Source organism: Lactuca virosa, chromosome 1 (genome assembly GCF_052849685.1).
Source record: "Lactuca virosa cultivar CGN04683 chromosome 1, Lactuca_virosa_CGN04683_v6, whole genome shotgun sequence".
Taxonomy (NCBI): Eukaryota; Viridiplantae; Streptophyta; class Magnoliopsida; order Asterales; family Asteraceae; genus Lactuca; species Lactuca virosa.
This window is the reverse complement of record NC_136426.1, coordinates 167,677,623-167,749,711: the sequence shown is the minus strand read 5'-3', so window position 1 is coordinate 167,749,711 and position 72,089 is coordinate 167,677,623.

The following is a 72,089-nucleotide window of genomic DNA, read 5'->3' as shown; positions in this document are numbered from 1 at the left end:
CGAAGATCCCGATACATCTTCGTCGCCCCGGGATGGATGAAGAACCTCGACTTATGGGCCTCATCCATCATAACCTGTCGTACTCCGCCCCAGTACGGAACCCAGACCCTCCCATGCAGGGTCAACAACCCACGACTGTCATAATCAAATGAGGCCACCTGGCCTATGATCCGCTCGCACTTCTGGCGTTCCTCCTTCAAGCCCTCAACCTGCGCCTCTCTGATCTGCTCCATCAATGGAGTAATCACTGTCATCCTCAGACATATATCTCGAATCAGAGCCGCCACTGCCTTGCGGCTCAGAGCATCGGCCACCACATTGGGCTTGCCCGGGTGGTAATGGATCTCACAGTCATAATCCCTCACCACATCTAACCACCTACATTGTCTCATGTTCAAATTCGGCTGATCCATGAGGTACCTCAAACTATTGTGGTCCGTGTAAATGGTACAACAGACCCCATAGAGGTAATGCCGCCAAATCTTGAGAGCGAAAACCACAGCCCCCAGCTCTAAATCATGTGTCGGATAGTTAGCCTCATGAAGCTTCGACTGACTCGAAGCGTAAGCTATCACATGACCCCGCTGCATCAATATCGCATGCATGCCTGTGATCGAAGCATCACAGTAAACCACAAAGTCATCGACTCCCTCCGGCAAAGTCAGAATCGGTGCCTCGCATAACCGCTGTCGGAGAGTCTCGAAGGCTGCCTGCTACTTAGGCCCCCAGCGGAATGTCACTGACTTCTTGGTTAGTTAGGTCAAAAGAGCAACGATCTTGGAGAAGTCCTGGATGAATCTCTGGTAATAACCCGCTAGACCAAGAAAACTCTGAATCTCAGTTGGAGACCTCGGAACCTACCACTGCATCACAGTATCTATCTTGGCTGGATCGACCATAATACCCTTCTGATTGACAAGGTGCCCTAGAAACTGCACCTCGCACAACCAGAACTCACACTTGGAGAAATTTTCGAAAAGTCTCTCACTCCTCAGTGTCTCCAGCACGTCCCTCAGGTGCTCCTCGTGCTGCTCCTGAGTCTTGGAATAAACCAAGATGTCATCAATGAAAACTATCACATACCGGTCCAGCATCTGTCTGCACACACGGTTCATGAGATCCATGAACCCGGCTGGAGTATTGGTGAGCCCAAACGGCATCACCACAAACTCATAGTGACCATAGCGAGTCCTAAAAGTTGTCTTCTGCACATCCTCGTCCCTGACTCACATGTGGTGATAACCAGATGGTAGATCAATCTTGGAGAACCAAGATGCACCCTGTAGCTGGTCAAACAAATCATTGATCCTCGGGAGGGGATCACGGTTCTTTACCGTTACCTTATTCAGCACCCGGTAGTCTTGGCACATCTGATGTGAGCCTCCTCCTTCTTCACAAACAAGATCGCGGATCCCCATGGCAAACTACTCGGCCTGATAAATCCCTTGTCTAGCAGGTCTTGTAGCTACGTAGACAACTCATGCATCTCGTGAGGAGCCAACCGGTATGGTGCCTTGGCTATCGGAGCCGTACCAGGGACTAGGTCAATCCTAAACTCAACCTATATCTCCGGAGGTATCCCAGGAAAATCCTCTGGGAATACATCCGGGTACTCTCGCACGACCGGTACATCATCCACTGTCGCCTTATCCTTATCCCGAGTATCCATAACATTGGCGACATACCGTGCGCAACCTTGCTGAAGGTAGCGCCTCGCCCTTGCTGCTGAACATAAAGTCGGTCGATGCTGCGGCCTCTCGCTCAGAATCACTAACCCTCCCCCACTGGGAGTCCAAACTCTGACTAGCTGCTGCTCGCAGTCAATCACTGCCCCATTAGGGCTCAACCAGTCCATACCCATTATAACCTTATTCACTTGCAGGGGAATGGGGACCAAATCCATGGAAAACTACTTGTCGAACAACTGTAGTGTGCATCCCCGATGCACCCTCGCAACCCGAACGATCGTATCATCGACTATCTCCACGTCAAGTGGGCAATCCAGCTCCCCCGGAGCTCCTACAAATCGCTTGCTGAGGGCGAGCGATACAAAAGATCCGGTAGCCCCCGAATCAAAAAATACCAGAGCAGATATACCATTCACAAGGGACGATCCTATAATAAGACACAGAAACATATGTAATAATCAATATAAGTAAAGAGATAAGGAGAGAATACATACCCGTCACAACATCGGGAGCCGCACGTGCCTCCTCTGCAGTAAGCTGGAACGCCCTGCTCCTCGCCGTAGGCGCCTCTGCCCGGCCCTGACAGCTATCTGTAATCCTCAACGTGGAAGGAGCGGGTGCAGCCACCTGTCCTGCTACTACTAAACTCGGACACTGAGCCTTTTTGTGGCCCCTCAGATTGCACTGAAAGCAAATCAAATCTGAAACTGCTATGGTGGTGGTGGTGGCTGTACAATCCCTGCTCGTGTGACCAGTTCAGCCGCACTTGAAGCATCCCAAAATCCCCGCCCTGTACGCCCCCTCGTGCATCTTGCCGCACTTGCCACACCGACTGCGGCCCTGGTGTCTCCTCGATCTGTGATCTGACACCTTGGGTTCTTGCCCGAACTACATGTTTGAATCCCATCTGGTTTCCTCTTCCTATCCAAATCCAGCTCCCTCTCCCGAGCCCTACTAATCATATCCTCCAACGTCTTGTAGTTGTATCAGCTCACAAACTGGCGGATATCACTCCGCAACATCTCATGATATCGGGCCTTTTACATCTCCTCGTCCGGCATGTACTGCACAACGAGAAGGGCCCTCTCCCTGAACATAGCGGTGATCTTGTCCATCGTCTTCGTAGTCTGCTGGAGGTCCTGGAAGTCCCTCGCAAGCTGTTTCACCTCAATCACAGGTGCAAACTCGGCCCTGAACCTGGCCGAGAAATCACTACAAGTCATCACATGGATAGCGACATCATCTCCAATTGCTTTCCCAAGCTCCTCCCACCAATCTCATGCCCTGTCCTTCAGGAGGCAGGAAGCAAGACGAACCTTCTCCCCCTCGGGACATCTGCTGGTGCGGAAGGCGTTGGTGACATCTGCCAACCATCTGCCTCTAGCATTGGGGTCCTGAGGCCCATTATATTCGGGAGCTCCACATGCTCTGAACTCCCTAAATGTCAGTGTGCGCGACCCCATCATTGCCGCCACCTTAGTGTGGAATACACTCAGACTCTCGTCCAACAGCTCCATGATACCCTCCTTTATCGTACCAAAGATCACAAGAGTCTGTTCTATAATTTTGCACGTGATCTTAGATGAGATGAACTCCCTCATCTGGTCATCTAGCTGCTCGGCTCCAGAGCCCGAGCATGATCCCTCACCAATGCCTGAAACGCCAACTGGCCTAGTGCGTAGCATCACCATACTGAAAATACACCATAACAAACATCAGTATACATATCATCACTCGAGGGATCTCACACACTACATGTTTCCTGGGTTCATCTCAGCCTTCCTTGATTCGAGTACGGATCCTCTACTTGCAGTAGTACGGGCCCATACTACTTTCGACATATATCCGTACTTTCCTCAAGAATTGCCTTGACTCCACCAACTCCCTTCTACTACTGCTACTGTTCACATGCTAATCTCATCCTAGGCTTGCCTTAGGGTAATCACTAACCCACTCTCCGCTATCAGTTGCATAAGAAAACCCTGCTATATCCCCCCAACTAGCTCGTGAATACCATTTCAAATCACTAAGACTAGATAATTCTTCGAATGAGAGGTCCTACCCTACAACGGTTAGACTCAAACAAGAGCTGCGAAATAGAGCTAAACCTAACCTTCTGAAATTATTTAGTCCTCACAATATGTAACTTAACATATTCGTTCACTGGTTAGTAAAAGATAACTACAACTTTTAAAAGCACAAAGCAAGCAACATTCGAGCATTGAGTAAACATAATAAAGCATATCTCATTCAGGCCATCCCTGACTAATTTGTACTAGCATGCACTTCATAAAGTTGAGATACATATAACAGGCACATAAGGCATCCTTCCTAGATCCTTAGCCCAAATCTAGAATGCAGTTCTCATAAAGCTGATACACATATAACAGGCACAAAAGGCATCCTTCCTAGATCCTTAGTCCTAATCTAGCATGCAGTTCTCATAAACATATCATAACATAAACCTGTATGGTTAATTTTGGGAGTACTTACTTGAGCTCGACTGATTGCATGCACCACACCCTTTTCTCTTTTCAAAGTTCCTTTTCTCTTTTTTTCAAAGATCTTTTTCAAAGTTCTTTTAAAATGATTTTCTTTGAAAAAAATTTATACCAATTCCTTAGTTTGAGTTCAGACACACCTGAGAGTGTGCCCGAATCCCTCAAACCAAGGCTCTGATACCAACTTGAAACACCCCAAAAATACGGTCCTAAAATTTCGTTTTAAATCATTATAAAATCATAGTAATCCAATCATCACATAAAAACATAAGTGGTAATATCTCAAAACATCATTTCAAAACATTATATCCAAATCATATATCAAAACATCAGAGTAAATCCTCCCAGGCTAAAACGATGTGGTGTGTGTCATGCAGTCATCCCGAGCTCTTCCTCTTACTAGCGGAAGTACCTGAAACCAAAACGAAAAACTGTAAGCATGAAGCTTATTGAGTCTCCCCAAACTACCACATACCATACACATAATCACATAATCACATATAACATACACTGAGCCCCACCCGGCTACATCGGGCACTACCCATCATCGGCTTGTCCGGCTTCGGGCCCCGCCCGACATCAGACCTCATATGCCATCGGGCCCTGCCCGACATCAGCCCCCGCCCGGCATCGAGCAAAGCTCGGCATACATATGAGCATAACTATCAATACACATAACATAAGCATAACCAATTAACTATAGACATATACATATTCCTCGGGCCCCGCCCGACATTAGACCGAAATCCAGAACCATACAAACATTCCTCGGGAACCGCCCATACATCGGACCGTAGTCCGGAACATACAAATACATATACATGAAGGAATCACAAAGACATCAAGAATACTAACATTCTTTGGGTACAGTCCCGACATTAGATCGAAATCTGAAAAAGATATAAACCTACATTAGGCCCCGCCCGACATCGGACTTTAATTCGGAACATACTATCATAAATAAACGGGTCGGCCTTGGTGCCTTCGACTCGTTCCTACCGGAGGAAAACTCACCTCACAAAGCTGACTATGAAATCTCACGTGAGGAATATCTGACGACTGCTCCAATGACTCCCAGGCTATCATTATCACAATAACACTTAGTCAAAATCTGATAATCCTTCTTTGGGTAAAATAACCATTTTACCCCTGGTCAAAGTCAACATTATGGTCAAATTTAATGTCCTAGGTTGACTCAACTCGCCGACTTGACTCATCAACTCGTCGAGTTATATTAATCAAAAACCCAGAATTCGCGATCCAACTCGTCGAGTCACCCCCTGACTCGCCGAGTTCCCTGGCTACTCATAGTCGCAATTTGGCGAGTCAACTCGTCGTGTCCCTTCTCAGACTCACCGAGTTCTACCTTGAATTTAATCGGGACAAAATGACTCAACTCGTCGAGTCCCTCTCTTGACTCGCTGAGTTCCTCAGACTGCTTGGGCCATCTTAAAGGATTATGCCCCTACTCTCCATATCCAACCATACCCGTTATTAGTCCTGATTAATGGGTTTAGCTAAAACCCTAGGTCTCTAGGACATAGATCTTGGTCCAAAAGCCATAATACTCCGAACTAAAGCATACTAACATAGATCTAGGCCTTAGACATCATTTGAACACTTAAAGTTCCTAGCTTTCCTTCCATGCATGGCCTTTTGGAGCTTAAAAGGCCATAATAAAACCTTAAAGCTTGCATGGGGCTCCCATGGTTATAAAGTTTGCACCTTTATGCCATGAAACCCCTTCTAGACCCCAGATATGAAAGATAGATCACTTGGGACGTCCATATCCCAAGGACTAAGCTTCTTGGAGCAAAAACCCATTGAAATACTAAGCAAGGAGATCTACAATCTTCCCCTGGAACCCTCTAGCTTCTTCTTCTTTTACAAGTAGGAATCAGGTGTTACATAATTCCTCCAGGAACACATTTGCAAACTCCCTGACAACCGGGACCAGTAAAACTAAAATCTGATCGCTAACACGTGTATCCACCACATAAGCCAAGTAACCCGCACACCCATGCTGAATATACTGATGAGCCCTGACCGCTGAACAAATACCTGAACCCATCCTGGTCCCCTCTGGATAGTTAACCAGTTCTCCCCCACTTGGGATTCGAACTCCCCCTCGCTGGCCCTCAAAATTAATCATGGCTCTAAATCTGCTCAGCCAGTCTATGCCTACTATAGCACACATCCCCCATGGGAATAGGAATCATGTTAGTTGAATAAGGCACCTAGAAGATCTCGAGCACACATCCCTGAAGTACTGCAGACACGGAAAACCCCGTGTTCGTTTGCGATGGAAATCCGCAAGAGACACTCTAACTCCCCAATAGGCATATCAAACTCCATACTAAATGATCGTGATACAAAGGACCGACTCGCATCTGAGTCAAACAACATGAGAGCAGGCAAAGAGTTCACTAGGAACTTACCTATCAGGGCATATATATAAGCATAACATAAATATAACCAACAGAATAACAAAAGAAAACATACCAGTCACAACATATGGAGCTGCTTTGGCCTCCTCGGCAGTGAGCTGAAATTCGCGACCTCGAGCCCTCTAGGGCTCTGCCCTCCCCTGGCGCCCCTCGGTGATCCTCAAAGTAGTTGGCACCAGGGCTTGTGCCGGCTTGGCGGCGAGTAAGGGACGGTTGACCTTCACATGGCCAACCTGATCACAATTGTAACAAATCCTGGAACTCGGAGCTGGGGCCGGATGGCGACAATCTCTCTCATAATGCCCCTCATTTCCAAACTTGTGGCATATACCGCCTGATCGACAATCCCCATCATGAATCTTGTCGCACATTGCACAAGTGCGGCCCCTCTGACTCCAAGATCTAGAATCAACGGCGTTGAACCAATTCAGCGCGGACTGCGACTGCGTCGGGGCCGATTTCTGCTCCCTCGTTTGAAGCTCCATCTTAATCTTACGCCGTCGGGCGACCTTCTGCATCTCCAACAAAGTATCATAACGTTGGGTGGAAACAAACTGCCTGATATCTATCTTGATCATGCTCAAGTATTGGGTCATCTGAGCCTGTTTAGAAGCAGCAAACTCAGGACAAAACATGGCGCTCTCAGTGAACATCTTGGTGATCTTCGGCACTGACTCAGTCCCCTGCCTCAGGTCCAAAAACTCCTGAGCCAACCTCTCACGCTCCATCTATGACAAATATCTAGTATGGAAAATCTCCAAGAAGTACTCCCAAGAAACAGTAACTCTCTGCTCAGAAGAATACGATCCCGTAACAAGTCTCCACCAATCCTTTCCTCCGGACCTCAGAAGGTTTAGAGCATACATGACCTTCTGGTCAGTTAGGAAAGAGCAGGTGAAAAAGAATCCCTCAACATCAGATAGCCACCTGATGGCTATGATCGGGTCCTGAACTCCATCAAAATTCATGGCTTCATATTGTTGAAGTCCCGATACTAAAAAAACCCGTCCAACACCAATCCATGCCGCCGCGATGGCTGCGGTGGCTGCAGCAACAACAGTCTCAGCAATGGATGCATATTTCTCATTAAATAACTCCTTGATCGCGGTCTAGATATACCCAAATACCTCCTGTATCTTCCCCCAAACAATAGCCACAAACTCCTTGTGGATAATCTCTCTGATACGGACCTCAGTCACTGCTGGCCTATCTTGGCTGCCAGCTCCTGATCCTGATCTGAATCCAGCCTCAAATTGTCTCGTCATCACCATACTGAAAATAAACAGGGAGATATCAGATAACACACATATCATATCAGGGGAACCAACTCCCAACAAAGCCCTAGGGGTTGTTATTTCTCTGTTACACATACGGTCTTCTGCTTTCAATAGTACGGGCCCATACTATGTTCCACACCTACCCGTATTTGTCTCAGAGGATCATCACAACAACCCTAACAATACACACTAGCATACCCATACACTCAATCATCACTCCATAGAGGAAGGCTAAACATCACGAGACTGGTCAGCTAACCCCACACAACTCATCCATGAAACTTCTACCAACCTTGCAACACTCATGTATGATAATCATACATAACATTGTACCTTATAGACAGTCAAATATCTTTTCCTACTCTAAGCCCTTCATCAAACAAGAACAGGAAATAAGTGTGAGAGCAAGGATCTGATTGCGCAGGGACAAGGTTCGAAAACTCAAACCTTGAATTAAAGCTTAAGATCAATGTCTGCTTCTGATTGATAGTTCCAGTCAAGTCTGGCAAGACCAGTCAAGACTGAATATGAGAATCAACGAAGTTCTTTAAGTATTAAATATGAGACTATGAATATGATCAAAGTAAAGACAATAAATGAACACAAGGAATGTTTGAAAGAATGATTTGAGAGAAAGGTGTCAATAAATGTGAGAATATCTATCTTTGGAGAAAACAACCCGTCATTTAGATAGTCATTGAATGATCCTTAAATTGGAGAACAAGTTACATCGTACTAACCAAATACATACATAGGACTAGCTAATGAAGTTACTCCTGACATTCTGATTATCTACGTTGACAAAAGAGACTAAGTCTTATGATATGTTACATCAAACTAAATAACAAAAGTAATTAATACACATGGATAAACTGATCTCGGAAGCATACACCAATTCTGAACATCAACTCTTGAACATATCCTTTATTCCAGACACCAATTTGACTTCGGATCACAGGCTGACTCCGGAACACCCTTCACTTCAGAACTGACTGACTTCTTAATATCCAAAAGATAGAGATTGTTAGAGGTTCACTTTCAGGTTCCAATAATCTCCCCCTAAGTGAACTTAGCAATCTAGTCAGCTCAATTTGCTTTTTCTTTGATGAAGGTGTAGGCCCTGAATAACCATTCTCTGACCTCAATGTACCATTGTAGCTGACTCACAAACTTTCCTTGACATGTTCAGGTGCTTCATACTTCGATGCACGACTGATGAATTTTTGAAGGGCTTTAGTTGGAACTAGGTGTTTGTCAAGAACTCGGAAGAAGTCCTTTTTGTTTGTCTTTCGTTGCTTGTAGACAAACCCTAGCACCGGTTCATCGATGGGTCCTTTAGCCAGCAACTCAATTTCTGGCAGAACAAAGTCGATTTTGGCTAAGAAGTTTTCAGTTCCAGACAGATGTGCCAATTCATAGTCGCGTCGGCAAAATTCAGCCACATAGTCATTGAGGAAGCTTAAGGTAGCATGATAGGATCCCATGATGAGATCGTTATTTTGATGGTTTCGGAGATGAGCAGCAATGGTAAGAATGTTATTTGGATTGATTGCAGGGAAATCAGCATCAGAGATGGTGTATTGGGTTGGTTTATTCCGGAGAATGTAGAAGCGAAACATCACACAGTTGAGGTCGAACTTGGTAAGGACCTTCCTTGCAAACCCGGAGATTTTGGAGATCCTTTTTCTAGACCATACTTCCTTTTGTGGAAGAGAATTATTAGTGTAAAAGGTCTTCAATCGTTCACGCTCGATTCGAATGATCAATTGAGGATCACCATTCAGATGCAGAGGAGTGAATTTTGTGTAGTACATGATGTAAGGAGATAGAGAGGAAGATCAAGTTGTTCCGAAACGTCCTTAGGAATATCATAGTACATGAATAGTATTATGTCCGAATAATGGATGATTCCTTCACGGCAGAGAGGTGAGAGCACAAGCATCGGATTAGGGTTATTTTAAGAGCTTGAATCTGAATGCTTTCTTTAAGTGCTTGATCGATTTCTTCTTGGGACCAGCTTGATTTTTGCTTTGATGGGAGTCCGGAGTGATGAGCTTGATGAACTTCCGAAATGGGCTTTTTACCCTTGTCTTTGTTGAGAACAGAGATGATATGTTGCATGTTTTCATCAATAGTGAATTCCGGAGGAGATAATTGAAGAGGCTCTTCTGGAATGTCGTCCGATTTCCGAAGTGGAGAACCTTCATCAATAGGAGCAATCCGAGGAGCAGGAATCGGAGGCAACATGGAGGGGGTGGCTCGGAAGGAATAAACCGTTAATTTGGTTTTAACCTTAGCCATGTCAATACTCCTATGAAGAACATCAGCCAAAGAGGATGGCCAAGTGACTGCTGACCAAATCCTCTTCTCTTCTTCTGTTAGAACTTTAGCAGGATACTTCCTTGGAGCTAGAAGTCCTACTACTCCATTTGTAACATACAGTTCTTCTTCATCACTATCATCATTCTCATCATCAACAGAATGAACCTGGAGATCATCTGAACTTTAATCTCGGAGTGAGAATTTCGAGGCAGGTTTACATGGTTGAGTTGTTGAGCTTGGTCCTTCTCCCCCTCTTGCAACGGATGGCCTGGCAACCGGTGCAAGTACGGATGATTATTGTAGGTCCGAAAATTTTTCAAAAACCTTCTGAAAGCTGGTGTTGGGTTGAAGTGTTAGAGCGTCATAAGCATCAGTTGTGGGAGCCTAAGCTTTGAGATGATCGAACAATGTTGAGAGAATGGAGAGCATCTCATCAAACTTGTGACTTAGAACATCCACGACGTTCCATGACGCTCTGATTAGCTTGATGAGGACCTGTTGCATGATTAGGTTAAGCTCATCTTTCTTCCAAATCTCTTTCTCCAGCCTTTGAATTTGTTTCTCATGTCGAACATGAGTTTGCTTGATGAGATCATTGGTGGAAGCGACCAAGTCGTCATGAACCTTGAGCATCTTTGTGATGGTGTCGAGATAATGATCAATGGAAGCATCATATTTCTATTCAACTTCTTCTAAAGCATGCTTAAGGCGGAGACAAACAAGCTGATCCAATTGCGCTTCTCTTTCAGCTACGGTGGGTACTGAGTTGTTGGTTTCAGACAAAGATTGGAGAATGGCGTCAATCATTGAATCCAATCCGAAAACTTTGTCATCAATTTTCGAATTTAGTCCGGCGACTGAGGTTTCAAGGGCATCAACCTTTTTCATGGTGTCCGAGACATTGTCTTGAATATCCAAGAGGGCAAATGGATCGATGTAGTTTCCTGCTGAAGATCTGGTGTCCGAAGTAGAATCTTGTGGCTTTTTTTGTTGGGTTCCGGATGCACTTGAGGTTCGGATGGGCCAGGCTTTGTAGTAGCAACATCATCATTTATTTGAATTTCCTCATCAATAGGTTCAGAGGAGGACGATGAAAGTACGAAATCAAAAAGTGATTTTGATGGGGATGGTTTGGACTTAAAGTGAACTGGGGATGACACATGAATATCACCAACAAAGATGTCGTCATCATCAAAAATCATTTCTTTCTGAAAGTTCTTCATTGGGATCGGAATGCATAGAATCATGATTTTGAGTCTTTGGAGTTCCTCCAGAAGTGAACTCCAAGTCAGTGACATCATCGGTAGGCACAACGAAGGGCAAGTTACTCTGAATGGCCCTATTTCTCATGGAGATGAGCATTGCTTCAACCTGGGATCTAGTGAGCTCTGCATGCCTTGACTTAGCCCTGTCAACAAAATCTTTCCAAAGTGTATCTGGTGATCTCTGGATGCCTTGACTTAGCCCTGTCAACAAAATATTTCCAAAGTGGATCGTTAACACCATGTCGTCATGTACAGTGGTTTCGGAACGTGCATGTGTAGAAAAAGGTGGGATAGCAAATGTGACACGTGGTTTTGTTCCATGGGGGGCAAGGATCTTTGTTCAACACCGACATCACCTTGTTAAGAAGGTGAGGGTGGATTGCATGCTGACTCCCCGTGGGTGTGTGGTTGTGTATTTGAAACTCCGAGGGGTACCTCACAAGAGTGGGTTGGTGGGGTAGGCGGACGGCCAGAATCAGCCGGAATGTCTTTGGCTCCTTCCTGTTGAGAGGAAGATTCGACTTTGGCTTTCTTTTTGGTTTTGAGTTTCGAAGGGGATGATTTTTGTTTTGCAGAATTATTTTTCTTGCCTTCGGATGGAACTGCCTTGCGCTTGTCCGAGATGGGCTCACCAGAGTTATGGGTAGATTATGTATGGCTATACACAATCGAAGTCTCCAAGTGTTGTTTCAAATAAATGGATTCGGACGGAATAAGGGCTAGCATGTGTTCCGGGAAACGCCTAATTGGTCCGAAAGATTTTTAGTCCGGAAGACGATATGATTTAATAGTTTTGAAAGCAAAAAATACCTCTTTTGGAATGACATTGATAGGAATGGGCTCTTGGCGTTCTCTGTACTGCAGTTGAATGGTTAGAGCCCAAAATCGAGGGTTTGAGATCTCATGTGGCTTGCGGTTGATGGCAAACTTCTGAAAGTCTTGCCATAACACTTCAGTAAGATCAACTGCATTTGTCTTCCCCGAAAAGATGTTGTAAACTACGTACAGCCAATCCTTGCTCAGTGAGTCAGTTCTGCCATGTTTGCCCTATAGTCCTCTAACTATGAAGTGCATGAGAACAGTCCATAACCCTGATAAAACCGACTTCTTGAACTTATTTGCTTTGTACTCTTCATTGTACCCGATATGATTTAGATACGACTGAAATCTTCAGTCGTTGGTTCTTGAACTTTGAAGTTTTCTAGGTTTTCTCCAACTCTGATTGCCTATAAAATGTCGATTTGTGAACAGGCACGATTCTATCTCTAGTAATTCTTGTTTCAAGAACGTTGTTTTCGATCTTGATGCACTCAAAGGTCGTGTGAAGAAGATGAAGAGGGATTGGAGGGTCAGGAACCTTCATGAGTGGTACAGAGATTGGATGATGAGCAATGAACTCAATCATCACTTGAATCGACTCATCATAGTCGTTTGGATCCATGGAGAAAAGTTGAGTGGTGTCTCTGAGAAAGGGTTATGTAGACATGGAAGAGGATGAACGCTTGGATGATTTCTTTTTCGTAACAGTTTTCGGGTTCTTAGGAGCAGTTTGAGTGATTTTGGTGGGTGAGGAAGAAGCTATTATTGAAGAAGCTTGAATGCTCGAAGAACAGTTGAGAGAAAAAGATGAAGATGAGATTTTAGAGAGCGTAACGGGTAAAAGAGTTTTTGATGGGATTTTATAGGTTCAGGAAAATAGTGGGTCAGGTTGAAAAGTAATGATGATATTCGGATAACGGAACGGGTCGCGTTAAATGTGTTGCCAAATATGGTACTGAATTGAGCTACTAAGACTAAAGCAACTGTGACATCCCTATTTTCACGGTCAGAAAAGACCGATTTGTTTATGCTTTGTTTAAAAATCAGAGTAATAATTTAAATAAAAGAGTTGCGGAATTTGTTCCCAAAACAAAGTTTGATAAAGATTTATCAAAGCATTTCCATAGAAATGTATTTCATTAAAAAGACTCGGGATGTCATGTTCGATACAGATCAAAAGCATAAACTATACAACATAAGCCTTACTACATTATTTCGTATTTACAGGCCTAAAATCCCTTATCTCTCATCCAAAAAATATACGCTCATGCGCCACTACCTGTAATACAAGAAACTGAGTGGGTCAGGCTTGGGAGCCTGGTGAGCACGTAGGGTTTTCAACCCACAATAAATAAGTTTATTAACTTTATACAGTTTAAATCATTTAAAACATGTATAAAATCGTTCATCCAGCATAGATAGCAAGTATACAGATAATATACACACGTAGCACGTAATTTATATAAAATACTTCATATCTATGTGTAAGATGAAAGTAACTATGCACTCACTTGAAAAGGTGGTGACTCGGTACTCGGACAGCACTTCGTTATTTCAAAACAATTTTCCCTTGACAAAACCTTGTATCAATACCACTAGGGTTTAGTCTAACGTTAACCGTGACTAATTAATAGTCTAGCTATTATTACTATTATATAAGCGTTAAACAACACTCTTATATAACTCATAATAATAGCCCAAATAATTATTTTAAGGTCCTAATAATGTTACTATAATTAACTAGAAGCTATATTAAGAATAGCATATGCGTAGCTCACTTACAGCGGGTTTTCTCGAAAACCGGGCTTCTCTTGGAGCACCGTTTCCGAACCGAAAGACCCTTTTTCTCGGGGATTCGGGAGCCTCGGGGCTTCCTACGGGAGCTAGGGGGTTTACCTAGGCTTAGGAGGTTAGGGGGTAGTGAGAGAAAGTAGAGAGAGAAAGTTGTGGTGGAATGAGTGAAGAAGTCGGCTGCCTTCGCAGCGTATTTATAGCCCCCAGCTGCGGTCTACGCCGGGCGTACCGAAGGCGTACGCTGGGCGTATGGCTCGAATAAGAACAACACACGTCCCTTCGCTGCTGGGTCATCGTAGCTCTTTTCGGACCGCATCCTTCCGAGAACGCGAGGCGTAGAATCTCGTACGCAGGGCGTAAGTTCTTCCGACGCGGGGCGTACTCCGGATGCAAGGCATCCTTTGGTTACTCGAGGCGTTCTCGGATTACACTGGGCGTAGTCCTCGCACCAGCTGTCACCATCCGAGGCGAGGCGTGGGTAATAAGGAACGGCTGAGATTTGGCCACGTCATCGAGTTCGCATCAGGCTTCGTAAATTCATACTCCGACTTCAAAAATTTGTATCTTTCGCATACGAGCTCCGCTTTTGACGTTCTTTATATCCACGCCTAGGCAGGAACGTACTATACAACTTTTGTTTAGACTCCGTCGGCTAGTTTTGACTTTAGTTTTAAAGTTATATTTTTAATAGGCCGGGACATGATTGGTCTGTTAAAAATTCATAACTCCTTCATCCGACGTTCGTTTTCGTCTGTCTTTTTATCGTTAAGCTACTATTAACGAGATCTTCGATTCTCGTTTAGGTTGTGTCGGTTAAAAACCGCTCGATCTAATATTCGAACTCCGGGCTGTACACTGCTAAGCCGAAACTTCGAAAAGTCATAACTTCCTCATACGAAGTCAGATTTGGGCGTTCTTTTTATGGACGCTCTCGGTTTAACATATTCTATAACTTTCGTTTAGATTGCTAAGGCTAAAAATCAGTCTATCGTAAATTCACTATTTACGCTTCCCGGTGTCGTGCCGGTTCCGTCGCGAAACTTCGACGGGTCATAACTTCTTCGTTATAACTCGGATTTCGGCGTTCTTTATATTCCCGGAAGCCTTGTTTCGACCACTACAACTTTATGTAAAGATATAGGGTTTATCTCACACTTTAACTTTGATGCTTATTTTTATTCTTTATTAATTATACCTTATAATTAAGTATAAAACACACAAATTCACAAAATTCACATCATACTCAAATATTTCATCTTTATAACTTCAAAAAGAGTTACAATAGTTAACCTAGACTATTAAATCACCTATTAATGCTTAGCCCTGAAACGCGGGCGTTACAATTCTCTACCCTCAGGATGATTCTGTCCCGAAATCATGTGGGTAGCGATTCATCATGTCACTCTCTATTTCCCAGGTGAGATTCGGCCCATTCGAATGTTTTCAACATACTAGCACCAAGTCGACCATCTTACGTCGTAATTTCTTAGTCTTACGGTCAACAATTGCCTCGGGCTCTTCAATCAGCTTCTTATTCTCATCCATTCTTAACTCTGAGATTGGAATTATGTCGGGAACTTCTCCCGTGAACTTTCTCAAATAACACACATGGAAGGTGTTATGAATACCATCCAGTTCTTCGGGCAATTCGAGCTTGTAAGCTTGGTTCCCAAATTTCTGAATAACTTTAAACGGTCCAATAAATATTGGACTCAACTTTCCTCGTTTTCCGAATCTTATAAGTCCCTTCCACGGTGAGACTTTAAGGAAAACTGAATCCCCAACTTCGAAGGTCATCGGTCGTCTTTTCTTATCAGCATAGCTCTTCAGACGAGCCTGAGCTGCAAACATTCTTTCCCTAATCACCTTCAACTTCTCAGCAGTGTCATGGACTATCTCGGGGCCCATAAACTGCTTTTTCCCATCCTCAAGCCAACAAGACGGCGTACGACACTTCTGTTCGTACAAATCTTGATAGGGTGCCATCTTGATGCTCGAGTGGAAACTGTTATTGTAGGAAAACTCTACCAAAGGTAAGTGCTCATCCCAGTTACCTTGGAACTCCAGGGTACATGCTCTCAACATATCTTCCAGTGTTTGAGTCGTTCTTTCGCTCTGACCATCAGTTTGCGGATGGTAAGTTGTACTCAAACACAACTTCGTACCCAATTCCTCTTGTAGACTTCTCCAAAATCTGGACGTGAAACGACTGTCACGATCTGATACAATCGTTAGAGGAACACCGTGAAGTCTTACAACTTCCTTCACGTAAGCATTTGCAAGCTTATCCATAGATCACATCTCATTGGCAGCTATGAAGTGTGCACTCTTAGTAAGACAATCCACGACCACCCAAATCATGTCGTGACCGCTCTTCGTCCTGGGTAGTTTAGTCACAAAATCCATGGTGATGTCTTCCCATTTACCCATGGGTACAGGTAAAGGTTCTAAACTCCCATACAGTTTCTGATGTTGTGCCTTAACTCTAGCACAAGTTACGCACTCGGCCACATACTTTGCAACATTGAGCTTCATCGTCGGCCACCAGTAATAGGGTTTTAGGTCCCTATACATTTTTGTGTTGCCGGGATAGAAATGAGTACATGGTCTTGTGAGCTTCTTCCATCAGAAGATCTCTTACTCCTCCTGTCTTAGGTACCCAAATCCGATCTTGGAATACCTTCAGTCCTTGACTGTTTGTATCGAACACTAACGTTTTACCCAAACGTTCTTCCTTTCGGTTATTCTTCTCTGAATCTTCTTCCTAAGCTTTCTTTATGATTTCCACAATTGTCGAGACAAATTCTATTCTCAACGCTCTTGGCCTTCTTCTCTCAAGATTGACTTTCCGACTGAGAGCATCAGCAACAACATTTGCTTTACTAGGGTGGTAAAGTATCTCACAGTCGCAGTCCTTGAGTAATTCTAGCCAGCGTCGTTGTCTCATGTTCAATTCCTTCTGATTAAAGAGATACTGAAGACTCTTATGATCAGTGAGAGAAAGTAGAGAGAGAAAGTTGTGGTGGAATGAGTGAAGAAGCCGGCTGCCTTCGCATGGTATTTATAACCCCCAACTTCAGTCTATGCTGGGCGTACCGAAGGCGTACGCTGGGCGTATGGCTCGGATAAGAACAACACGCGTCGCTTTGTTGTTGGGTCATCGTGGCTCTTTTCGGACCGCACCCTTCCGAGAACGCGAGGCGTAGAATCTCGTACGCAGGGCGTACGTTCTTCCGATGCGGGGCGTACTCCACATGCAAGGCATCCTTCGGTTACGCGGGGCGTTCTCGGATTACGCTGGGCGTAGTCCTCGCACCAGCGGTCACCATCCGAAGCGAGGCGTGGGCAACAAGGAACGACTGAGATTTGGCCACGTCATCGAGTTCGCATCAGGCTTCCTAAATTCATACTACGACTTCAAAATTTTGTATATTTCACATACAAGCTCCATTTTTGATGTTCTGTATATTCACGCGTAGGCGGGAACGTACTCTACAACTTTCGTTTAGACTCCGTCGGCTAATTTTGACCTTATTTTTAATGTTATATTTTTAACAAGCCGGGACAGGATTGGTTCGTTAAAAATTCATAACTCCTTTATCCGACGTCCGTTTTCGTCTGTCTTTTTATCGTTACGCTACTATTAACGAGATCTTCGATTCTCGTTTAGGTTGTGTCGGTTCAAAACCGCTCGATCTAATATTTGAACTTCGGGTTGTACACTGTTAAGCCGAAACTTCGAAAAATCATAACTTCCTCATACGAAGTCAGATTTGGGCTTTCTTTTTATGAACGTTCTCGGTTTAATATATTCTATGAATTTCGTTTAGATTGCTAAGGATAAAAATCGTTCTATCGTAAATTCACTATTTACGCTTCCTGGTGCCGTGTCGGTTCCGTCGCGAAACTTCGACGTGTCATAACTTCTTCGTTATAACTCGGATTTCGGCGTTCTTTATATCCCCGGAATCCTTGTTTCGACTGCTAAAGATATCAGGTTTATCTCACACTTTAATTTTGACGCTTATTTTTATTCTTTTTTAATTATACGTTATAATTAAGTATAAAACACACAAATTCACATAATTCACATAATACTCAAATATTTCATCTTTATTACTTCAAAAAGAGTTACAATTGTTGACCTAGACTATTACATCACCTATTAATTCTTAGCCCTGAAACGCGGGCGTTACAGCAACCCTGATTTATCGTGAGGAATGGAAACCGCCGTTTATGACAGGATGTGTGCTTTTTGGAGACGTGGAGCGAGTTTCAAGGGAAAAATATAATCATCATTTAAAAGTAACCGTTAAGGAAAAACGTTTCATCTTAAAACCTTTTGTACTTCATCATGTCATTTGATTTTGGAATCTTAGGGTTCCGGATTGTTTTTGAAAATGGTTTCGTAACATGAAGAGTCTAGGATGAAATTTGGTCTTATCGGATGATGAAGGATTTTTTATACTTGTTCCGGAATGAATTATTTAAGTTGAAATGGTACGGAATGATTTTTGAAAATTCCAGAGCAAAAATTTTATGAGATTCCGGAATGAATTTTGAAAAGTTCCGGGGTGAAGTTTTGAAAAGTTTCGGAGTGAAATTTGGAAAAGTTCGGTAGTGAAATTTGGAAAAGTTCCGGAGTGAACTTTGACAAACTTCCGGAGTGAACTTTGAAAAACTTCCGGAGTGAACTTTGACAAACTTCCGGAGTGGACTTTGAAAAACTTCCGAAATGGGCTTTGAAAAACGTCTGGAGTGAATAAGAGTTCAATACCGTTCCGGACTTGAATTCCGGGATGATCTTATGAAGTAAGTTCCGAGATGAGATTGATACCAATGTGACTATATTGGTCAGGAACATCATATGATAAGATGAGTTGTTCAACTTAAAATTCCAAGAGGTGGTTAGAGAAAAAGACATGTAAAATGATCCAATTTATTCCGAGAGGCAATAGTTCAGAAAAAAATGAGTTCGGAACTAATTTTCTTTCTATTGTTTCCACCAGAGACTGCAAGCCTTATGAAAGGAGTGAGGACCAGGCATCATCATACCCATTTTGTTCAGAAAACCATTGAATTTGGTTTCGTATAATGCCTTAGTAAAGACATCAGCAATTTCATCGTCAGATTGAACAAAAAAAGTTCGATGTTACCATTTAAAACATGATCTTTAATAAAATGGTACCGTATGTCGATGTGCTTCGTCATAGAGTGTTGAATTGGATTGTGTGAGATAGCAATGGCACTTGGAGAATCACAATATATAGGGATTTGTTGAAACCGGTAACCATAATCTAGGAGCTGAGATTTCATCCAGAGAACTTGAGATGTGCAACTAGTAGGAACAATGTATTCCGCTTCGGCTGTTGAAAGTGCAATGCGGTTCTGTTTCTTAGATGACCAGCTGACCAATAGACCACCTAAAAATTGACAGCCACCGGATGTGCTTTTTCTATCCAATTGAAGACCTCCATAGTTTTAATCGGTATATACTTGAAGGAGGAAACTCTCATTTGCTGGGTACCAGATTCTGAGATTCTTTGTACCTTTGAGGTATCTAAATATTTGCTTAACAGCCAATAGATGAGCCATCTTTGTATTGACTTGAAATCTGGCACACAAACATGTTAAACACATGATGTCTCGATGACTTGCTGTGAGATAGAGTAGGGATCCAATCATTCCTCTTACTTCTTTTCGTCAACTACTACACCTAAAGGGTCCGAAAATGTTTTGTGTTCGAAATCCATTGGTACCTTGGTTGAGGCACAGGTGTCCATTGAGTACTTTTTGAGGAGTTCTGAAATGTACTTCTCTTGGTGAATGAAAATTCCTCTATTGGTCTGTTTGAGTTGGAGACCAAGAAAGAAGCTTAATTCCCGATTCATACTCATTTGAAATCTACTAACCATTAACTTAGCAAAGTTCGCAACCATTGATGAATCGGTGGATCCGAAAATGATGTCGTCAACATAAATTTGGACAAGCATGAGATGTTTTCCGAATAATGACTCCTCATCATAGTCAAGCCCTTCGATCTGTGTAAATCCTATAGCCACCAATTGATGAATCAAAGAATCGAGTAACGAATTAATCAGAGTATGAATTCAAGTAAGAGTACGAGATTTGAACACAGAATGGAAATATGATATGTTATGCTCTATTACGCTTTCGAATTCTTTACAGAGTGCAAGAGACAAGTCTGTAAAAGTTCTTATCTAACTCTAGTAAATAACCCTATTTATAGCGAACTGAAAGCGTACAAAAAATATACTAAGGCATAGACACTAAAGCTTCGAATAAAAGTGCCCTAGTAAAATACATTACAAAATATTCGAAGAGTACAAAACATACTTCGACTAATTACAAAAATTCGACCTTACAATCTCCCCCTTTGTCATCATAGTCGAAGTCTTCAATTTGTAAGAAGCGTGATGAAATATAGTAATACTCTTCGAATCTCCGTGTACCAGGAGATAATCTTCTTCAGCTCTTTCTTGTCACCTTCATTGTTCTTCTTGCAATGATTTATACGAACAATTAAGTTCGTATACTGTGACGTTGAATACCTCTCCACTTCACTTGCCTGGAATAAAAACCTTTTAGCTTTTCCAGCTTTGTCTTTTCCTGCGAAGACCATTCCAAAAGGCTTCAGGCAAATTTCACCATCAGCATACTTTTTCAATTCCTCCTGAGTCTTCGTAGGAGCCATCGGTGCTTTTATTTCCATTCCCTTGGCAGTAGCTAACTCCACATCTGTTAGTGCCAAGCACTCATAATAATTTTCGACTAAAATCTTGATGTGAGGAACTCCAAGCTTGAATTCATCCGGTTCAGTGTTTTGAAGGAAGGAAAATGATTTTTCTTTTAAGAGCAATGCAACTTGTATGAGATCATACAAGTTCATCAAAGGAAAATCAGCAATCGTAAATTCGCAAATCTTTCCATTCGCCCTGGCAACCACATACTTAACATTCTGGATTGTGTTTTCGAAAATCACATCCTTCTTCATACTGATCACTTTCTTGATTTTAATCAATGACCATACTTCCTCATGGGCTTTTCCAAGAACAGCATGAAAACGAATTTTCATGTGTGTACCTTCATCTTAATTTTTAAAATTCCCTTCTGCTTTGAACTGAGGCATGATAAACATCATTTCGTTTATGGAAAAATCCAGCTGGCTTGCATTAGTGTTTGTGACCAAATAGCTCTGCTTTGGTTTCTTTTCGAATGTATACATGTGATTGAACGCAACCTTGGCCTCGATTGTTTCGTAATTATATTGTTTGGCTGGATCACCTTTATCCATTCCCTTCGGATCACTAGCTCGTTGAGTCATAATGCTTTGGATAATCCTCAGTTTTTCAATTTCAGCTTCTGCTTCAGTCTTCTTTTCTTCTTTCGATTTTTCCACAAGAATTGATTTCCCTTTATCTTTCAAGGCTGGATTATCAATTGTTTCTTTTGGATTCGAACCACTCCCACCAGTCTCCGAAGATTTACCAATCAAAATTCCTTTCGAAATTGGTCTTGCAATTGGTATTGTTGTTACGATTGTTGAAGTAACCATTTCAGCAGAAACAAATATTTGTTTTGTTGTTGGGATTTTTGAAGAAAAAACTTTTCCCACAACTTTCGCATCCTCACCACTAGCCTTCGACTCAGTAGTTTTTCTTTCTCCCCCTTGCACCCCTGTGAAAACAGGCGGGGCATTTGTTGTTGGAAGAAGTCTTGATATGCGAAAGAGAGGAGCAAGTTGTTTGTTGAGAATAGCTTCGAATTGTATAAACTTCTAAGATACAAATTCAGGAGTAATCAATGAAGAAGACATTGGCCTATCAGAAATCTCCTTTAACTCCTTGAGCAACTTAAGCACCTCCTCAAAGCTTGCACTTTCGGATGTTGAAAGTTGAGTAATTTGAGGACTCAGATTTTCATACAACTTAACAAATCGAGTGACTGCGTCACAAATGATATCAACCTTTTGATGCAATGATGCATAGTCATGTTGAACAGTTGCTATTTCACTTTTCATATCTTCACGAAGTTCGTGAATTTGCAAGTTTACATCCTCTCGAACTTTCTTCACATCTTGAATAAAAAGAACGTGTCTTTCCTTTGCAACATTCTTCAACTCTCTCAGATCACCAGTAAATTTCGAATTTTGAGAATTGATCCGAAGTTCATTGTTTTGATCATTATGATCAATCTTCTCCAAGACTCGAGATTCAGAATCTTTAAGCATCCCCGATACTTTACTTATGATTCTGGATTCAAACACCTTCAGCAACGAATCAACTTCAATACTTGAAACATACGAACCAACCCCGAGATCTGCTTGAGATTGAATGACAGAATTCAACTTTTGATTTAAAATCTTAAACTGCTTCATGGTCATCAGCATGTGATCTAGAAACTGCTCTTCTTCTTCATGAAACTCCAAATCTTCAAACATTCCGCCAAACCCCTCATTATCAGTCTCTGTCTCCATACAAACAGTTTCTTCAACAGGTGAATTTGGTTTGGGTGGCTCAGTAGATTGAGAAGAAAAAATAGAAGTAAAGGGTTGATCAAGAATGTGTTCGAATGTTGGGGAATCTGTTGTTAAAGTAAGTGGAGTAGAAGATAATGGTAAAGAAACAATACTTGCAAAAGGAGCAGAAGTAGATGGACCTTTAGCTTCATTTTTCGAATCTCCTTCACCCATATTGACATTTGCAACCGTATCAGATACGTGTGCAGGGATGGCTGAAGTTCGAACCTCCTCAGGAACTGATTTGGCAATCGAAACTTCGGGTGGTATGACGACTGTCTTCTCAGGAGTAGAACTTTCTGTGATAAGAGTAAACTCTAGAGTTTCTGGAATTCTTTCACCTTCATCTTCGGTTGAATCAGTAGAAATCACAAGTGTGCGAGTCTTCTTCTTCTTCTTCTTCGACAAACGTTTTGCCATATCTTCAGCCCTTCGTTTCTTTGACACAGGAGAAACAGGTGCTGGCACTTCCCTAATTAAAACGCCTTGATGAGTGATTTGAGGCTTTCGAATCATTTGTTGTGTGGGACACTTGCGTTTATGGGAAGACTTCATTTTAATTCTTCGAAACTTTCCAGTCTTCGAAGGAATGATAACATTTTCTTGTGTTTCCTCAAGAATGGACTCAACCGCTTGAGTCTGAGCAATAGATACTACAACAGTTTCAGGCTTCTTCTTGGGAGATTTCGAAGATTTTGACTCAGTTTCATTCTTCTTCGTCTTCTTGGATTTCGTATCCTCTCTATCCAATAGTACGCCAGTTTCAATTATAGTATCGATAGTCTGTAAATATGCCACCAAGACAGAGTTCGACGGATCAACTCTTTCAAGCATAGCATCTGGAATACGAGCCACTGATGGAAAAATTTCAGCACTGTCGGTGACATCCTTCGGATAGTGGTATGGTTGAAAAACTGCTCTTTCTTCATCATTAGGTACTAAAATACCTTCCTTATTGTAGAAATGTTGCAAGATCAAGCTCCAGTATCTGGCACACGAAACGCCATGAATAGCATTCGTATGTGCTACACCCTTTTGAAATTCCTTCCATAATTGAGTAGAATAGTCAACTTGAATATCATAATATATGCCAGCAACCATGGCATAAACTTCCATCCTTCCTTTATCAAGACCAGCGGATCGCCCAGTCAAACATCTTAGAAAAATTCCAAATAAGAAATTCCAGATTCTTGGAAGTCCAGATTTCTTAAAATCACGAATCTTGGACAATGGTGGCTGATATCCCATCTCATTGAACATGTGAACAATTTGTGGAAAACTAAATGAAACATATGGAGGCGAATTCGGAATATCAAGAATTTGACAGAATAGTTTCTTGGTTAGCCTGACCTTTTTATCGTTCACCAGATGAAATGTAATCGTATCAGATGCTTTGTTGTATGTTGCAGTCGATCCTGCTTGAGAAAGCCAGGACAATGGAACAGAGAAAGAGTTGAACATCGCTTTAGCCAAAACCGAGTTCTTCAAAGCAACTATGAGCATCTTTAATTCTTCCGGATACTGAGAAACTTCACCCTCCAAGTAGTAGTTTGTTGCTTGAATCTTCATTATTGGTAATGAAGAGGCATCTTCAGTTGTATGAGAATCAACATGAGCAGAAGTCACCATTGTTAGGGTTTGAAGAAGATGATGAACAGAGAATTTTGGGAAATTTGCTTTTTGATCGCGTAAACGGACAATGAACCCTTGAATCCCCTTTTATATGTAACCATGAAGTTTGAATTTGAAGCGGGATGTGTATTTAATGAAATCCGATGTGGCACCTTGAAAGTCGGACCATTACTGCTGAAAAGTAGCCATGCGTCAAAAAGTAGTTGTCACATCACCTTGAAAACCGGACAGAATACCATACGTCATTTAAAAACAGCCTGTCTTGTGATCACCAAGAGTATTGTAACCGTCAGAACCCTTCGAATGGAAGCAAGGCTCTTTCACTTTTGGGATGAAAAGCGAAGTCATATGCCAGAAGTTCGAAATCATCAGCATGAGTTGGTATTACTCAGAACCTCAAGGATTTCGTGAGTGCTGTGTTCCAAAGAATAGAGACATGAAACAAATATAAGAAAAATATGGGATAGTGTGATGTCAAACTATTGACACAAAAGCAAATTCAATCCCGGGCAAAGATTACTTCATTAATCATTAAGAGAAATGATCAATAGCTTGTGTGGGTTCCCGTGAATTACAATCAAATACTTGTTGATAAGTATCGAAGGGCTTCTTTTATAATGCTTCGTAGGTAGTTCAAAAAATTTCATTACATGTCAACCTAAACATAAGGTGAGAAATTGTAACAGAAATTACTTGTTTGACCAGTGTAGTCAGTGACAAGTTGGCGTTGAAAATTTTTGAAATAACTAGGACATTCGAATGAAACTCACACGAAAATCATATTCAAGAAAAAAATTTGTGTTCTGGATCTTGTTGGGTAACAAACATCGTTGGTTTCGAATGTATGATCAAGACCACGCATTCGAAATGAATATGATTTGAAGTTTTGAATTTTGGTACAGAAACAAAAGTTTCGTGAAAATCTGGAACTTAGTTCCCCGTCAATTCCTTAAAAAAAATAATGAAAATTGGGTTTCACTTTCATCACGGTCTCATGATGTCATATCATAAACACAAAGTTTTGATATATCTAAGTCTCGATGGGTTTGATCAGAGACCTCTCGGACATATGTCTTCGTGTGTGATCGTGTAAGAACTTTATGGATGAAAAAGATTGATTTAAGACACGAAAAGTACCTCTGTTATGTTTGGACCAAACAGTAAAATCTTAACTCATTTTGAGAAGAGTAAGGTAGCTCAGAGACTAATGTGAATATAAGCCTGAATGGGAAGAAATCTTCGTATGAATAATTTCATTAAGGCTTTCGTACACACACATTGAGTCATGGAGGCTTTGGTCAACATGCAGCAGCATGCTTCTAGGGACAACCTAACTAGTTTGAATGATGAAAGATTTATCAATTCATACGAAAAATGTACCTTACCCTAGTACTGCAATCGTAATTCCCTCTGAATCTGCATGATAATCTACAACAACATACTAAAAAGAAATAAGAATCAAAATATTTTTGTTGTTTTGATTTTTCGAAAATAAAGACAAAACAAACTAAAATATTTTTGGATTTTTGAATTTTCGAAAATTGAATTACAAAACTAAATAAAATCTTTTTGGATTTTTGATTTTTCGAAAATAAAGACAAAACAAACTAAAATCTTTTTGGATTTTTGAATTTTCGAAAATTGAGACAAAACAAACTAAAATCTTTTTGGATTTTTGAATTTTCGAAAATAAACAATACTTGTTGTAAAGATGCGAAATTTTATCATCCCCTTATAAGTAACAAATGTACGAATTCGAAGAGGTCGAACCGTTGACTATGAACAGTAACAGCTAAATCAACCCTTAAAATAAGTAACAAATGTGCGAATTCAAAGGGGTCGAAGCGTTGACTATGAACAGTAACAGCTTAATGCTGAATGACTTTGCCTTGTCTTTTATTAAATGCCTCTGATTCATTCCTTATCGTGCATCATTCTTCTTTTTCGCATGGAACAGAATTTCCATCGATCATTGTAAGTTCCTCTATAATTCTTACAAAGGATTTTTCATCTAAAGGTTTCGTGAAAATATTAGCTAACTGATCAGTTGTTTTCATGAAATGTACTTCAATATTCCCATCCTCCACGTGATCCTTGATAAAATGATAACGAAGAGCTATATGTTTAGTCTTCGAATGTTGCACATGATTATGACAAATTCTTATAGCACTTTGAGAATCACAATATAATGGAATCTTTTTCATATTTATTGCATAATCACGCAATTGACTTTGGATCCATATTATTTGTGAAGTGCAAGCAGCAGCAGCCACATATTCTGCTTCAGCTGTTGAGATTGATACGCATGTTTGCTTTTTCGACTGCCAGCTCACCAATTTGCCATCGAGAAATTGACATCCACCACTTGTGCTTTTTCGATCAAGATTACAACCACCCAAGTCTGCATCCGAATATGCTTGGACAAAGAACCCAATGTTCGAAGGATACCACAATCCTAACGAATTTGTTCCTCTGAGATATCGAAATATATTCTTCACAGCAGTGAGATGTGGTTCTCGTGGATTTGATTGATACCTTGCACAATTACACACAGAAAACATGATATCAGGTCTACTTGCAGTAAGATAAAGTAATGAACCAATCATGCTTCTGTAAAGAGTTAGGTCAACTGCAGGTTTATCTAACGAAGGTGTTAATTTTATGCCAGTTGCCATTGGAACTCGTAACTTCGTGCTATTCATCAATCCAAACTTTTCCAGTAGATTCTTCGTATATTTTTCTTGATTGATAAAAATTTCTTCTCTGTTTTGACGAATATTCAAACCAAGAAAATTATTGATTTTTCCCATCATGCTCATTTCGAACTTACTCTTCATCAAATCTTCGAATTCTCTAGACAAAGCAGGGTCAGTTGAGCCAAAAATAATATCATCAACTTAAATTTGAACAAGCATTAGATGATTCCCCAGTTTCTTTCGAAATAATGTGGGATCAACTGATCCTTGTTTAAATTTAGATTGTTTCAAAAATGAGGTTAGAGTTGCATACCATGCTCGTGGTGCTTATTTCAAACCATAAACTGCCTTATCTAAAATATAAACATGATTTGGAAATTCTTCGTTAATGAAACCTGGGGGTTGTTCCACGTATACTGTTTCTTCAAGCTCTCCATTCAGAAATGCACACTTCACGTCCATTTGATAAACATCAAAGTCCTTGTGAGCTGCATAAGCCAGAAATATACGAACCGCCTCGAGTCTTGCGACAGGGGCAAAAGTTTCTTCATAGTCGATTCCTTCTTGTTGTGAATATCCTTTGACAACAAGTCTGGCTTTGTTTCGAAGACTATTTCCATCTTTGTCGGTTTTATTTTTGTAAATCCATTTTAACCCGACAATCGAAACATTATCAGGTTTAGGAATTAATTGTAAGTCCCTAATCTGCCTGTGTATCAATCAGATCCGTTTGATGGTGCGGAATCCCAATCAAACGGATGATGTCAGATCAAATAGAAGAGAAGGAGAAGAAGAATAATATGAATCTTGTATAGTATTGCTTAGAATGAAGATCCGGATACAAGATTCACACACACTAACACACACTCTCTTCTCTCTCTCTTTCTCTCTCTAGAACACCTTCAAAATGCACACACTTAAGCTCCTCTAGTGTTCATCAATCAATTCCTCACACCCCTCACCCCTATATATACTCGACTGGGCCGGCCTTGGGTTTACGGCCGTAAACAGAGTTTACGGTCGTAAACACCCATTGGGCCGTAAACAGAGTTTACGGTCGTAAACCTGTTTACGGCCGTAAACACTATCTGGCCGTAAACCTGACCGTAAACACATATAATATTACAGAAAATTACAATCAACTAGAAAAGCAAAGTATAAACCATATTTTTGACCCAACAATCTCCCCCTTCGTTTATAGCTTTCTTTTCTTTTCTTAATTGACCCAACAAGCTCCCCCTAAAAATTAGCTGGCTTTTCTTCATAATCTTCATTGGGAGCTTGGCTTCAGCTTTAATCTTCAAATTCTTCACGACTTCAAGATGAACTTGATGAATCTTCAATGAATGACTTCATCTTGAGCAGTTGGGCTTTTCTTCAGAATTTGGCATTGAACGCACGTTGGGTGAGGAGGCTTTTTGATAAGATTCTTGAAAGATAGCGCTTTCAGCTTGAGAATCTTCAGAGAGAATATCAGAGAGAACTAATCTTCTGGATCACTTCAGCAGGTTCATAGATAGCAGCAGACTGATTGAGGAGGCTTCAATGCAATCCGTCACATAATCTTCAATTTCAGCTTCACCTTGCTTCTGGGGTTGAAAGATTGAATGTCGAAAGAATAATCTTCATTTCTTGCTCCTTCGAATGAGAATTCTTCGATGATCACGGATGAAGCCTTGGCTCAGAAATCTTCGACGCAAACTCCATGAGTTTCATCTTCACCTGAATTCACTTTTCAAGACAAAACAAAACTAAAAGAAAAATTTAGCACACAATATTTTTGGCTTTTTCATATTTTCTAAAAAAGAAATAAAACAAAAATAACACTATTTTTTTTAATTTTTTTAATTTTTGTTTGGTTTTCAAAATTTTTAATTCTCCCCTAATATTTAAATTAGAAGAAACTTTGAACAAATTTAACAAAAATAAAATGATATCTAACTTTAAGAATGATTTGGGATCAAAGTTTTTAGACAGCCTTTATCCACTTTTCGATACCTTTTATCTTCACGTCTTTGTCTGGTCGATCGCCGGTATTGTGGTCCACTTAAACACGAAAAATTGTGACAATTTTAGGACATACTATTTGTTATAAGACAAGGTGAACCTAAGTTCCTAGATATTAAATCTGATCCTAAGTTCCTAGATACTATATCTTAAGGACCATTCAGCTGACGACGACCAGGGATATTGTTGTCCACCTAAATTGAGCAGCGAGATCTATAGACAATCTTTGAGTGTTCAATTTTAATTGTACTGGAACATGTTTCCCGCTTCCTGATATGCTCCAGTAATCAGGGACATCCAGAATACTCCTTACATCGGGTGAGCAGACAATCATTAAGAGAGAGAATGGATTCAGATTATTATTAATTATAGTTCTTAGAGGGATTGAGAAGTAGAATGGTGCATATACTGTGTACCAGGTCGGATTATGAGTCACGCAAAGGAGACAGTATATGGCTAACAGATAGGAAGAGTTTCACAGAAATAATATGCAGAGAAATAGATTTGCATATGTTGCTGTCCAGGTCGGATCTCTTCCAATCACGCAAAGGATGCAACATATGACTGACAGATAGGAAGAGAAAGAAAACGATTTTCTACAGACCTAACTCATCGGAATTCACCAGTCGCCCCATCAATACCGGATTTAAGGACAGAGTCCGCACATCGAGGAAAAGGTCATCCATGGTTCCAAGTACGGGTTCATTTAATGTGACGAGTAGATTCCCATATATCTCCATGCTCAACCTATCCAAGCGTCATGTTTTCAGGCTAAACGGATCTAACTAGGTCAAGATATGTTAAGTCTAACAATTTCTTAAGTTCAACTCTGCCTAGTCAAGTCCATTTAGAATCTTCCGTGCCTACCGACGCATCAAACCCAGAGCATAGACCCTTCAACTTTGGGTACGTTACACAGACTCAGATTGCCTGTTATCACTTGATAATATCACTTCCCAAAACATCTCACTCAAACTCATTTCATTAACCAACATCTTTTTGGATTTTTGGATTTTCTAATGTTTTTATTTCTCCCCCTAAATTTGTGCATAGGAGAGAAACGAAAGTAAATGCGCAAATTTAAACTATCCTAAAACAAAAATTATTCTTTAAAGCGAATCAGCTTAAGAAAAACTCAGGAGTATAGAGAAGAAAACTCAAACCGTAAGTCACCGATTGAATTTGCATCCAGAAGGTCTGAGAACAGCACGTGTAATCTCAGAACAGATCCAAAAATTCTTCACATCGTTAAGCACTAACCCCATGAGTGATCCCTTCCTTTCTTCCCTTCCCACAAAAGACACATACTCTCAAACAATGTTCTGAGTGTTGTACAGTTGAGAAATGTCTCCTATCATGTGCCTAGAACAGCCACTACCAACAAACCGAAGTCTGATGATATGCCTCCATAGCTGCTCCGACACAGAGCGGGATCAGTTGGTCTTTGGAACCCAGTCCATTTTGAAACTGGGTCGACCTTTGTCATCCTTGCAAGGTACTCTCTCCCATGACATATCCTGTTTATCACAAACAGAAGATGAAGAAATATTAGAGTCATTAGTTGATTTGGGAGAGTGAGCCTTTGGAACCCATTTGTAGTTGGGTTTAACCCATTTCTTTTTCGATCTGATGGGTGGCTCAGTACTTGCTTTTGATCTTGATGTCGGCCGTTGAGATGACTTTGACCTAACCGGTCTTTGTTTCACTGGAGCATCTCTTGGATTTGGCTTCTTGGCCGACATTTCCTTCTTGCCCTTGGGAGTTGGATTCTTGGCCTTCTGCGCGTTCCAGTCATCATGGTCTGAACGGGACCTTGAGGGGTTTCTTTTGGAGTATCTCCCTCTTGGCGCGTTCTGCCAGCCTTGTGCGTAGTAAGGAACGTATGCGTGATTTGGACAGTTTCTGGCAATGTGTCCAGGTGTTCCACAGTGAAAACATGTCTTTTTCTTCATTGTGAAGTTGTTTCTTCCTGCCCCTGGTGGCGTATCCATGCCTTGTCTCTTGCTTTTCCCAAACGCACAACTACAGCAGGCACTCTGTTTCACTGGAATTGGTGGCCTGTATTTCTGAACAACAGGTTGATCAGAAGCAACTGAGTTCGAAGCAACCGATTTAGAGTTCAAGGAGATGTTGGTTTGTTCAATGGTGTTCTCCTTGTTCTCATCCTCTACTACCTTACCTGCACATGTAACAGAAACATCAGGAGCATCAGGATTATCAACATTAATAATGCCTCCTGATACAAAACCAGCTGGTTTGCCATATTGAAGATGTGCCTCCCTGTCAATTTCTTCCTGTGTCGAAGGGATGGATGTGTAGTTATGATTGAAAGGTGGAGGAACACTATCATACCCTAGACCCTTGTTTTGATTATCTTTGAATTTTAATTGGGTTTCAAATAAGGAGTCGACTGTCTTACTTGACGTAGTATAATTTTTGAAACTAACATCAGTTTTTCCACACTTAATTTTCAAGGCGTCAAGTTCTTCGGTTACAACATCAAGTTGTCTCTTAATATAGTCATAATTTTCACACTTGTTGCTGAATTCTTCCTGAAGCTTCCTAAAGTCCTTTATTTTTGTTTCTAACTGGGCCTTTAGGGGTTTCTGTCCTTTCCTGAGTTGATAACCTTCATATCTCAGGTCCTCAACTTCTCTTTTTAATAAATCATTATGTTCACGAAGAAGTTTAATCGTGGCTTCACATGATTGAGAACATGAAACTTCACACGATTGAGAACAAGAAACTTCATTGACCGGAAGGTTTGTGGAACTCATTGTTTTTCGACAATTCAAAGCGTCAAGTTCTTCAATTACAGCAGCAAGACTAAGACGATTGAGATCTTTTGTCTTCTTGATGTCAGCCACGTTCATATCCCATGATTTCGGAAGTGCATTCAATAGCTTTTTGTTTATCTCAGATTTGGTCAAGAAGATCCCAGCTATATATTCATCTCAGTAGTGAGTGTGGTAAAACGCTGCAACTGAGCTTCCAGGGTTTCTCCAGGGATATAATCGAACATGTTGAAATTTTGTCTTAACATCTCCTGACGACTCTCTTTCATGTCTTCAATTCCCTGGTAAACTTCAAAAACTATTAAAAGCACAACTAGAACTTAAAAGTCAAACTTAAATTTAAAAATGCCCTTTGACTATAAACCTCAAAAGTCAACCTTAAAAGTCAAATTTAAAAAGTCAAACTCAAAAGTCAAACTTGAAAAGTCAAACTTAAAAGTCAAACCGAAAAGCTAAATTTGAAAATTTAAAAGTCAAACAAGAAGGTCAAAGTTTAAAGTCAAAGGTCAAACTTCAAAGTCAAAACTTTAAGTAAAAAGTCAAAAATAAAAGTCAAAATTTAAAAACTAAAATTTTTGGTTGAAATTGGAATTTAAAATGAAAAGAAATCGAATTTTTGGGCTGATTTTGTCAAATTGCGAAACTTGGATGCGAAGAGGAGTGTTTAAGAATTAAAAATGGGAGGAATGAACAAAGGTGCAGCTTGGAAGAGTTGGTAAGACGCGTGACTTGATGAACTAGAGGTTCCGGGTTCGATTCCCGGCATCCTCACTTTCGCGTCCCCCCCTTTTTTAATAAAGGCACTGTTCGGCTTGCTGCTGCTGAGCCGGCTTCCCTAGCCGCGATCCGAGCCGAACCGAGCCGTTCTCTAAGCCGCAAACCGAGCCGAGGCGCAGACGATCCGAGCCGTAAACCGCCGAGCCGCAACTGCCGACCGTAAACTCCGAGCCGCAAGCCGCCGACCGTAAACTCCGGCGACCGTTAACACGTTTACGGCCGTAAACTCCGGACCGTAAACTCCAGCGACCGTAAACACGTTTACGGCCGTAAACTCCGGACCGTAAACTCCGGAAAACCCTAGCCGCAGCCGCCGCCGACCGTAAACACTTCGGAAATCGCTGTTCTTGACGAAAAACAGCGTTTTTGCCCCTTTTTCCTCCAAAACTCGATCAAAAACTCATTTTTAGGAAAAACGCGAAGAAGAAACCCCCCTTATTTTGCCAAGATCTATCCAAAAACGCAGGAATTTTTCAAAAATAAGATCAAATAAGCTCCAGATCTGACAAAAATTGATTGATACAACCAAGCTCTGATACCAATTGTAAGTCCCTAATCTGCCTGTGTATCAATCAGATCCATTTGATGGTGCGGAATCCCAATCAAACGGATGATGTCAGATCAAATAGAAGAGAAGGAGAAGAAGAATAATATGAATCTTGTATAGTATTGATTAGAATGAAGATCCGGATACAAGATTCACACACACTAACACACACTCTCTTCTCTCTCTCTTTCTCTCTCTAGAACACCTTCAAAATGCACACACTTAAGCTCCTCTAGTGTTCATCAATCAATTCCTCACACCCCTCACCCTTATATATACTCGACTGGGCCGGCCTTGGGTTTACGGCCGTAAACGGAGTTTACGGTCGTAAACACCCATTGGGCCGTAAACAGAGTTTACGGTCATAAACCTGTTTACGGCCGTAAACACTATCTGGCCGTAAACCTGACCGTAAACACATATAATATTACAGAAAATTACAATCAACTAGAAAAGCAAAGTATAAACCATATTTTTGACCCAACATTAATCTCCAAACCTTGTTTCGTTCGAATTCAGACAATTCAGATTGCATTGCAACAACCCAATCTGAGCGTTCCATTGCAATCTTAACTGTTTTTGGTTCAATTTTAGAGATGAAAACATTGAACATGCAAAATTCTTGATGAGTATTCAATACCTCATTCTTTGCACGAATTTGAGCTTTTTTTAAGACTCCCTCTTGTGGATTCCCAATTACTTGATCCTTCGGATGATCTTTTGTCCATTTTTCCATTGGTGGATATGCTGGATCAAATTCCAAAGGTGCATCTTGGTATATATCATCGTGTTCTGAGCCTACAATCGAACAAACATCATCAAAATCATTATTATTCTCAATGTTTTCTAAATTCTCCCCCTCAACACTATGCTCCCCCTCAACATCATCATTCAATCTTTCTTTCACCCTCGAAAGAATGTTCTTCGTCATCTAATGTATTCGAATCCAAATGCTCCCCCTCCACTGGATTGTTTTGCATACTTTCGCTATTTTCTTGAGAATTTGATGTTGAAGTATCATTAAGCTTTGTTAGTTCAGAGATATGATTATCACTTGCATTGAATTCAACATCAACAGCATGATCTGAAATTCCAAAAATTAAATCATAATCAATATCTAATGTTTGTGAGGATTCAGAGTCATCCTGTATGTTTTTCAGAATTGGATGATTTGCAAACTGAGTTGTTGTTTGTTTAATGTAGTAATCATCAAATGTAAGATTAAAAGTTTCTTCAACTTTTCGTGTTCTTTTATTCAACACACGATATGCAACTGAATTATGTGAATATCCTAAGAAAATCCCTTCATCTGCTTTTGCTTGAAATTTCGTAAGATTATCCTTGAGATTCATATTAAAGCACCTGCATCCGAAAACATGAAAAAATTTTACATTAGGTTTTCGATTGTTGAGAATTTCATATGGAGTAATGTTGAAACGACGATGAATAAACGATTTGTTTTGAGTGAAACATGCGGTTGATACTGCTTCAGCCCAAAGATATTGTGGAAGATTCACATATGCCAACATAGTCCTTGCCGCTTCGCATAGAGACCTATTTCTTCGTTCAACAACACCGTTTTGTTGTGGTGTGTATGGAGATGAAAAATTATGCGAAATCCCTTTGTCCACCAACAATGAATCAAGAACATTGTTCTTAAATTCAGTTCCATGATCACTCTTAATTTTTCGAACAATCTTCTTCAATGTTGTTTCCATCTTTTTGATAAAGTCAATCATGATTTGTGCAACTTCAGATTTATGCCTGAGAAAATAAACCCACGTAAATCTGGAAAAATCATCAACAATCACTAAAATGTACCTTTTCTTGTTGAGAGTTGAAACAGTCGAAGGACCACACAAATCAATATGTAAGAGCTCCAGAGGTGCAACAATTTTCGAATCTATTGTAATTGGATGACCTTGTTTATGTTGCTTGCCAACTTCACAAGCTGCACATAAAGAATTATTGTCAAATTTAAGTACAGGTAAACCTCTTACCAGATCTTGTACCACAAGTTTATTGATGTTTCAAAAATTGAGATGAGAAAGTCTTCGATGCCAAAACCAACTTAAGTCTGTTGTTGCTTTCGAAAGAAGACATATAGCAGGTTTCCCTACTATCGGATTGATATCCAAAGTGATACTTCTTTTGTATTGACATTCGAAATTACACTCCCTTCTTTGTTAAAAAGAACTTGATTGCCAGTGCCCACAACAAGTTGAGAAACACTTATCAAGTTATGTTGAAGACCTTCAACATATGCAACACGATTCACTGTGAATTGTCCATTTCTGATCTTCCCATATCCTTTGACTTGGCATTTTTGATTGTTCCCAAACTTCACTACTCCAGCATTTTTGAGACTTCGAAAATCTCGTAAATTCTCCTTCTTCCCAGTCATGTGACGAGAGCAACCACTATCGATGTACCATTTGTTATCATATTGCTCGTCACATATTACCTACAATCAATTGAAAAATTTAGGTACCCAAGGCTTTTTGGGTCCTTGGAAATTAGATTTCAATTTCGAATGTAATGAAGAACTTTTAATCCAATCACAAACTTTGGTTTTGAGACTATCAACTAAGTTTACTTCTTCATTTAAAGGAACTGAAACATAAGTTTTTGATGGTTTCGAATGTTCACTGACATTACCCTTCGAATTCTGAGTTTGTAAATGAACATTCTTTGCTTTTATTACTGGTTTCCAAGCTTTGACTGAAATGTTCGAATCCTTAGAAGATGAACTACCATTTGATGAAGTATTCACATAATTTTCATATGCATCGTGAATTTGCTCCTTTGAATATTTATTTGACTGATACATCTTTCCTTTGCCTTCAAGCCAATGATCAATGTTCTTCCTTGAAGTCATTCCTTTTTCCCGTGAAGTTTTCATTGTTTCTTTCTTCGTATGATTAGGAAAATTTGGCTTTTGAGGAACAAAATCAACTTTTGGATTTGATAAAAATGATTGAGCGTATGATAAATCAACATTTGATTTAAAATGTTGACGTTGAAAGAATTGTTGATTTGATTTAGATTTATTTGAAAATGCTCTTGATTTATTAGTAGCTTGAACTTTCGAAAACCTTGTGTGTTTATTCACTTCAGAGCTTGAATGATTTGTATGAGATGATTGTTGAGGTTTTGTTGAAAAAGAGGAATTTGTAGCTTTGAAAACACTTTTGGTTGATTGTGATTCAGACATCTTTTGAGACTCAACATTTTGCCAAAATATTTTCTTTCTTGCTTGTCTTTTTGAAATGTTGTGTTCCTTCGAAAATTTGTCAATTCGATCTTTAAATTCCTTAGAGTTTAACTTGACAACCTTTTCATTTTCCTTTACAACTTGTTTTGAAAATTCTTTTTCAATGTTTGATTTTTCAACCCATTGCCTTTTTGGTTTTTGACGTTGGAATTCATACGAATTCTTAGGTAAGTTGTTTTCAATAGTGCTTTGATTTGAGAAAAAACCTTCTTCAGTTGTTTTTGAATTATCCTCCTCAACTAACTTCTTTAATTCTGGTTTTATATTCTCAACATTTCCAGTAGTTACGAAAACTTGATTTGGAAAAATGACATCATCTATACATTTGAAATTCGGATAAACCACTGTATTTGTTTCAAGATAGTGTTCTCCTTTTTCATTCATCACTTTTTCGAACTTTTGTGTATCACCATACACTTGATCAACCACTATTCGAGGAGTTTCTTCTTCTTTTGTAAATTTCTTTTCCTTCGAAATTTTCTCTTCATCTTCATCATCACTATCATCAGTTTGGCTGTCTTTAAGATCCACGAAGTTCATATCACAAACTTTCGAAGTTTTAGGGTATATCAGTTTCATTTTCAACCATCAAATCCTTAACTTTTTCTTTTCCTTTAGATGTTGTAGCAACATTAACAACAAACAACTGAGAACAATCAACATCTTCTAGTTCACTAATTTCACTAATATTGTCAGAATTATCTTCAATATCAGCAAAATTAGATTGAGAATCAGATGTTGAATTCTCAGTCTTTTTCAAAATTTGAATTTGTTCAGATTTAGTCAAAGTATCATTCACGATGTTAACTAATTCTTTCGCATCAAGACATTCATCAATTTTGACAATTCCATATTTATATCTATCATCAGGAACTTTGTCAAAATCAGCTATTATCTGCTCACAATCATACGAAATATTATCTACCTTAGCTCTTTCGAATGCTAGAAAAGGTAGTAATTTTCTATGTTGATCTTTACTTATGTCACTTGAATGATGTAAATCAGTTAATTTGCCATATAGTCTTTTCGCAGAATTACAGTAAATGTTTCTTTGTGCTAGTAAAAGTTTAACTTCACTCGTTAAAGTATCTCTATCACACATAATGTTTGTTATTTGTAATTCCATACATTCAATTTTGCTTATTTTCGAGTCTAATCTCTTTTTGGTCTCTAACAACTCCATGGACAATTTGTTGGCCTCATTACTAGCAGACACAACAATTGAAACAAAATAAGTAACCGTCTCATCAAAAGATATTAGTTCAGAATCATAAGCATGAGTAGGAATATTAAAAGAATCAAGAATTTTACGTACCTTTGTAGTCATTGGAGATTTGTCAGCAGCTTTGGATACGAAGCATCGTCCCCTTACTTCGAATTCCTCATCCTCTGAGTTTTCCTCCATTTTCGCATACAATCCTCCATGCGTTGGATTTCACATTTCTCCATCATCTGATCCAGATGACCAGATTTGATAAGTTCCTTCTTCATCCTCATGCTCACCCTTTGCAACCAATGACAAATTCTTGGCTTTAGCACGCACCACCTCAAGCTTCTCTGCATAGTATGCCTCATCCTTGACTTTATTCTTCCTCTCATCCTTCTTTCGAAGCAAACAGTGATTTGCAAGATGATTCGCACCGTTGCAATAATGACAATCTATTCATGCATCACCTTTCAACTTCTTCTCACCCTTTCCTTCAGCTATCTTCGAATCTTGCTTCTCAACTTTCTTTTTCTCCTCAACAACATTTTTACTCACATAATTTCCTTTCACCTCAGCATGCTTAGTCTTCGAATTGAACGGCTTTTTGAAAAATTTCTTGACACGATTATTCGAGTAAAATGCTATTGCTTCATCATCCGAATTCATGATGAATCCTTCTTCTTCCTCAGAATCACCATTCTTAGCTTCGTTTTCCGAAATCTTTGACACAAGAGCTAATGGACCTCCCAAATTCAACTTCGATTCCTCAGCAATTTCATTTACTTCAACTTCGTGTGTTTTCAACTGATTGTACAAATCATTGAGAGTTGATGTATCAAAACTTTGCTGATTCTTCACCATCATACTGACACTTCTCCGTTCTTTTCGAAGCCCCATTACAAAGATGAGATTGAATTCCGTTGAAGTCCTGGTAATTCCATAGCGATTGCATCGATAGATTACCTCATTCAGACGATCATAGTAAACTTCAATTGTTTCTCCTTCTTTTTGTTTGAAGTCTTTCAGCTCAACCAAACATTGTTTAACTGAATTGATTTTTGTCTTCTCACTTCCTTGAAATTTATCTTTCAGATTGTTCCAGATTTCCTTTGCAGTTGTACAACTCCTAATGTAATTGTACACAACTGGAGGTAAAGCACCTCGTAATTCCCTCATACACCTTTCCTCCAATTTCTTCAGACGATTACCTTGATTATCAACACCAAAATTTGTGGAAGAAGATCCGATTGGTTGAACATTCACTGGAACATTGATACTTCCAGTGATACATGTCCATAATTCTTCATCAAGACCATTCGGATAATCCTGCATCCGATCAGCCCACTGATCATAGTATTCAGGGATTAGCATTGGAATTTTGGTTGATGAACCTAGCAGATGAGAAAACGAGGTCATCGAATTGAGATTGAAACTCGCCATTGTTGTACGGAAGAAGATTTTGAGAAGTTTGAAAAGAGTTGAGAATTTGAAAACAAACTAGATGAATCAAATCGAATTGATGAAAATAACACTGGATTCAACAATTCAAATGCAGAATCGAATCACAGACTAAGATCTTGACAATTTTTCACTTTCAAAAAGTGAGGAAACTTTTGAATCAAAGAGTTGATTCAAAAACTTTTTGAACAGCGTGAAAATCAGATCAGATATATGATTCCTGCTCTGATACCAATTGATGAATCAAAGAATCGAGTAACGAATTAATCAGAGTATGAATTCACGTAAGAGTGCGAGATTTGAACACAGAATGTAAATATGATCTGTTATGCTCTATTACGCTTTCGAATTCTTTACAGAGTGCAAGAGACAAGTCTGTAAAAGTTCTTATCTAATTCTAGTAAATAACCCTATTTATAGGGAACTGAAAGCGTACAAAAAATATACTAAGACATAGACACTAAAGATTCGAATAAAAGTGCCCTAGTAAAATACATTACAAAATATTCGAAGAGTACAAAACATACTTCGACTAATTACAACAATTCGACCCTTACACCAATCTTGCTTTATTCCAAATAATGACTCCTGCATCGTCTAATTTGTTCAGAAACACCCATCAAGTACCAACAATGGGATGATTCTGAGGAGGAGGGACGAGATTCCATACTTCATTTCTGTCGAATTCTGCCAATTCTTCTTGCATGGTTGTAATCCAATTTGCATGTTCTAGTGCTTCTTTTATGGATTTGGGTTCAACCATTGAGATAAATGCCGAAAAATGACATTCAGTTTAAACACTTGTGGCAAAAGGAGTTTGTTCACCAGTGTTTGGGTTTCCAATAACTTGGTTTGGAGGATGATCCTTAGTCCAAGCATATAGTCTCTGAAGTTCTTGTGATGAAGATGATCCAATATCAACAATGGGGTTGAGTTGCTCCCCCTGAATAGTTTGAATTTGTGGATGATTCTACCCCTGAACTTCTGAACCGGATAGGTTAATGTCATCATCAGGTGGGAAATCGAAGAAATTTGCATCATCATCGTTGTTGATAGGATTAAAGTCGAATTCAGCAGCTGCATCTTGAAATCCATCCACATTTGATTCAAGGGAGGGTTGACCATTCTCCCCCTCAACCTGAGAAGGTTGAAACGGTTCGGAATCAAATGGAGAAAAACTAGGTGTCGGACCGGAAACATTTTGGGAGACAGGAGCGTCGGATGTGGTTTGTCTTGTTCGAGATTCTAAATCAAGAGTTGTTTATGCGGGTCCGAACAAGGTCTCAAAGTCAACTTCATAGATTGTTTGTTGGTTCGGACATCCTGGCGTTGGAGCATTGGACTCCATGACGTGAGTTGTGACATGGGTTAGGCCAGAATTCCGAATGAAATTGTCATCAAAGGTAACATCAAAGATTTCTTCCAGAATACAAGTTCGCCGATTAAGAACTCAATAAGCCTTTGATTTAGAAAAATATCCAAGAAAGATGGCTTCATCAGTTTTGGGTTGAAACTTGGTAAGCTGATCACGGTTATTCTTGATGAAGCATATACACCCAAAAACGTGAAGAAAGGAGATACTTTGCTTCCGACCGTTCATGGCTTCATACGACATCTTATTGAGGCGTCGATTGATGATACTTCTATTCTGAGTAAAGCATGCAGTAGAAACAGCTTCGGCCCAAAGATAGAGTGGAAGATTTGCCAAGTTAAGCATGGATCCAGCAGCTTCAACAAGTGTTCCGTTACGTCGTTCGACTACATAGTTTTGTTGTGGAGTATATGAAGTAGAAAAGTTGTGGTCGATACCCTTCTCGGTGAGGAAGTTTTCAATGGTTGAATTTGTAAATTTCTAACCATTGTCACTTCATATTTGCCTTACTGGCAGTTTGATGAGAACATCTATTCCCTTGATAAAATTGATGAGTTCGGAGGCTGTTTCTGATTTGAGCCTTAGGAAGAAGACCCAGGTGAACCTAGTAAAGTCATCTACAATCACAAGAATGTATTTTTTGTGATGCAAAATTTCTACTGTAGAGGGTCCACACAAATCAATTTATAGAAGTTCTAATGGCTCCGAGATTGATTTTTCAATGATGACGGGATGACCCCTCTTTGACAGCTTTCCACACTCACATGCAGCACATAAATGATCATTTTCGAACGTAAGAAGTGGAAGACCTCGTACCATCGCATCGGAAACAAGATCATTCATATATCTAAAGTTAAGGTGAGCAAGGCTCCTATGCCATAACCAACTGACGTCAGGAACAGCTTTTGTGAGTAAGCAGAGTTGGGGCTTTCCGGTGATCATGTTGATTTTAAGAGGATACATGTTCTTGTTGCGATTTGACTTGATTAAACATTCCTTTCGGTCTTCGGACATGACATAGCTGTGTTTCTTGCAGAATTCAACTCGTCGATTTGAATCAGTGAGTTGAGCCACACTTATAAAATTATGCTTCAAGTCAGCTACATATTTCACGTTTGAAATGGAGAACTTGCCATTTGTAAGAATGCCATAACCTCAGATCTGAGAGTTGGAGTTCTTGCCATACGTCACATAGCCAACATTTGATGAAAGTTTGAGATCTCGTAGAAAGTCCTTTTGCCCCGTCATGTGCATGGAGCAAGCACTATCAATATACCATATTGTTTCTTGCTCCGAAGCATAGAGTGCCTACAAAATTAGTGAGTTGTGGAGTTTTTAGGCTCCGAGTGAGGTTTTGGGACAAAGGCACGAGTCTTAGGGATCGGTTGTGACTTTTGAGCAATAGATGGTTTAGAATATTTGTTCCAAGATACTTCGGGAAACAAACAGAAGGCCATGGTTCTTTCATCTATCCAATAATCATACTCAATAACATAAGGGTTCAGAACATTTTTTCTCGGACAAGGAACTTCCGGAGCAGTGGTGCTTTCCGAAGTCACAGTTTCATCAATGGGATTTTTTATTTGCCAAACAGGTTTTTGTTTTGAAGATTTTTGTGAAATTGTTTTCCTGGAAAAATTTTCTTTGTTCAATGGTAGACTTGATTTTCAAAGCGGTTCAGGTTTAAAAATTGTACCATCGGATTTTTCTATAAAAGCAGATGAAACAGTCCGATGAGAGTTGGTTTAGATAGATGTAATGCTTACAATAGGATTTTTGGAGTGGGACTGACAACTTTCTTTTGTTCTACAGGGCTGGAAGGATTTGAAGGCCTCTTGAGGATCTTAGTGGGTGCGAAGGTGTTTTGACTCTTTGTTGATGAATGAGTAGTCCGAGAAGCACTCTTTTTGGAGTTCTCAAGGAATCTAGAACTTTGTCTGGACTTAACTTCCTTTTTGTGAGCATTCTGGGCTTCTACCTTAGGATCGACAATATCTTTCTTATTCAACATGGGTTTTCTTTTGGAATGAGGTGAAGATTTGGAGGTTTGTCCTATTGAGGGGTTGTTGAACACAGGCTTAATTGGAACTAGTTATGTTTTGGAAATCAATTGGGGTTCAAAATCACATGAGATTGATGATTCATCGAATTCACTATCTAAAGATGCCCAAACACACTCAGAGAATTCAGGTCCGGTTGTCTCCGGAAAAAATTCCTCAACAACATAGTTGTTAGGAGGGTTGTGGTTTGGATTTTGAGTGACAGAGTTTGGAATATTAGAGTGGGGTTCCAAGGTCCGATTCAGGTCCAGGTTTGTCAGAGGCGGAAAATGTATGGAATCGGGACACTTGACAATTATAGGTTAAACTCAGAAATCAATGAAGCAAATTGGTCAGGAGTCTCAGGAAGGGGGTGACAATGGCAAGACAGTGGTGTTCGAATGTTTAATGTTCGGAACGTCTCCCATAAAACTTAGATTCCGTAACTCCCTTAAGGGACCGACTATTGGTTTCAGAAACTCACTTCCGAGACCAGGAGCTTTTGACCAAGGATGACGAAAGTTGTGAGTCATCCGTTCATTTGCTTCAAGAATGTCAATAGAATTATGCAAAGCATCTATTTTAGCATTGAGACATTTTTTGTCGTATTTCTTTCAGAATAAGTGATTTTGCATTTGTCTTTAGGAATGATACATTCATCTTGTGTCATTACAAGGTCTCGTTCTAAAGACTCTATTTTCAACTTCTTATCCTCAAAACGTAATCTAAGATGATTTAATTCACTTTCCTCGTTCTCACTGGATTCTATGGCTGACTTATAGGCTTTGTAAATGATGTTCATGTCTGATTAGATCTGGGTTAGATATGGTTTACAAAGAGATAAGTCAAAAATTTTATCAGTAATCATAGATTTTACCTGTTGAATGATGCTTTTGCCAGGTGGATCGTTGGTAGCCATATAGCAGTAGTTTGGCTCAGCATCGTCATCATCTCTTTCCGAATTAGAAGACCAGTAGCTTTCATCACATTTTATTTCTTGTCAAGCCATAAGACACATGTTCATGCCAGTGGTTATGTCATCATCATTTGCAGATGACCAATAACCTTCCACATCCCTTGATATAAGTGTAACAAAAGCCTTTTCACTTTCTGCCATTTCCTGAGCTCGACGTGCATAATAAGCAGAGTCCTTGATCTTGGGTTTCTGTGGGACTTCGGCTTTGCAATCTTTGGCAAAGTGATTTGCATGGCCACATTTGTGACATACAATCTTGGGTTTTTCCGACTTCGGAATTTGTGATGATTCCGAGGTGTGATTTTGTGTAGGAAGGTTTGGCTTGTAGGATGGTGGATTTTCTGAAGATTTTTTGAAAGATTGAGGATTGTTTTGGTAAGGTGCCTGAATATGGTTGATTTGGTGAGAAGCTTGGAAACGATTGTTATATGGCTTGTTGAAAGGATGGTTGTATTTCATGGAACGTAAGGCAAACTCATGTTGGAAGCGGAGTGTGGAGTCCATTTATTTAGAGTTAAGTTCACCATTGGTTGATAGTTGTTAGAGGTAGAAGCAGGTATGGTTGGAAGTGAGGGTTGAGCAGAAGGAATATAAGGAACTATAGCAGAGAGAGGGTCCAAAACAGCAAGGTTCGGAGTTTGTGGTTCGTAGGAACTAACTAGAGCTAGAGGGCCTCCAGTGCGTTCATGCAGGGTTTATGCAACATTTGATACATGACCTTGAAGCTCATCGAAAAGTTGGTAGAGCTTCATCTTTTTCAGAGATCCATTACTCTGAAGACATGATTTCACATTTCCCCACCCCTTTTCAAGGTTGTTGATGAACTTGAGATTGTACTCAAGTGGGGTTCGGACTATCCCATGAGCTGTCATGTTGTTGACGAAAAATTTGTATCTGTTTGAGGCTGAGGCAACAGATTCACCAGGTGTTGTAGTGAAAGTGTCAAACTCCTTGACAACCGAGGTTAGACGCTTATCATTCATGTTCTCCGACCCTTCGAACAAATCTTGAAGTGTGACCCAAATCTCTTTTGCGGATTTGCACAATTTGATGTGCTCAAAGAGAGAAGGTGGAACACCAAACACCATTTCGGAAAAAGCAACTTGATCTTCATGCAACTTTTCAAGATCATCAGCAGTGAGAGGTGCTTGTCATTGTTGATCCTCTCCCAAGAGAGTTGCAGCAGCATCTCTAACAATGGTTCGAACTGGAACATGAGGCTGTAATGCTCGGTTCCTGGTACGTATTTTAAATAATAATTTTTTCACTTCTACTCTGGGACTCCACGAGTTGGAGGCCCCAACTCGTCGAGTGGAGGCTAAATTTGGACGCGGGTGAAAGGATCTACTCGCCGAGTCGGAATCCCCGACTCGACGAGTAGACCTGTCTGGATGAAACCGGAAATTTAAGGGTTTGCACCCTATTTAAACACATTAAGTGGCCTCCACTCCAGCCTCCATTACCCTCAGACCCCATTCTCGAAACCCTAATCAGTTGTGAGTGTTCTTGAGTTATTTTGGTGCTATTTTGCGATTTGAAGCTTAGAGAAGGAAGGAAAGGCTTGGTGGTTCAAGAAGATGGCAGTAGATCCGAAGTCTTGGTTGCATTTCCAGCTTGTTTGAGGTAAAAAGCTTCAACCTTGACTTCCCATTTGTTAGATCTTCTTTATGGCTTGAATCTTGTTATTTTTGGGGCTTCTAAGTCACCTTCGGGTTTAGAGATTAATATAGAGTGTTGACTTCATATCTTGAACCTTTGAGGGTTCTCATGACATAAAGGTGCCAACTTTATTGCTATAAGAGTCCCATACACCATACAAAACTTTTTAAGGCCATTTGAGCCAAATACCCCATGCATAAACGTCAAGTTTGTAACTTTACGTGTAATATGGACCCTAGGAGGTTAGATCTATGTTTTTAATGCATTAAGTCAGACTGAATTTGACTGAATAGTTTTGGACATAGAGGGACTCGGCGAGTCGGGTTGCAGTTTCCCCCAAACCTCTTCTGATATTGGGCAATGTGTTGAGCTAGAAGAACACTCAGCCAGTTGGGTTCATTGTTGGCATGGAGATCATGGAACTCCGCGAGTTCAAGAACAGAACTCGGCGAGTTCATGACTAAGTCCCAACTGCATGAAGACGAACTCGACGAGTTCATAAGGAACTCGGCGAGTCCAGGACTAGACGTGTCTTCTTGCATGAAGAAGGACTCGACGAGTTCAAGGATGAACTCAGCGAGTCGGTGGTAGAAAGTCCCGACCTTGTATGAAGGAGAACTCGGCAAGTTCTTGAAAGACTCGGCGATTTGGTGGGTAAACCCGACGAGTTGAGTCAACCAGATGTTGACTTTGACTCAGAGTTGACTTTGACCAAGGTGTTGACCTTGACATTTACTTTGACTTGGGTCGACCAAGAAAACGTTAATTAAGGAAGATTGTTATGTGTAGGAATCGAGAGGAGTTGATTCCGGCAGCGAGGACTGTTCAGACACCTCACGACACTGAGGTGAGTTACCTTCCGATAGAAGTGGGTCTAAGGCTACAATGTCGGCCCACTAGTAGGAGCTTGTAGTTAGATGATTGTCTGTGTGATAATTTTCTGGTATGCCACTATCTGTTATGTGCCAGTATCTAATCACTACTAGAAAAACAGCCTTTTACGATGAGCAATGTGTGTCGTAAAACGCTCAGACGACGCGCAAAATGCGTGTCAAGGAAGGCCCTGTCATAACGAGCGACGACACGCTTTTGCGCATCGTGTATAGACGACGCGCATTTACGACGCACATTTATGACACGCAATGCGTATCATTAAAGCCGTTGTCAAGAAAGGCCATTTTGTAAATGAAGATGACACACATTTTTGCGTATCATAATTTTAAATCTAAAAAAAATATATTTATAGGTTTACTAATTTTCAAATTAAATTTGCATTTCATGTCTCATAATAGAAAATAAAATACCATATACAAAAAATACAATCCATTGCACAAAAGTTAATGTCATACAAATAATCATTACAATAGTAGACAAATGTAATACATCAAATGTGAAAGAGATGAAAGTCATCAACAAATAATAGTTGTACTACAAGAACTTGTTGCCCACCTTCCCAACATCTGAGCTACTTTGCTTGACACTATACACATCAACAAGACCTACAAATTTGAATAATGCAACCATTAGATTCACATAAACCAACAAATACCAATAAATTTATTAGGATTTTTTAAAGAGCAACTAAAACCAACTTTTAAGCTTCAACTAAAACAAACTTTTTTTCTGATCGTAGGTGTATATTATGTAAAGAGCAATGAAACGAAACTAGAAATGGAAAGGAGCCTCGTTGCAATCACCAACACCAAGCTTCTTTTAACAGACTGCACATGAAAAGTAAAATATTAATAAAAAGAAAAAAAGAAAGTAGATTGTTATTACTTATTACCATGACATGAGAAAAGTGAATAGCAACAATGCGTAAGCAAGCTAGTCTTGTTAAGAGTATACAAAATCCTTGAAATAATGTTAAAAACTTGTAAATCCATGAAATAAAGTTAAAATATTGTAAATCATCTTTGATAAAGTTTAAAACTGCACCATAAGTGTAGCCTTGCCATGGTTTCATCTTTGAGGTTGTTCTTGATCGATCCCTGGAGTAAAGTTAAAAACTTGTAAATCAAAAAGTATAAAAGTGTTTACAAATCATGTACCAAAGCCAACCCAAGGGTAAAATGGTCATGTTTCTTCGTATAATTTTTGTTATCACACAACCAAGGGTTATTATATCCTTCTTCCAAGTTCAAACTATTAGCTGGAAAAAGCATACTTGTGTGGTATAGCCACTGAGTTCTTGACCAAGGGTCAAGGGCATTGCATCTTGAGTGTGGGTACACCCAATTTTAACTATATCAGAGAACTCGTTTGTCTGTTAACAACAATAACAAGTAACCCTAATTAAAAGGCATAATAATTGGCTAAAATGGAGATCACCAAAAATGGTTTAATCGCCTTTGCTTGTAGGGAAGTATGTAACTGCTTAAGTTTTGGAATAAGTCTCGAGTTGATTTCTATATCAGCTACAATATGCATTACCTTTGAACAAAAAACAAATAACCCTCAGAACCTAGAAAGATCAGAAGAAAATAAAGAAGCAAAATTTCCATGAATGTTTTCTTAGAATCTTACAGTTGGAAATGTATCATTTGAGGGTTGTGATTTGTTCACATGGTCATTTGGATGCACAAACTTATCATTATGCTTGTGGCCAAGAACTTCGGCTGCTCTATTTTCAATCACCTATTACAAAATGTTTTTTTTAATAAAGCATGACTCATGATCATGATCAATCAATGAACAAAGTAGAGAATAAAGATAAGAACCAGATTACCTCATTAGCATTCATATTTCTTTGAGTGTCACTGCCATCTTGCCATACAACCAATGGAAAATGATCATTCAACTTCCCCTCTGCCACTTCTTGTGCAGCTTGCATTATTGCTTTCCCTATGGATTGATCACTATATTCCATGTTCACCTGTAATGCACATAATCCAATTACCAAATATGATAATGACTAACATGCATCTATACCTTATATCTAGTAAATATAGAGTAGATAACCTCTAAAATTATATTCCTTCAAAACTATATAGGTTAAAATTGTATTTATCTTCCATAGAATGTGTAGAATCAAGAATAACATACATTCATAAACATAACCATACGAAGGAGGTGGTGGAGGACGGACGAGCTAGGGCAGATAAGAGTGGCGAAGGGAGGTGAAGCAGTAGTATAGGCCACGAACCACAAATGAGGCACGATTCTCTCTCCTAAAATTCTGAATCGATAAACTATGGGATAGACAACGAGATTTTCTGATTTTTGGGAATGAATCAGAGCAGGTATCCTTAGAGGATTTGAGTTTAGGTGACCGACATTTGTCTCAGGGAAGGGAGAAGAATCGGTAAGTGCCAAAGGGAGATAGGAACGAGAAAGAATGGGAAATCTAGATATCGATTTGTTTGGAATGAGAAACTGAGAAAGGCTATTTGTGATTATGAGAAAGCGAATATGATGATACGGTTCGATGGTGGTGGTCGCGGGTTAGTGGTCATATCTTCTGTTAGATGTGGTGGAGTTTCTGTTGAGCCGTGGTCGCCATAGAGATGTAGGATGGAAGGAGGCGAGATCTAGGGTTCGAGTATGAGAAAGAATTGTTATAGAGTCGTCGGTGATCGGATTTCATCAGTCGTAGTCCAGACTCTCAGATCCTTGGGTTCGATGGTGAAGGCCGCGACTTAGGATTTGCAAAGAGAAGGGAAGGAGAGAGTGATCGGCCGGTGGAGATGTAGAAGAGAGAACGTGCAGTAAAGGAAGGCGGGGCAAGTTCTTGACAAAAAGCCCTAAAAAGGAAGGCGGGGTTTTTAAGTTTTTGGGATTTCATTTTTCCCTCCTGATGGAACGCGCCTGCTATTAAAATTTATAAAGCGACAGCCTTAGATGACACACATTTTATTATAGGTACCCTCCGTGTTTTTTTAGACACTAATTTCAGGGCACGCAAAAATGCGTGTCCTAAATCCTTTAAATTTGAAGAGAGATGACATTATTTTTACGTCACACACTTTTGCGTATTGTAAATCCGTGCGTGTCATAAATTGTGCGTCGTAAAAGGCTGTTTTTCTAGTAGTGTATGATTCTATGTGGTAGTGGTCGGGGGTGAAATAGTCCCCAATTTCTGGTTGAAATAGACCGAAGGGGAGGCCAGCACCCAGATATGCTAGGCAGTTATCCGGTTAAAATAGACCAAAGAGGAGGCCAACACCCATATATGCTAGGCAATTATCCGATTGAAATAGACCGAAGGGGAGGCCGGCACCCAGATATGCCTGTCTAGAAATTGTATGGTATGTGGTATGATGGGGGAACTCACTAAGCTTTGTGCTTACAATTTTCAGTTTTGTTTCAGGTACCTCTTCAGCGAAGGGGAAGGAGCCGGCACGGTAGCAGCGCATCGCACGCACATGATTTCCGCACTATTATGTTCTTGGGATTTTACTCTAAAATTATTATTATTCCACAACATGTTTTATGATATTTGACTTATGGGATTATGGTTTGTTATGATATCAATGATGTTTTTTAGTAAACTGCTTTATAAGTTACTTAATTAAAAACAAAATTTTTGGTCTTGAAAATTGGGATGTTACAAGTTGTTATCAGAGCTTTGGCTTGAGGGATTCGGACGCACCTTCGGGGGTGTCTGGACTCAAATCGAGGGTTTCAAAATTTTTTTTGCAAGAAAATGATTTTTATAAAAACTTAAAATAAAAAGGTTTTGAGAAAGAACAAGGTGTGTGATGCGTGCAACTGGCCGAGCTCAAGTAAGTTTTCCCCAAGATACCCATATATGTTATGTTATGATGTGATATGACTATGAGAACTGCATGCTAGATTAGGGCTAAGGATCTAGGATGATTCCTTATATGACTAATGTCTTTGTATGAGAACTGCATGTTAGATTAGGGCTAAGGATCTAGGAAGATGCCTTACGTACCTGCTATATGTGCTTATGGAATTTCATGCTAGAACTGATTAGGCAGTGACATGATGGTCTAAATAGGATATGCTTGGTTTGGTTACTCAATGCCCGAAGCTACTTGCTATGTGCTTTTAGGAGTTCTAGTTATCTTTAATTAAGTAGTAAACGAATATGTTAAGTTACATATTATGAGGACTAAATAATTTCAGAAGGTTAGGTCTAGCCCTATTTCGCATCACTTGTCTGAGTCCAACCGTTGTAGGGTAGGACCTCTCATTCGAAGAATTATCTGGTCTTAGTAATATGTAATGGTAATCGCGAGCTGTTTAGGGAAAGATAACATGGACTTCTTATGCAGATGATGGCGGAGAGTAGGTCGGAGAGTTACCCTACGGTAAGCCTAGGATGAGAATAGTGCAGCGAGCAGTGGTAGTAGGAGTGACTTGGTGAAGTCAATGCAATCCTTAAGGAAAGTACGAATAGATGTGGAAGGTAGTGTGGGCCCATACTACTGAAAGAAGAGGATTTGTACTCGAGTCAAGGAGGGTTGAGATGGAACCATTGAACTTGTAGTATGTGAGATCTTCTGATGTTATGTATGACCCAGACAATTATGTGTTGTGTTTCAGAAAGGGGATGATTACGCAACACGGAGGGGGAGGATCAGGGACAGGATCAGGCTCCAGATCAGGTTCGGGATCGGGTACCGAGCAAGTCGATGAGGGACTACATGAGTTCATTACTTCTGAGATCACGAGAGGCATTCTTGAGGCGACCCTGGTGATTTTTGGGTCGATCAAGGAGGGGATCATCGAGCTGATGGAGGATTGCCTCAGAGCGTTCCGGAGTGACATGGCATCCAGCCAGTCAGGATTGCGCACACTATCCTTCAAGGACTTCAGGGGTGTGGTGCGCCAGAATTTCACGGGCTAAGGACCCCATCGTTACCAGGAGGTGGATTGCAGACATGGAGTTTGCTCAGCTGACTAGCTTCTGCCCTGAGGGGTCAAAGGTTCGGTATGCTGCTGGATGTTTGAGGGACAGGGCGATGGACTGGTGGGAGCCCCAGCCATTGAGGCTATGACCTGGTCGGACTTTGTGACCAGGTTTGGGTCTGAGTTCGTGCCGGCTGTGGAGCTTCAACCGCTGGCCAGGGAGTTTCTTGTTATGAGATAGACGACTGAGTCGGTGGCAGAGATTACCACCAAGTTCAGGGAGAGGGCTTTATTGGTACCTCAGTACACGGGCGACGAGGAGATGAAGAAGACCTAGTACCATGATATGTTGAGGGCTGACATCCGGGAGCATGTCAGCTACTCAGCCTACTCGACACTGCATTCCATGATTGCGGGGGCGAGGGAGAGGGAGATCGATATAGAGCACCTTAGGAAGAGGAACGCGGAGACTGAGCAGGTGACTGGGGTTTCAGGAAAGAAACCCAAGGGATTCAATGCTAGGTCGAAGGGCCGGCAGGGCCGGGGCAGCTGTGGGAAGTACGACAAGTCGCATGAGGGGCCTTGTAGGGCAGGGGGATCAGGCTCCTACAAATGCGGCAAGACTGGGCATTTCAGCAAGGATTGTACAGCCCCTACCCCCACATTCCAGACATCAGATCTGATTTTCTTCCATTGCAATCAGAAGGGTCACAAGAAGGCCGATTGCCCGAGATTGGCAGTAGCAGCAGCGCCAGTGGTGGCGCTAGCTCCAGCGACCCTGGGGATCACTGATGGCTGGCAAGGCAGGACAGAGGCCCCAGTGGTGAGGAGTCGAGCCTTCCAGTTGACTACCGAGGAGGCACACGCCGCACCCGACGTGGTGACGGGTATGATTTCTTCTCCCCAGATTTTATTATATGTCGATTACGATATTTATGTGCCATGTTATGTGTTTTGTTTAGGATTGTTCCATGTGAACGGTATTCCAGTTCAGGTGTTGTTCAATTCGAGTGCTACCCGCGCATTTGTCTCTCTTGCACTTAGCAAGAGGTTCCCTGACTCTTCGAGCATGTTGGATTGCCCTCTAGAGGACGGTATGTTTAGTATCACAAGACATGCATCATAGTAATCAATGTAATAAACAACCATTTCAGTAGAAAGAAAGTGTTTACAAAGCATGTGGTTCACATAACTTAGACTACAAAGTAAATAACAAAATAAGACATGAAGCTATACTGCTCCATCTTCTGAATCCCAGTGCGCGTACCTGTCTACTGGTCTCCTGAGAATACAAGTTATTTTGAAAGAGTAGATCAGCATTTAAGCTGGTGAGTTCATAAGATTTTAGTGATGTAAGTAAGGTGTAAGAAAGTTGTAGTAAGTTGTAAGTTCTTTTTAGAAAAGTTCGCCTGTTCCTCCAGAAAATCCTATATTTCCTACTTTAATGAAAGATAAGTAAAAATGACTCTACAATCCTTTCTATGAGTTTTAAATGGATAAAAGTTATATTAAAACCCAGAGTAAACTAACAATAGGTTGTGTGTATCTACCCTAAGCCCACAACCAAACAAGGAACAGGAAATGAGGCGGAAGGCACACATCCCATTGTTTGTTAGATCATCGTTGTATATAACCCTTGCGTATTCACATGGTACTCACGGAGTTACCTGTAATAGTTCCTTTATATTTGATGAAAAGATTCTTTAAGAAAACCCTTATTTCTTTTAGTAAAAATGGTAACCACAGTGGTTCCTTCTAAAATCACTTAGTTTATACTAGCTATATACAATCTAATGTCAAACAGATAGTTAATTGTGTAAATCTGCCCTAAGCCCACAACCAAACAAGGAACAGGAAATGGAGCGGAAGCGGACACATCCAACTACCTATCGGGTATTAAATATATATAACCCTGATGTATAAACTAAGGTATTATAGAATTAACCACCTAAGGTCCTTTAAGTTTATACTGGTTTAATAAAATGGATTAAACCCTTTACTGGTAACTTTCTAGTTTTGTATACCAAATGTTCTATTTGAAAAGTATGTTTTGTACTAGAAAACGGTGCATTAAATTAGTGTCCTATGACCTGGCCCATACCTGGTACCCCTTATGATTACTTGGTGTATACGGAATATATATATATATATATATATATATATATATATATATATATATATATATATATATATATATATATATATATATATAGCTAACATCGAATAAATAGTAGGCTGGGTAAATCTGCTCTAAGCCCACAACCAAACAAGGAACAGGAAATGAAGCGGAAAGCACACATCCTACTACCTGTCGGATCCGATTAATATATATCCCTGATGTATAAACTAAGGAATCATAAAGTTAGCACTATAGGCCCCTCTCTATTGAATGTACTCGACTCTACTGTTCTGTTTGTAGTTTGAAAAGATGTAAGTTTTCCCTAGTTTATAAATATCTTAACTCGAAAATAGTTTGCATTAACTTTCAAGTGGAACTGTCACAATATGAAAGTAATGGGAAAATATAAGTACACAGTTGTCTTTTGAATTGACATCCGGACGTACTGATTACCTTAAAACATGTTTGTTTTATTAAGGTCATAATGTGATGGATGGTACCCATACTATACGCTCTCCCCGCAAGAGATTCTAGGGACCAAACGCAACATCCGCAAACAAAAATGCTAGGCCGTATAAATTCACATTAAAGTTATATGATCATGTATACCCAATTTACTATCACCTTTTGTTTAGAATAATGAGTTAGTGATTATTGGTATAATTAGATCATGTATTGTTCTCCTGGTATAGCATTTAGTATGTTCTTTCTATTATCGCGTATTGTATCTTCCTCCATGTTTCTCTTTATAGTATGATCTCTATGTTATCGTGTATTGTATCTACCTCCCTGATTCTCTTCATAGAATGTTCTAGTATCTAGTATGAACTGAACCCCTAAATTATACCTACTATAGTTTACTAGTATGTTTACTTGAACTGTTATTGAAAAGACTCATTTATCTACTAAGTTATGATTGTACTTTAAAAACGGAGTTTTATAAATATAAAGTAACATAACTTAAAAAGACTTTTTGAAATGTTTTGATCATTTATAAAATACATAAGTAATCTTTTGAAAGATGTTTATAACAAACATTTACATAATTATCATTGTGCTCAACTTGTATTCCCCCCCTTAAAAGCATTTAAAACAGTTTAAAAGATTGATTATAGGGGTATGAACTCACCTTATGTGGGTGATTCAAACGAATATGCGCGTAAGGATGAGAAGTTCCACGAATGAAGTCCTAAGACACAAACGAGTCCTAAATGACATATATTGACGTATATTGGCATGAATATAGTGTTTAGAAGCAACCACATGCAAGGAAACACCTTTAGGGACTAGGAAACACTTGTACCAAGTGTTCGAATCACATGTGATTCATCTAAGGGAAGTTTACGGCCAAACTTGTTGCTCACGGCCATGATGTTCACGGCCCAAGGTGTTTACGGCCAATGGGTTTACGGCCCAATGAGTTTACGGTCGTTAACTCATGATTACATATGCCAAAGGGTGTTTTATGGTCCTATTTAGCATCAAGGAAGTGTGTCTTGACTCATATCTAGCCTTAAGAAGAGCTTATGGCCAACATAGGACCTTAATAAGGGTTTACGGCCAAGGGAGATGCTCCTGGCCGTAAACTCTCATTGATCTCGGAAAAAGGTTGTTTTCAAGGGTGAAAATGAGGAGCTTCTATAGAATAACTAGGTAGCAAGTGTATGAAAGGAATACTCACGATTTTGAAGCCTTAAAAGGGGTTTTCGGCCACCAAGAACAAGTGTGGGTTCTTGGTGTTCTTGGTGAAAGATGAAGATCTTGAAGATCTACCCAAAAAGACAATTTTCATGGATGAAATCAAAGGGTGATTCATGATTAAGAAGAATAACAACAACTAGATGGAAGAATCACTTACGTTTTTGAAGATCGGGGATGAAGAACTCGATGATACTTGAGAGAGAATGGAAGTTTCTTGACTTGGAAGTGTGAATAATGAAAAAAAGAGAAGGAATATGAGACTTATGGGCATGAGTTTACGGCTGGCAAGAGTTTACGGCCGTAAACTCCTTGTTTGCGGCCGTAAACTCCTTGAGATGGAGTTTATGGCTTGAATGATGTACAGTGAACTCAAACAGATACTTTTTAACACTTTATCCTTTAAGGTACTAGGCTTAAAACACCCAAACGGACCCTTAACAGGGCTAAAAGATAATAGAAACTAATCTGACACACGGTTGAATTGAATGGATGAACTTTCAAGGCAAAAAAAATTTCGGGTTGTCACAACCGATCAGTTCGAGCATCAGAGGTTTTCAAAGATTGTGTTTTGAGGCTATTCTAGGAGCGCTACCTGGTAGAATTGGTTCCCATACCATTACGTGGGAACAAGGTCATCATCGGTATGGACTGGTTGAGCCGTAATGGGGCTGTGATAGATTGCGCGTCAGTTAGTACGTGTCAGGAACCCAAGTGGGGGGGAGCTAGTTATTCAGGGCGAGACGCCACAATGCATGCCGATTTTATGCTCAGCAGTGAGGGCTAGGCGCTACCTTCAGCAGGGTTGCGCCGGATATGTCGCCTACGTCATGGATACCCGAGAGGAGGGTAAGGCGACTGTGAGTGATGTGCCAGTGGTGCGAGAGTACCCGAATGTATTTCCAGAGGATTTGCCTGGGATACCTCCAGAGCGGCAGGTGGAGTTTAAAATCGACCTAGTCCCGGGTGCGGCTCCGATAGCCAAGTCACCGTATCGGTTGGCTCCTCCCGAGATGCAGGAGTTGTCTACGCAGCTGCATGAGTTGTTAGACAAGGGATTCATCAGACAGAGTAGTTCACCCTAGGGAGCACTGATTCTATTCGTGAAGAAGAAGGACAGGTCGCATCGGATGTGTATAGATTACCGGGAGCTGAACAAGGTAACAGTAAAGAACCGTTACCCACTCCCGAGGATTGATGATCTTTTCGACCATCTATAGGGGCATGTTGGTTTTCCAACATAGATTTACATTCGGGCTACCACCAGATGAGGGTCAAAGACGAGGATGTACAGAAGACTGCGTTCCGGACTCATTACGGCCACTACGTGTTCGTGGTGATGCCCTTTGGGCTCACCAATGCTCCTGACGCGTTCATAGACCTCATGAACCGTGTATGCAGACCGATGTTGGATCAGTCTGTGATAGTTTTCATCGATGACATCCTGGTTTATTGCAAGACGCAGGAGCAACACAAGGAGCACTTGCAAGAGGTGATGGATACCCTGAGGAGAGAGAGCTTGTATGCCAAGTTCTCCAAGTGTGAGTTCTGGTTTCGCGAGGTGCAGTTTCTTGGGCACCTTGTCAACCAGAACAGTATTCTGGTCGACCCGGCCAAAGTAGAGGTCGTGATGAGATGGGAGGTTCCGAAGTCTCCATCTGAGATTCAGAGTTTCCTTGGATTGGCAGGCTATTACCGGAGATTCATCCAGGACTTCTCCAAGATAGCCGTACCCTTGACCCGATTGACGAAGAAGGTCGTGGTCTTTCATTGGGGGCCTAAGTAGCAGACAACGTTTGAGACATTGAGACAGAGGCTATGTGAGGCGCCGATTCTAGTCCTGCCAGAGGGCGTGGAGGATTTTGTGGTATACTGCGATGCGTCCATATCTGGGTTGGGTGCGGTATTGATGCAGAGAGGGCATGTTATCGCCTATGCCTCGAGGCAGCTGAAGCCTCATGAGGAGAACTACCCGACGCACGATTTGGAGTTGGGGGCGGTTGTCTTCGCCCTCAAGATTTGGCGACACTACCTCTATCGGGTCCGATGTACCATTTACACGGACCACAAGAGTTTGAGGTACCTCATGGACCAGTCGAATATGAACATGAGGCAGCGTCGGTGGCTAGATGTGGTGAAGGATTACGATTGTGAGATCCTCTACCACCCGGGGAAGGCGAATGTTATGGCCGATGCTCTTAGCTGCAAGGCTGCCCCGATCAGAGACATTTGCTTACGGATGACAGTAGTGACTCCACTGTTGGAGCAGATCCGAGTGGCCCAACAGGAGGCTATAAAGGAGGAACATCGGAAGAGCGAGTGTATTGTGGGGCAGGTTTCCTCCTTCGACTATGATAGTCGTGGGTTGTTGACACTACACCGTAGGGTGTGTATTCCGTATCATGGAGGTGTCTGCCAGGTGCTGATGGAGGAGGCGCACAAATCCAGGTTATCTATTCATCCCGGGGCGATGAAGATGTATAAAGATCTTCGTCCTGATTACTGGTGGCCCTACATCAAGCGGGATGTAGCCTGGTACGTCGAGAGGTGCCTGACTTGCAGGAAGGTCAAGTCGGAGCACCAGCGGCCTCACGGCAAGACGCAGCCGTTGGACATCCCCATGTGGAAATGGTAAGATATTACTATGGATTTCATCACAAAGATTCCTAGGACTATGCACAAATTCGATTTGGGTCATCGTGGATCGATTGACCAAGAGTGCCCATTACATACTGATCAGGAGAGCATCTCGGCTGAGAATATGGCCGATATCTACATCCGAGAGGTAGTAGCGCGACACGGATTGCCAGTCTCCGTGATTTCTGACAGAGACGTGCGGTTCACTTCCAGGTTCTGGAAGAAGTTTCACGATGAGTTGGGTACCCGTATGCATTTCAATACCGCTTTTCACCCACAGACGGATGGTCAGAGTGAGCAGACCATCCATACCTTGGAGGATATGTTGCGGGCATGTGTCCTAGACTTTGGTGGTAGATGGGATACCTATCTTCCATTGGCTGAGTTCTCCTACAACAACAACTACCACGCGAGTATCGATCATCCTCCCTTCGAGATGTTATACGGGAGGAAGTGCAGGACCCCGATTTTCTAGGGAGAGGTTGGGCAGAGAGTCATGGGGAGTACCGAAGTGGTACTCAAGACGACGGAGAATATTCAGCAGGTCTGGAGCAGGCTTCAGACTGATCAGAGTCGGCAGTAAAGTTATGCTGACAAGCGTCGTTAGGACCTGGAGTTCCAGGTCGGGGATATGGTCGTCCTAAAGGTGTCACCTTGGAAAGTTATCATCCGGTTCAGGAAGCAGGGCAAGTTAGGCCCCAGGTATATCATCCCTTTCAGGGTTGCAGCCCGGGTGGGCAAGGTGGCATATAGGATGGATCTTCCAGCCGATCTTAGCCAGATTCACAATACCGTCCACGTCTCCCAGCTGCGGAAGTGCCTGGTAGACGACTCTGCAGTGGTGCCTCTAGAGAATATTCAGGTGGATGACAGCATGAACTACATTGAGCGACCATTAGCTATCCTCGGCAGGACATCGAAGGATCTGAGGAACAAGAGGGTCGAGCTGGTGAAGGTGCAATGGCAGCACCGCAAGGGCTCAGAATGGACTTGGGAGCCGGAGGACGAGATGAGAGAGCACTACCCCAAGCTCTTTCCAGATACAGCAACAGACTTCGAGGACAAACTCTAAAAAAAGCGGGGGAGATTTATAACGCCCGGTTCCTGGTATGTATTTTAAATAAGAATTTTTGCACTTCTACTCTAGGACTTGACGAGTTGGAGGCCCCAACTCGTCGAATGGAGGCTAAATTTGGACGCGGGTGAAAGGATCTACTCACCAAGTCGGAATCCCCGACTCAACGAGTAGACCTGTCTGGATGAAACCCTAAATTTAAGGGTTTGCACCCTATTTAAACACATTAAGTGGCCTCCCCTCCAGCCTCCATCACCCTTAGACCCCATTCTCGAAACCCTAATCAGTTGTTAGTGTTCTTGAGCTATTTTGGTGCCATTTTGTAATTTGAAGCTTAGAGAAGGAAGGAAAGGCTTGGTGGTTCAAGAAGAAGGCAGTAGATCCAGAGTCTTGGTTGCATTTCCAGCTTTTTTGAGGTAAAAAGCTTCAACCTTGACTTCCCATTTGTTAGATCTTCTTTAGGGCTTGAATCTTGTCATTTTTGGGGCATTTCTAAATCACCTTCAGGTTTAGAGCGTAATATAGAGTGTTGACTTCATTTCTTGAACCTTGGAGGGTTCTCATGGCATAAAGGTGCCAACTTTATTGCTATAAGAGTCCCATGCACCATACAAAACTTTTTAGGGCCATTTGAGCCAAATACCCCATGCATGAACGTCAAGTTTCTAACTTTACGTGTAATATGGACCCTAGGAGGAGGCCAGATCTATGTTTCGAATGCATTAAGCCAGAACAAAGTCGACTGAATAGTTTTGGACATAGAGGGACTCGGTGAGTCACTCACGTGACTCGGTGAGTCGTGTTGCAGTTTCCCCCAAACCTCTTTTGATATTGGCAAATGTGTTGAGTTGGAAGAACACTCAGCTAGTTGGGTTCATTGTGGGCCTGGAGATCATGGAACTCGGCGAGTTCAAGACTAAGTCCGAACTGCATGAAGACGAACTCGACGAGTTCATAAGGAACTCGGCGATTCCAGGACTAGACGTGTCTTCTTGCATGAAGAAGGACTCGACGACTTCAAGGATGAACTCGGCGAGTCAGTGGTAGAAAGTCCCGACCTTGTATGAAGGAGAACTCGGCGAGTTCTTGAAAGACTCGGCGATTTGGTGGGTCAACCCGGCGAGTTGAGTCAACCAGATGCTTACTTTCACCCAGAGGACTTGGTTTGACCAAGAAAATGGTAATTAAGGAAGATTCTTATGTGTAGGAATCGATAGGAGTTGATTTTGGCAGCGAGGACAGTTCAGACACCTCACGACACTGAGGTGAGTTACCTTCCATTAGAAGTGGGTCTAAGGCCATAATGACGGCCAACTAGTAGGAGCTTGTAGTTAGATAATTTTTTGTGTGATAATCGTCTGGTATGCCACTATCTGTTATGTGCCAGAATTTTATGATTCTATTTGGTATTGGTAGGGGTGAAATAGTCACCGGTTTCTGGTTGAAATAGACCGAAGGGGAGGTCAGCACCCAAATATGCTAGGCAGTTATCCGGTTGAAATAGACCGAAGGGGAGGCCAACACCCAGATATGCTAGGCAATTATCCGGTTGAAATAAACCGAAGGGGAGGCCAGCACCCAGATATGCCTGGCTAGAAATTGTATAGTATGTGGTATGATGGGGGAACTCACTAAGCTTTGTGCTTACAATTTTCAGTTTTGTTTCAGGTACCTCTTCAGCGAAGGGGAAGGAGCCGGCACGGTAGCAGCGCATCGCACACACATGATTTCCATACTACGATGTTCTTGGGATTGTATTCTGACATTATTATTATTGCACGACATGTTTTATGATATTTGACTTATTGGATTATGGTTTGTTATGATATCATTGATGTTTTTTCAGTAAACTGCTTTATAAGTTACTTAATTAAAAACAAAATTTTTGGTCTTGAAAATTGGAATGTTACAAGGGCCTTCTTTAACGGATATCCAGATAGATTCACCTTTTTCTTTCCCACATAAAAATATTTCCATTCTGACTTTCCAGTGATCATATTCTTCAACAACTAGCAGTGGGGAACGTGTAGGGCAACCCACACTATTTGCTATTTGCATTGAGTACATTTGTTGAGAATTAGAAGCAGCCATTGAAGTTAAGATATCTTGAGCAAAAGTGGTATATTGAAGAACTTTTATCCTGAAAACAGAAATGATTGAAAAACCAAGGTAATCTCGAATCAACTATAATCTGTTCTTATGGATTCAAAGGACGACCACTCAAGCTCTGATACCAATTGTGAGAGCAAGGATCTGGTTGTGCAGGGACAAGGTTCAAAAACTCAAACCTTGAGTTAAAGCTTAAGATCAATGTCTGCTTCTGATTGATAGTTCCAGTCAAGTCTGGCAAGACCAGTCAAGACCGAATATGAGAATCAACAAAGTACTTCAAGTATTAAATAAGAGACAATGAATATGATCAAAGTAAAGACAATAAATGAACACAAGGAATGTTTGAAAGAATTATTTAAGAGAAAGGTGCCAATAAATGTGAGAATATCCATCATTGGAGAAAACAACCCGTCATTTAGTTTGTCATTGAATGCTCCTTCAATAGGAGAACAAGTTACATCGTACTAACCAAATACATACATAGGATTGGATAATAGAGTTACTCTTGACACTCTGATTATCTAAGTTGACAAAAGATACTAAGTCCTATGATATGTTACATCAAACTAAATGACAAAAGTAATTAATACACATGGATAAACTGATCTCGGAAGCATACACCAATTCTGAACATCAACTCTTGAACATGTCCTTTTTTCTGGACACCAATTTGACTTCGGATCACAGGCTGACTCCGGAACACCCTTCACTTCGGAACTGACTGACTTCGTAACATCCAAAAGATAGAGGTTCACTTTCAATTTACAACAATAAGGCCAAACCAAACATTCTCAGCCTATAGAATCTTAGTTATGTATATCCATGATACATACACTAAGCAACTATAGTAATGATGTCAAATTCATATAAAGAAGGATCCTAGGCGATCAGGTATCATGCAATCAGGCAATTCTATCATGCAATTCCTGAAGATACCTAGCCTATCACTAGCATGTTGTTCCAACATATCACAATATCAAATAATATTGTGGTAATTTGGGGTCTACTTACTGGCTCCGGCTGATCGTACACATAACATCATCTTTGATTATTTGAAAAATACTTTGAAAATCATCTTTAAATTCCCTTCCTTAGTTTAATATTGGATTCACATGAGTATATCTCTAATTCACTCAAACCAAGGCTCTGATACCATCTTGTAACATCCATAAAAATCATGAAAAATTTGAACTTTTAAAAACTAACCCGATATCACAAATTGTTTACAACATAGTTTTCAATACATGATATATATCAGAGTTTCCCAAAATCATAGGTCCAACACATGATGTGTACAATCACGCCTTCACCTTCCCGAGGTCCTCTGAAGTACTAAAGCATAACCCAAAACTGTAAGCCAACGCTTAGTGAGTTTCCCCCAAAGTACCAACACAACACATAATCATAATAACAACAACAAACAACATGCATACAGAGCCTTTAGTCTTTCTGGAAGACCCACCCGGCCTACAGTCTATCTGGTACGCTCACAGAACCTTCAGCATGGTAGGTACGCCTCACCGGGTCTTCAGCCTATCTGGATCATTCTCCGGGCCTTCGGCCTGACTGGTACATCTCTTGGGCCTATAGCTATCCGGGACGCCCTGGCTCTCTTGGCCGTCAGCACATAGCAGGTCCGCCTCAACCCAACATACCATCTCATATCAACATAGAGCATATCAAACCCTAGCTATCATATATAAACAGCCATATAGATCTACATATCACTAAGCATACCACCTTCCTCTTCCTTTAGAACATAAAAAAGTTCACACTAAACCTTCCAAGAGCTCAAATTGGGCTAGGGTTTGCAAGAGAACACGCGTATACAGATGAAGGATGGAGATGAGAAGAGAAATGAGATTTAATGTTGCTTAAATACCACTAAAACCATAAAAATTAGGGTTTCCTTCTTTAGCTAGTATGCCCCACGTAGATAAGTGTACGTCCAGCGTACTAGGGCACACCCTAGTACACTCAGCGCACACACATGTACGCATGGCGTACTTCTCCTACCAAAATTACAAAAATGCCACTAGGGCTTCAAGGCACTTTTTCTTGGGACTTAGGGATCAAAATGTCATAAAATAAAATTATAGGGATGAATTTATAAGTACCTTAACATCAGGATGTTACATTATTTATATTCAGTAAGTTTGAAACCATAGTTAATTAATTTTCTATTGTATTTCACTTTGCATGTTTAGTTCCCTGAGTAATTTTAATATTGTTTAAAATTCCACTGTCGCTCACACTTTTGGAAGTAAGTAGTGAATGAATACTGTCATGAGTTGATTTTAGATTGTCGATTGAGGTTAATACATTGCAATTGGAATTGATGTAATATTCATGAGAACTTTGAAAATAGAGATTTTAAGTATTAGATAAACCCACGCTTCGAGATTACTTAAGCGGAGATATATAGTTCATAACTTAAAAATAAGTTGTGCATTAGTTTACCCAAACACATCTCGTAACTGGGCATTTGTAACAACCAGTCGTTAGGTATTTACCATTTTATCCCTAAGTATATAATTTGTTGCAAAGTTGGTTCCTACCCTAAGCGTACTTGGGGCATATACTTGGCGTAGCTCCTTTAAATAGGTTGCACGTTTAAGTGAGTACACTTGGCGTACTCTTTGGTACGCTTGGCATACGCGTCTGGAGGGAAAACCCTGATTTTTATGGTTTGATAACTATTTAAGAATTCTTATCCCCTCAAAACCCTTCCCTCATAAGCCTTTATCTCCCAAATCGTCCATTGCTAACCCTAATCCATTTGTGTGAGAATTTTGAGCTTGTGAGTGTGTATTTTGTGTTCTTGAAGGAAGGAGAAGATAGTGGAATCATCTTGGAGGTATAAAGTTTGGATCTTGATGAATGTTTTCCTTGGATCTTGCTAGTTCTTTGTTTTTTATGCATTTTAGTCCCATAATCTTGGTGTTCATGAGTATGGATTACCCTAACCAGAAGAGTTGTCCTTTCAGACGTTTTTAGGTGCTAAAAAACATAAAAATGTGATCTTGGTCCCTTTCCTTTCTTAATGTATGAGTTGTGAGGTTTTGGGTCGTGTATTAAGTTAGGATTTGGTTGTTCGACTCACTCTTACCATGGAAAATCATAAATTTGGAAACTTTATGACTTAGAATGTTATTTGCGACTATATCTGAGCATTGGACATGATATCTTAATGGAATAAGCACTTAATAGAGAAAAGGGAACCAACTGAGTACGTTGGGAGTACCTGGTGGTACGTTGTGCATATCTGATTGATGCCCTGTAATTTGCCTAAGGGTGCACTACGATGGGCATTCCGACTGAGTACGCTAGGTGTACTCAGTCTATGTTGACTTCCTTGACTTTTTGACTTTCTAACTTTTGACTACTGACCAAGGGTTTGACCAAGTTTGTATTAGGGGTATTTCGGTATTTTGAGTAGTAGTTTAAGTTTGGATCATTGTAATTGAATAGGTGACCGGTAGAGTCAGCAGTTGGGGCAGTGATCTGTTCAGCTTCATATCGGACTGTGAGGTGAGTTTTTTTCACTGTACTTGTGGGTTGAAGGCACCAATGTCGGCCCACTAGGTTATGTATCCTGCTATATGGGATGTTGCTATGTTGTAGTGATGTATTATATCTGCATGATTATTGGTTTGCTGTTTATATGTTTATCTATTGCATATGTCGACATATTGTGGTTGGTTTGAGGAAATATTGCTTTGTGCGGAAGCCAACAAACCTGGGAGCAAGCCATACATAAGTTGTGGGTCGTAAAGGCAAGCTAGACTTACGTTATGGGTTCGAGAGCAATCCAGACATGAGGTGTGGGCTAAGTGGGCAAAACAGACTCATGTTGTGGGCTCAGGGGTAATCCAGTCTGATGGTAGTGGACCTAATATGCATGTTGTTATATGTTGTGTGGTGGTACTTTGGGGGAACTCGCTAAGCTTTGGTTTACAATGTAATTGTTATGGTTTCAGGTAATTTAGAGGATAGGGGCAAGGCGAAGGCTTAACCGTGCACATCTTTCAGATTTTATGATATTTGATTTTGGGATACTCTGATTCGTGACTATAACTTTTGGAAACTATGTTTTGTAAACATTTATGGTTTTTGGGCCTGGTTTTAAAAATGAAAATTTACCTTGATTTTTTGCGATATTACAATGTTATAAAGAGTAACTCCATGAATGATTTGGTTAGTAAAACGTATGAAGATATAATCAAAGTAAATCGATCCTTTTGCCTTAATAGGAAAATCGATATCTTTAGACCCCTGGATGATTTGTTGCCGACGTCTGAAGTGCTTGACTGAGCCCAGACTAAATTGATGTTTTCAATTAGTAGTCTGAATTCAGTCGTCATAAATCTGGAAATCGAGAAATAGAATCATGGGCTATGAGATTGATTTTAATCCATGTCTCATGTCCATACGATATCGTGTACAACAAAGGAATAGTTTACTTCCTATCTTAGGGCCAACATTGGATTTGAATCAGAGTTCAATGGTTTAATTGTTCATTGTATGTTGTTATCAAGGTGTATGACATAGATCTTTTATAGGATGCATGTACCCTATTAATTGTTAATTGTTTTCCGCATTGTACAATTTTGTTTTCTATAAATCCCATGAGTGGTATCAAATCTTAGACTTGTCAAACATTGATTTCACATGAAGATTCTAGAACCCATATAGGTAGTGTACATCATACTCTCTGTCAACTTCATCAAACAATAGTGATGCCCTTTTAAAAAAATTTAAACAATTGGCATGCATATTTTTCTTTAGAATATCCCTTTTATAAATCATGAAAACCAAGGTTTTAGGCTTTAAAATCTTCTAAAATGAAAATGTTATTATTTAACCAAACATAGTCACACCTAGTGACTTATTCATATAATTTCACATGAAATCAATTACTTTGTTATGAACTAAAAAATCCACATGTACTCTCCTGGCTAGTTAGTGAAGGTTAATTATCATCTTGGTCTCACGCCGCACAATGCTTTCTAGCCAACCTCTTGTATCTACTTATTCAGGTAATATACCAAATTGTTTAGAAGTTGTACAGACTTACTCTAACGATTTCAATAGTGGTCCTTTATCTGACCATTAACCGAATTTGATAACCATTTGTATTTGTTACCAGACTTATTGAGTCTCTTACTATAATTGATAAACAATTTAACCCCATAAACCATCAGTCTGATTACTTACTTTTAATCACCACATAGCTTAGGGTTTATAATTTTTGTTAACCGGATTAAGACTTCCACCATGGAATTCAACTATCAAATGTTTCTTTAAGTTTATAATAGCACCACATAAAAAACCTGGTTATCCGACTCGGGTTCTAACAAACTGATATGATACTATAATGAATAGCCAGACAAATAATGACATTACATCGCTATGTAACCGAATCAAGCATATCAGTGTTAGTATCTACTTCCATATACTAGACATCGTCATGTAACTAATCAGATCTCTCGTCAGCAAAACTTAATACAAGTGACGAAAGGAAGCTATTTATAGGCTGCCCACCGACACAATGTGTCGCACCCTATATGGGACGTATCGCGCCAATGTCTCACATCACCCCTCGATGTGCCACGTGGCATCCGATACTACCAGGTGTTCTATGACTCATCCTACACTTCGCGTACGTTAACCAACGTGCCGCGTACACCGTAAATTTCATTAACATGTTGACTTTTCTCATACGAACTCTGATTATTATGGTCTTTATACTACGAAACCTTCTCAAAGTAAACTATAACTTCCTTTTACTAATAGTATGCCAATAACTTATATATTTTCAACTATTTTATTTCTTAAGGACTAATGATTTATTTATTGTTACAGGGGGTGATAGTCAAATGTTTGATACAACATACAAGATCAAGGATGAATCCAATGATGAATTTGAGCAAAATATTTATGTGAAAAATCATTCCCAATCCAATATTCCACCTTCTTCCGAGACCATTCCATCTGAAAAAATAATTTATGAGGAAGAAAAAGCTTTATGGTCTACATGGTCAATAGTTATGTTCGATGTTGTCAAAGAGAAATTGGTTAAAACAAAGGATAAATGCATACGATTAAAGATGAATTTAGTGATTTCCAACCGATCTACACTCCTTCCCCTCCAATAATTACTCTAGTTGATCAATATGAAAGAATCCAAAAAAATATGATGATATTAAACTTTTGGTTCTGAAGCCGACACCCATCAATGTGTTTCTCATAACTCCAATAGCTCATAAGATAATTGATTAAGCCACGCGTGGGGATCTGATCAAGTAAAAAGGAAATTCCATTGCCATGCTGGAACCGAAATATGTTATCCTGATGAAGTAATTGAAACAGTACAAGGGCTTCACAACCGAAGAAAGCAAGGACACAGACCTACAAAGAGTTATCAAAGAAAGCATTATTTCTCATCATAGCGAAAACCCATCTCCTCTTCAAGGAGTTTCCCTTTGGAATTCCACAAATCGATAATTTGATCACCAAATTTTCCTATTAAGAACATATAAGGTCCCTATATCGGATCTGAAACAACTTGATCTTCCGATCTCTCCATATGTGTTATACTACCCGAAGTTTCCAAAACTTAATCTAAGTGCACCTATTGAGGATCAAGTCACTTTAGAAATAATGCAACTAGAGTTCTTTCATGCATCCCATGTGATGACTAGTGATGTACTCTGGACCACAAAACATATCACTATTATTGACGGTCATGGAAAGAAAGTTTTCAATCGTTCATCCTACCAAGACGAACTTCACACCTACCAGATCATCTGACCAAACAGCTCAAAAGTGAAAGTATCAGATGTTCATTTTTCCATGATGAATCTTGTTGACATCCTAACGATAGTAAATCATTTCCTTATGAAGAGGAACTAAAGCGAAGTCACAATGAGTGCCTCCTATGTTGCCAACAATCTTTTGAAGGACTATATAAAGGAGTTTGAGAAAGATGATATTGATCTTCACAACCTATTCAAAACATGTGTGTTGCCATTATCTTTTAATACTTCCTTGGAAAGAGTTAAAGATATCCCAATTGGTCCCACTGCTAATCCATAGTATGTTTCTTTTATCGCTTCAAATGGAAAACTAAGAAGAAGTTTTTCCGAATTAGGAAGAAGTACTTGGTAGATAAAAGTTTAGACGTGATACTTGAAGACACATGTTTTTTCCTTTCAAGACAATAAGGAGTCATAAAATATTGGCAAATATCACTTATGGGTAGATTGATAGAACAAAAAAGTGACCATCCATACGATGTAAAGCTCATCTGATCATTTGGTATTGCGAAGCAAATGAAGTCTAAAGAAGCTTGCTATTTGTTATGTGTCTATCCAAGAAAGTAATTTATCTGAGTAATGAAGTGTTTTGTCTTTCAGTATGTTCTAGAATAGAGAACAAGATCATCATGGATCTTTATGTCAGTGTACATTCTCGTTGATCAACTTTTTGGTATTCCATCCTTTGTTTATTTGGATAATAGTATGTATGAATGCTCCTTTAAATAGGCTTTTAACACTTCATTGTTATGTACCTTTCTATGAATATCTGAATACAATCAATCAAATTCTCCTCAAACATTCTTCTTGATCCTTATTTATTACTTCCAGTCATTTATTCCTTATATATATTTCATGAATTAAATACAAGATGATATTCATGTCTTTGAATGTATTATTTTAGGCTTAGACTAGACCTTATATTAGTTTCATTGTTAATTGGTTTCCTTGTTTTATCAATTGATGTTTTTATGTGAATACACTAAACATATTTATATTTAATGTTGTGACATAGGAGCTAAACTAGTAAATACACATCGAAATATTACATAGTTGTAAAATGAACAAATTCATAATGTTTTTTTTTTGCAGAGGGTTCTCTAGTGTACCTACCCCGTATGTAGGTATGTTTCATTAAAGGAGGATGCACAATTATGCCGAATGGCATGTAAGAAAATTGTGTTCGACATGTTTTAAATTTTGATTTTAGGATTACTTGTGTTGTAAATCTTCAACTTCAAACACATACCTTTTTAAAATGGCGTCGTGATGGTATAGTGAATGGTCAAGCTCTAGCGGCAGCACGGTCTTTAACTTTCAGAGAGCTTTACCATATGGTTCATGTTTATTAGATACATGTAGTTTATCGATCTAAATACCAATCAAAAGTTTTTCATCCTCTACCACTCCTTCTGAATGGGAAATGTCAAACCTAATGATGATCGATTTAATACCTTTGTATTCGAATCTATGTGTAATAGAAACAAATTAAGTTTGGATTTAAAATTACAAAAGACAATTATTATCATTACTTCTTATTACATAGCACAAATAACAAAACAAAATATAAATTATAAATAACGGACATGTTTTAAAATATCTTAAGCGGCGAGTGTAAAAGCGGACCCCATCAGTTTGCATTTTATATTGCTCCCAATCTCCCTTCAAAACTACATCTTCACCTTTATTCGACAATTCATTTTTTATATTCTGATAATTTTTTTGAAAATCTTACCTATCTTGTCAGATATGTAAAGTTATTTTTTTACTTCTTCATTTGCTCGATAGGCTTTACAACCTATTTTATAGTAAAACATATTTTTCAAGTGGATCTAAAGTGATCCTACTAAAAAATGTGTGAGATTGATGACAAGTATATCATCCTTAATGACAATCTAAGAGCATACGAGTGTAATATTCCATTCTACAGTCCATGGACGGGTACGTTGGGGTACATTTGTCATCATTTTGAGTTGTATAACTAAATAACTAGTATGAAAAAAAAAGTTGAGTCTCATGTCTTATTTATAGTGGAAAAAACTTAAGGCACACATTCAACAGAATGTATAAGTACATTTTGTACCCGTACATACCACCTACCAAAAATTATTTAACGAGAACTAGTATAAAACAACATTTTTCTAAGCATGATCTTGCCTCGTATTTCATACATATACCTACCACTATTAGTGTACTTCTACAAACATTAATTTACCACTTAACAATTTAACTTCAACATTATATAAAGTTTTGTAAATGAACTAGATGATCAAACTAATTACTTAATAATAAGTTCATTTGAATTTCATGGTGGCATTATGAAGAAGAATATTGTTATGTTTATTTAGACATGAACCCATTTTCTTAAGATCCGAATTTCCATAAATGATGACATTTTTGAAGTGGCAACTGAAGCTGAAGAAGCCAACCAAATGGAATTAGATGTGAAACGCTCTAGCAGTACAAGTGAATGAAAAAAAAATGAGTGGTTGAAACTCAAAAATACTCAAATAGGCTGAGAAGCATATTCAATGTGTGAATGTGAAGATTTATAGGCCTCAAGCAACATGGTACTTTCTTACATATGGTATTAAAATTAGAAGAGAGTTTATTCACCACAAACAACATATGTATCCCTTACAATATGCAATAGTTTTTGTAAGGTTTGGTTACCTAATGTGAATGAAAAGTACTTTCACTTAAGAAAGACATATCATTTTACATATTTAAATTTAAAATGACATTATATTTTGTATAGTTGGAGTTGATTTATGGGATAACTTGACACTTGCATATGGTGCAAACTAGTAGTTTCTACATGAACTTTATAAGATCCCATGTCTTCTCAATTAGGTGGAAAATAGTACTAGTTATTTACACTCGTTTTTCTCACTACTAGAAAACAACCCTTTAATGACGCGCAAACAATGACACTCACTGATAGAGGACGCGCATTTGTGTGTGCCTTAAAAAATAATGTCAATTTTGCAAAATATGAAGGATAGAAGACACGCGTTTGTGCGTGCCCTAAAACTAGTGTCAGAAAAGAAAAAAAAGGAAATGTGGAGGGCGCCTTTCATAAAATGTGTGTCGTCTAAATGTGTCGCTTTATAACATTTTAATGAAACACGTCGTCTAAATGTGTCTCTTTATAACATTTCTAATCATACCTTACGTGATTCTTCAATGGTTTCTATTATGTTGACAAGTTTTTATATATCTTATGAAATTTTGATGAAGAGAATTTGTGGATTATACAATGTTAGCTTTCTACACTACTCGGTGGCAAAAGGTGTTAATGACATTTCTAATATTATCATTCTCTTTTTCACGTGTTGAAAATCACGAATTGTTTCTAACGTAGTCGTATCAACAATATCCCATTGGTTGTCTTCAAGGCATAATAATTCATATTCTGTTGTCAATGATAGCTCATCGTCACTGAATGTTAAAGACTGTGGGATACACTCAAACACCATATATAAAGGCCAAAAATGTTTGACCTCTAAAATACAACATTTTATTGCGTAGTTGGATTGATTACACCATTTTACTGTTTAAAACTCTTCATTCTTGTGTTTTTTCATTGGAGTTGTCATATCAACTTTTAGAACAAAAAAATCCAGACATTTCAGACCATAATGTTCTAATGTCAGACCATAAAGTTTTTGGATTAGTTCTTTGTATTCCTGTCTTGTTAATACAATTTCATAATCAAATTATCAATATTATCTATAGTACTTTACTTCCTATGGTGTATTAGTAATAGTTTTAGACTATTAACAAATAAACAATGATTAAAATTTAAAAAAAAAAAAACACTTGCAATATATAATTAAAGATATGTTCTGGGTATTCCGGACTTAATAACAACATTTATACTTATAAATATAAGTACATTAATCTAAAAGTCTAACCTAGTTTTTCGAATCCGCATTAGAAAACAAACAAAATCTTTAGAATGTAATTTCTACATAAATTTAATTTTTTAGAATGTCCATTTCGGAGTGAGTGATTATTTTGCTAAAAATTATACAAGTTGCTTATTTTTGTCAAAATACAATAAAAAGTTGGGTAGTTATTTTGATTTCTTAAAAAAAAAAAAAAAAAAAAAAAAAAAAAAAAAAAAAAAAAGACCATCAACTTTCACCATGTCTATTTTTTTCTTTCTTTTTTCACATTGAGAAATTAAATATCCTTCTACATTTTCTTTCTATATATCCTCCTTCTGTATATCTTAAATGATGATATGTGTTATTTTAATAAAAAATAATAGTATTTTAATATATTTATGGGACATATGTAACAATTTAGAATAGATAGAAAGATATGTATAAAAAAACTAAAAGAATATTTAATTTCTCTTTAACATTACCCACGTCATCACAAAAAAAAAATAAAAAAAAATAAAAAAAAATAAAAATCACCACCATGTGTACCCATTTACCTCATGCGTAATTTATTTTTCAGAACAACATCATTATTTCTATGTGTTTTACTCTTTTGGATTACATAGGTAAATCTTCGGAAAATTCCTAATATTTCATCCTAATTTACAAAAAAGTCCCAAACTAAAATTGGTTTATGAAAAAGTCCCGATTACCGAAAAAAATGACGATTTGACCCTTTTTTTCCGGTTTATCGGTTTCAATACTTTCTCGGTTTCATTAAATTCCCGTTATTTTATCATAATTTTCATTAAAGTCCCATTATTTTACCATA